The sequence below is a fragment of the Pantherophis guttatus genome, chromosome 1, assembly GCF_059756535.1.
Source record: "Pantherophis guttatus breed Tessera chromosome 1, ASM5975653v1, whole genome shotgun sequence".
In the NCBI taxonomy this organism is placed as follows: domain Eukaryota; kingdom Metazoa; phylum Chordata; class Lepidosauria; order Squamata; family Colubridae; genus Pantherophis; species Pantherophis guttatus.
Window position 1 is genome coordinate 104,828,116 of NC_142063.1, and position 72,089 is coordinate 104,900,204.

General features: G+C 39.8%; 1 long non-coding RNA gene across 1 annotated transcript; it reads left to right on the plus strand.

The window, feature by feature from the left end:
* Window positions 1–17,175: 17,175 nt before the first annotated feature.
* LOC117666067 (uncharacterized) lies at window positions 17,176–44,311 on the plus strand. Its single transcript, XR_004591588.3, has 3 exons — window positions 17,176–17,310; window positions 33,747–33,936; window positions 43,457–44,311. It is a non-coding gene; the product is annotated as an uncharacterized LOC117666067 (long non-coding RNA).
* Window positions 44,312–72,089: the final 27,778 nt, after the last annotated feature.

A 72,089-nucleotide genomic window follows, 5' to 3' on the forward strand; every position in this document is an offset into this window, starting at 1 on the left:
GTTCTTAAGGTCACCCAGGGCACAGGTGGCAGCTGCAGGCCATCACCAAGATAACAAAGAACTTGAGACAGTCAAATAAATAATTACATGGGGCACCATGATAAAACTTCCTTTATTATCTGCAGGAGATGTTGTGCATACATAGGCTCATTCATAAAGTTATGCCTGGAATGGCAATGCTGGATACAACTAGACACAACTCAGCAGACTCTCCCCTCTCCTTTCCATCTAGGCTGTACGTATCCTGCATTTGTGGCTGACAATGACTCCATGGTGGGTTAATTGATCCCATTATTGCTGATAATTTACTTCCTGTTTACCTACAGAGATTCCCACAAAGCCAACTCCAGACATGTACAGCTGTCATGATATCCTACAAAGTAGTCCATGGAAACTGCTTTTCATCACTCTTATCCCATCCGCTTGCCCCATATAAATTATATCTACTTTCTGCATTTGTTAGCACAACGAAAGGCCTTGGGAATTATGACACTATGGAACACAATAGGGGCATTTGTAAAGCAAGGAAGCTGTCACACATTACAGTTAGGTAACTGTCATAACAGTGACTGCAATCTTAATTCTGGCTGTAGTTCCAGGGAAAGGACACGGTTTGTGATAGATTTTCTTCCCCCAAATTCTCTTTTTTTGTGGGGGGGAAATGAAGAGAAGGAGAGGCAGAACTGCTCTAAAACAAAGACCCATTTCCCCTTATTACCAGCAGGGGTCATGCATGTGACAGGATCAATTCAGGTAATAAGGGACACATCCTATCATGCCTTCAAAGAGAACGGTTTGGTCAAGGGAAGGTCTCTTTCTCGCAGCAGCCCCTCTTTTCTGAATCGTCCGGGCTCCCCTCTGTCTCCAATTCCCTGGGGGTCCAGCTTCGCCAAAGCACAGAGAGTTCAAAGCATCATCACCCTGCATGGATGCCGACCGCAAGGGGTGGGGGAAGAAGAAAGGGAAGCAGAGGATTTGTCGCCCCCCTCCCCCCCCCTTGGCTGCTGTCAGTCTCCAAGTGTGTGGGCATTTGACAGTGCCAATTTACAAGGTGTGGGAGCTGGACTCCCCGAGCCCTACTTTCGCCCACCCCAGCACCGTGTCCTCTCAGTTCAAGCGTCTGCTTGTCACATTTCCTTTCCTTGGTGTGCCCTTCGTGACTTCAAAGGCTTGCTTTTAGTTCACAGAGGTCACAGGGCAAAGGTCAATGGGCAGAGTTTGACCTCTCCCTCACCCACCAAAGAGGAAAAGAGGGGAGAGAGAGAGAGACTTTTAAAGGTTAATCTTTCTTTCTCCACACACACCCGCCCCAATCATTGTTTCCAAAAGTTTTGTGGAAAGAAACAATGGGCTTCTTATAAGCTCACCCACTTCCACAAGGGGCTCCCCTACACGGAGAGCTTAAATGGAACACCCACATGCTCACCCAATACTTCACCTGAAGGAGAAACCAAACTAAAGAAAATCAGGCTGGAATGTAACAAATATGTTGTTGCCTTTTAAAGAGCCAGTTGTTTCGTTTCATATTTTAAACACAAACATACACACAGATATGCAACCGTTTGTGTGTGTGTGTGTGTGTGTGTGTGTGTGTGTATAAAAACACTCATTCGCCCTAGGGTATTGAGGAATAAGTTAACATTTCACAAAGCTCTCCACAGCTGGTGATTATATCCTTTGCAATGTGTACAAAGACATTCAGAAAAGCAGCAGAGAAAGTAAACAGTATCACTTCTGGGGGAAGATTTGGGGGTGGGGGGGAGGAGGAGGAGGAGAAGCAGATGAAATTTAATCTGGCACGCAGCCCAGCCACCAACTTAAAACAATACAGAGAAGGGAAGCCAAAGAGGAAAGAAAAACAGAGGGAAAGTGTGGAAAGACCGACATGCACTAAAGGGGTGGAGGGAGGGAGGGAGGGAGGGAGGGAGGGAAGGAAAGAGAGAGAGAGAGAGAGAGAGGGAGAGGGAGGGAGGGAGGGAGGGAGGGAGGGAGGGAGGGAGGGAGAGAGAGAGACCTCCACAAAAGTTTCAAGAATCTTTGGGGGCCACTAAAGAACAGATTAGATTGCAAGACTAGGCTTCAGGGGGCTACATTCCTGTCTCATTATATAATGTGTGCATGAGCATTCTTAATTGAATTGGCAGAACCCCCAGCTGTTTACCTCTCTGGAAAAAATGAGAGGAAGGCACCGGGGCCTTGGAAAAGGCAGACACAAAGTCGGGGCCTTGGCATCCAGGGAAACAAAAGTTGAACGTAGCCCTGGCTCTCTCTCTCTCTCTCTCTCTCTCTCTCTCTCTCTCTCTCTCTCTCTCTCTCTCTCTCTCTCTCTCTCTCTCTTTTAACCATTCATTTCAGAATTGCTTTGCCCTGAAGTGCCTTAATGCAATCTCTTTTGCCTTTTGAAGGCAAGCTTCACTCATCCATAAGGTCTTTGCAGGGCATCCCTGGGGAGAGATGTTGACTCCGGACATGCTGAACACGCTGTTGCCGATGGATTAAATCAAAGAATCCTGCCATAACACTTGCTAAGATGGGCATGATTCACATGCTTCATCAGCAACCTAGAAGCAGAACAACAACAGCAGCAGCAAAATGCTACTAACCGTATGCATGCAGAAATATGTGCTACTGCAGGTTACCATTTCTGAAATACATTCTTAAGTCAGACTTCACAAACCCAGTTATCAGCCATCAGCCACCAAGTCATGTATAAATTATGTCTTTTTATTAATTGTGTGTCCAATCACACTTGGCCAATAAAAATTCTATTCTATTCTATTCTATTCTATTCTATTCTATTCTATTCTGTTCTGTTCTGTTCTGTTCTGTTCTGTTCTGTTCTGTTCTGTTCTATTCTAATCTAATCTATTCTATTCTATTCTATTCTATTCTATTCTATTCTATTCTATTCTATTCTATTCTATTCTATTCTAATGAAGCAAGAAAAGCGTTATAGCCTGAAATCATATAACTTCACTTATTCCTAAATAGACACTTTCCTATATAACATACATTGACAAAGATTATGATTTTTCTGCATGTAAGAAATAATTATTTATCCTACTGTAAAAAAAAAAAAAAAGCCCAATAGAATAAGTGGACCAAGATATTACGAAAAACCTTGGTTCAATTGCTTCAGGCCCCACATAGGGAGACGATCAGAGACAAAATTAGATATTGGTCAGTGTGAGAAAGATCAAATAGGCCTGTTACGTACGGACATACGGAGCACCCATTTGCATGCCCACTGCTGATTGGCTAATCTAGCAGCGGGAAAAATAAACCGCTGTCAGTGGCCGGCAAGACTGCTGGGGCTCTTTAAAAAGAGAGCTCCGGCAGTCTGCCTTCTCTCTTGCTTCTGATAGCGGTTGGAAATAAAGTGCTGAATGGACTATGGCATCTTGCCTCTTCTATTCGCGCCCCCTATCTAACACTGGCGATGAAGATGGGATTTTGAAGAGGACAAGAAAGGGGACAGAGGGCATTGACTTTCACCTCATGGCATCCACAGGCATCTTCTAAGAAGGAATGATCTTGTCTGGCAAACAAAAAAAATGATGACCAGCCAAACCTCTGCTGCACCAGCTATCTACAACCCACAGACAAAGGAATGTCACACCTATATGAGACGATTCCGATGTTCCTGGAAGCCAACAACTACCAAGACCTCCCAGACAACAGAAAAAGAGCCCGCTCCCTCACCTATTGCGGCCAAAAATTTACAAGATGGCCCAGACCCTCGCATCACCAGCAGACATCGAATCGATGACCTGGTCCATGCTGCAGAATATCTTAAATTGCCATTATGCCCTAACAGCAACACCAATGGTGAGCCTAAATGAATTTTACCACTGGCGGCAAAGAGAGGGTGAGACCATCAGCAAGTTTGTGGCCAAATTGTGAGAAATTGCAACCAAGTGCGAATTCATCAGCCCAGAGGAGATGATGAAAGATAGACTCATCTTGGGGATGAGGAACCTGACCCTACAGAAGAAGCTGCTGATTCGGAGGGGAGCCGCCTTCAAAGATGTGGTTGGGGAAGCCAGAGCCGCAGAAGCATCTCATAATTCTACCGCCGACATCCAAAAGACCAGCGGAGTACATTGCACCCAACGGGAGCCCGATTGGGTGACCTGAGATTGACGAAGCCTGGGAGGAGGAAGAGGGAGTGAACCGAATATACCCGAAAAGAAGAGTAAGCCAAAGAGACAATGATTTTAAACAACCCTGTTGCCAGGGCTGCATGGATTTCCATGCTAGATCAGCTTGCCCGTTCAAAGATGCCATATGCCGCCGGTGCCAGCAAAAGGGCCACATAGCTGAGGCCTGCAGGGCCACCCAGCACCCCAGGCTGGAACATACCTTTAATTGAAAAAAGTGACATCAATCAAATACAATAAATTGAAGATGTATTTCTTGCCATAATTTCTTTTTCCCCACAGACTTCTATTTATTGGCTAGTAACTTCAATGAAAATTAAAATGGAGGGGGAGATGACACAGGAAATAGTGAGGAGAAAGAGGATGAATCTCAGATGAATTTAGTAAGGAAGACAAAGGATGAAATGAGCTAGCAGAATAGGGAAAATCCAGCAAGAAAGAGTTTTTCAAATATATCTCCAGCAAGAGGGTAATGGCTAATGGCTTACTTCAAATAAAGAGATCTTAACAAATGACCCAGACAAAGCAGAGTAATTCAACTCCTGTTTTGCCTTTTGCATCCAAAGGAAATGGTGATTTGAATAGCATAGACTGGACTTGAACACAACAGTGGGAGGGTGCAGATTAGTAAAGATGTGAAAAAGGATTTTCTAGGTAATTTGAATGCTTTCAAGTCCCCACACCATGATGAAAGGCATCCTAAAATACTAAAGGAACTGGCTAAAGAACTGTTGGGGTCTGTCAATTATCTGGAGAACTGCAAAGGTACCAGAGGATTGGAGAAGACTGATTAGTCCCATTCTTCATGAAAAGAAAAAAAGAGGATACTGGTAATTACTAACTAGTTAGCAACTGGAAACTTGTTAGAGCAAATAACAAAGCAAGCCAGTTTAAGTATCTTAAAGACAATGCTGTCATAGCTAACAGTCAATATGGCTTTGTCAAAATAAGTGAAAAGAGAGGAACCTCTTCTTCTTTATCAAGAGAAATACTTTATTAGACAAGAGGAATATTTGTTGTCCCCTATTTTGTTTTTTTCTGAATTTTTCCCCAACCTTAATTTCAGTTTCTAAAGTCCCAGCTAAATATAATATCTTTGTTGTTAGGAATGTTTCTCCCATATCATCCTCTTTACTATTTCTCTTAGTTCAGTTAAAATCCAACTTTCTAAAACCCATACTTTGAGTTAGTTTTAACTGAGCTTTTTATTATTAAAAAAAAATTTGAAGAACTCTAAAAATGAATGGTGACCTGTATTCACTTTAATATCTTTATTCCACTCTCAGCTGTTAGTAAGGAGAGAACCCAAGGTAGCAGATGTCCTAATGATCATCCTCAACCTTTTGTAAATTAAAATTATTCCCAAAACAAGTGATCTTATATGTTGTAAAATTAAGTCTTCTAATAGATGTCTGGGTATTTGAAAATCTTCCATCACAACCACTTCACGTTTTTTGAAGTTTCAGTTATCTGCCTTAATAAATCTTCATCTATCTTTTCTGATTTATATGGTGGTCTGTTACTTTACCCTTTTATCTTAATCTAGGTGCTTACAACACTCACGTTATCATCAGTCCAGTGGATCTCTGTATAGGTAAATTCATCCCTCATACACAAAACTATACCTCCTCCACACTAATGTTTCCTGTATCTTTTAACAAGGGTTGTCCATCAAGGTCTGTATGTTCCAGCAAGTATCTGTAATCCTTATTACATCATTTTTATCTTTGTACCTCATGATTCCCACCTCACCTTGCTTGTTACCAATACTTTGCAAATTAAAAAGAGATGGATCAGATTCCCTAAATTCAGCCTTCCTTTGCTTTTATGGCTGTGTTTTCTTTGTTATTTGTTAAAATAGTAATTTCCAAAACATTTCACTTTGCTGCTGTATTTAACCTGTTACCAATTACACCAATAGTCTTATGATTTCCACACAGACTCCCTTGTATTTTAGTTCAAAGTCCTCCTGATCAGGTTAGCCAGCCGGCATTGTCAAAATTGTATTTTGCTTCCTTAATGAGATGAATTCCATCACAGGAAAGCAGCTCATTCTCCCTTGGTTTAGAAATTTAAACTTTTGTTGTTTCTACCAACAGTGTAAGCTTTGGATCATTTTCTCAACAAATAAACAAACAAGTACATTTTTCACTCACTTGTTTAATTGGATTTTCTTTATTTAATTTTAGAACACATGTGCAAAATATGTCATGTTTTAGGTCATATCTACAGTATGCAAAAATTCGAAAGGGCACACAAACCTTTAAGCATCCCTGTATCTATATTAGAAAGAATCATGTAATATTTCTACATTATTCTCCTGATTTTTCTAGAAATTTGTTGGACGCCAACAGTTCTACATAAAATTGTGGCACAAGAAGAGGTTGTTATACTTGTAGATAAAATCTGAGTATTTACTCTCATCTCTACTAGCTCAGTTAATTTTAAATCACTGTTAAAAAAAAACACTATCCCAGTATTATAGACTGGACATCTAACTGGCTGGCTATTGCTTACCTTACAAATGAGTCTTGTTCTTCAGAATACTTTTAGGTCACAGTGACCATGATCTTAGTAACATAGCAAATGGAAAAGGAGGAGGGAGAGATGCCATATACATTGTTATCCACCCTTGTTAAAAAAAGAAGACAAGTTACTTTTTTAAAAGAAAATAGTGACAAGAGTAATACTAGCAGTAATAGATTTACGGATGGCTTACAATAATTTTCTAATAGGAAAATGGATAAGAATATTCTTTAAATAGACTTTTAAATGTACGTAAGTTAAGGGGGCCCAGCACATCTCTAAAAACAGTGCATTCACAGAAAAGTCCTGATCCATGTCTTCTTGCAGAGGGAGAACTCTAAGCAGATTATACTTAATCTTGCTTATGCAAACTGTGCCCATTTGCTTATGCAGATATATTGTATTCTGTCGTTTTCAGCACCAAGAGAGGTAGCACCAAACAACAACAAAAACAGAATTATAAACCGCAACGGTTTCCCATTGCAAAAGCAACCCATGACCACCACCCACATCAAAAGCCTATCAGAACAATATGATTTTTGCAGCCTCAGGAAAAGCAAGCAGAGTAAGCCCCCCGGGATCCCAGAGGCAAAGAGTTCCATAATATGGAAAAGACATTAAGAAGACATACCTCCAAGCCCCTAGTCTTTCGATTAGTAGTCCCTCCCAGGAAGAATGCACAGAACAGGCATGGTTTGAGCAGAAGAGATGATCTTATGAGTATATGGGTATTCAGCTCCAATTGTGGTACATCATGCTTCAAACTACAGCAAACTAGTTGCTCATGAAGCAGTCCAAAAGGAGCAAGCCTATTGAACTGATCCAATTTGGTGTAGTGGTTAAAGTGCTGGACTAGAAACTGACAAAGTATGAATTGTAGTTCTCTCCCTTAGGCAGAGAAGCTGGTTGGATGGATAATTTCTAACCAGACATTCTCTGGCTGCACAGGGTTGTTGTTGCTGTGGGGAAAATAGGAGGAGGAGGCATTATGGACACTGCCTTGAGTTGTACAAAATAAAGGTGAGAAATAAATATCATCAATATTTTTTTTATTGACACCTGTTATTAGATTCAGCTTAATTGGTTAAGGCGCATATAGCTTCAAGGAGCAGGAAGCTCTTCCATCAATTTAGCTTGAGGCATCAACTGCAATTCTGTTGTGGTCCATCAGCAGCCTGTGGAGCTGGCAGCGGAGCCGGACAGTGAGGAGGCTGAGGAAGAACATGGGCCAGTCCTGGAGGCTGGGGAAGGCCCGGATGAGGGCTCTGTGTTGGAGGCAGAGATGGGGCTAGGGCCATTTGGGAGTGATGTGCAGACTCCGGAGCCTCCAGAGGCTGACAGCAGAGAGGTAGAGGAACAGGATGAGCCTGTTCCTAGTGTACGCATGAGAAGAGCTGTCAGAAGGCAAGAGCAGCTAAAGCAAAAAGGACGAGTTGGCAGTAAGGCCAAGAAATGATTGGCCCCTCCCATAAGGCTTAAAAGACCAGCAATGGCTCTTGGGCTCTTTGTCGGAAAACAACATTGATAGATTTGTTTCTTGTCTTGCTGCATTTATTTCTTGTCGGCATCTTCTGTTTCTGAACTTTTGCCAAGAAAAGCCTTTGGCAGGTTGCCTAATTAGACCAAGGTTGGCAATAAGGCTGAAGAATTGTGTTATGAAGAATTTGTTTTGAATTAGTTTGGACTATGTTTGTTCTAATAAAGTCTGTTTGTTTCGAACTGATTATGTCTGATAATACCTACTTGGGCCCAGGTCGCAACAAATTCCTTCTTGGACCCAGTTTTCCTTGTCCTTGATATTTCTAGGCTTAATTACCATACTTTTTGGAGTATAAGACCCACTTCCCCACCCACCCCCAAAGAGGCTGAAAATTTGCATCTTATACTCCAAATGTAGCTTTTTCGAAGCTATTTTCAGCCCTAAGTTGCTAGCGAGTGAAGCGATCTTCCGCGCTTCACCTGCTTTTCTCATTGCTTCTCTCTCTGATGATCAGCTGTGCTTTAGAAGTTGTTTTTTATCCCCAACCTGGCACACACATGTTCAAAACCAGCGAACTAATGTGCTGAAGTTGACCAGACTAAGGACGCTAGCCAGATGAATACCTGGTAGGCAAAATTTTTTTTTCCTATTTTCCTCCCCCAAAACTAAAGTGTGTCTTATACTCCAAAAAATACAGTACTTTCCTACAAAGAATTTGTGGTGACAGTACAGGTTACACATTATATAAAATAATTGTACATATTGAGAAGCTAAGTGAGCATATGCAGGCTTGCAAAATAGTCAACCTTCTCCAAACAGTTAGAGAACAGCCTACTATGGTCCAGTACAGCCATACAAAACAGCCTTCCTCACCAAGACCCCAGGGACAGAACTTAATATTTGAGCCAATTTTGTCTTCCAGTAAGAATCCAACCCTGATTTGTCCAACAGTCTGAAGCCATCAGATGTCTTAGAGCAATGAGGAAAGGCATTGTGTTCCCTTCGGGAAAGCCAGATCTATTTTTAAATGCTTAATAAGAAATAGAAGAAACTTGGGTTAGCCAAAAGAATGAAAATAAATGGGCTTTCTTCTCCCCACAGTCTCCAGCTGCTTAGCTGAAAAATGCGTGGTTTGGGTTTGCCTGCAGGTGATTGTTTCGTATCAACTCAGACATTTTGTTGTTACAATCTAAACTAAAGGAAAGATCATTTAGACAGATGTCTCCATAGTTTCCCCATTGTGATGTTTGTTTTTTCTAAGTAAGGAGGAATCTGGTCAGTGGTGGCATAGTGCTTACTATCTCAGTAGCCACCATTCAGGACTTGATTGTAAAATACAAAGGCCACACAAGGGGAAAAAGCAGCTAATAATAGCATGAACCCAATGATTGCTCCAAGACAAGGCATTTTTATGGTTATTAGTCTGGCCAGGATTAAGCTAGAATGATATACAGCTGCATTCTGATAAAATAGGAGGGAGGAATCACTTAATTTAGCCATTGCCATCCATCTCTAGTCTATGGAGAAGATGCTCAGAGGCATCAGTGATTGCAGGGATTCCTTTGCATCTAACCAATCTTTCTGGATGATTGTCAAAAAGAAACTACTACTGCAATTAACTCAAAAGTAACTCCAGAAATGGAATAAAAGCAGCAGCTTATCAGGTTAGTCTGGTTGCTGTATCACACTGGTTCTAAAATGCCTATAATGAGATTTGCTTTGGACATTGGCCAGGTGGAAGGAAATTAGGAAAAGGTATCTAGAACTTTTCATGTTATTTCACAATACCACACAGTGTAGTGTAGATCTTAGCAGTATAACACAGATAAAATGAAGCCTTACACTACCACATAGTGTAAGGTTTCTTTTTACCTGCCTTTATACTGTAAAGATCTTTCTCATTTTATGAGCCCAAACCAGGAAGAAATCATTGTCCACAGATGGATGCCAGTGTGTGAAAAAAACAGAGATTTTATTGTACATTTCCATAATATATTTCCTCCTGAGCATCACATGTATTATCAAAGCTTTCATGGTTTTTTTAGGAAGTTTCTATACTACCTCCCTAACAATTGCATTTCAAAGCACTCAGAGAATCCTGAAAGCTTTGATGTACCTATAGAAATCTACAGTTTTATGTCTGACATCTATTGCCTTATTTTGTTGCAGGGTGATTCTGCCCACTACCAGGAGTTCAATCCCTGCCAGTAAATTGCTTAGAGAGTGTTGTAAAGCACTATGGAGTGGTATATAAGCAGGGGTGAAATGCTACCAGTTCGCACCGGTTCGAGCAAACCAGTAGTAATAAAAGCTGCCTGTTTGTCCGAACTGGTATTTCCAGCGATCAGCTGTGCCGCACGATTTATATTCGCTAGAAAGCAGGAAATCCTACTTTCTCGCGAATCTAAATCGTATGGCACAGCTGTTCCCCCCCTCGCTATTCTACTTACCTTTTTAAGCCTCCTTTTTCCACACTGCACAGTAGCGCCTGTGGTGTGCATGGATGCAAAGCATGTGTTTGGTGTGTATTGCAGGGAACCGGTGGCAGACCTCAGAGGATTTCACCACTGTATATAAGTCTAAGTAATATTGCTATTGCTATCATTAAATCAGTCCATCTGATCCTTAGGGTAAATGGCATTCTTTCAAGATTAAACCATGTGTTCAATGGTTTAGGTTTGTTACTTTCATTTTTCTCATTCTGAACTACTATGGAAACCCAGCTTAGTCTGAATAGATGAATTGTCATAATCCCAATATATGAATAGCCACGTTTCAAAATGGCAGCATCTACACCATTCTGCTGTAATCTGGCTCAGAATGACTACCACTAAAGATCAGCCACACCTTGTTTTGGGGAGAAGTAAAATAGGAAAACAATGTGCAAATTAATTTTAATGACTGGGTAGCTACCTCATGCTCAATAACAGAGAAACATCTGCATAAAAAGTTCCTGCTTCTAGATTCTTGCTAAGAACATGGCGTCTTGTCTTTCTTCTTCAATTAAAACTTCTTCGAATAATATTGCTGTACAATGTCAAGTTGAAAGAAACCAGTTCCTGAGAAATAAAAAATAAAAAGAGGCCCCACACTTTTTAAGATCACTAAAACCATTTACTTACAAAATGATAATATTGTTGTGTCCAGTTCTTAAACATTTCCTGAAAGATTGTGAGAAAGGTGCCTATTTTGAGGACAAGCCAGCATCTTGTTTACATTTCTGTCTGTCTGTCTGTCTGTCTATGTGTGTGAGGGAGGGAGGGAGGGAGGGAGGGAGAGAGAGAGAGAGAGAGAGAGAGAGAGAGAGAGAGAGAGACAGAAAGATGTTTAATACTGAATCTTAAAAGTTCTGAATTTTCAGAACTTCAGTGGTTAATTCCTCCAAGAATAATAAAAACAGAACATGAGCAGCAAAGAAAGGAAAGTTTACTTCTGGAAAACAGTGCTAGTGTTATATGTTCTGCAAAGATGTTTACCACACACTCTGATCACATAACTGATCGATCTGTTGTAGCACGTACCATATGCTGGAGAGATACAGCAGATGCATAATTGGCCTGATATCATGTCATAAAAATGTGTAAATGCAAACAGATGTTTGTGAAACAAATTAGCCAAAATGAGGTTTCATTCATATCAAGTGAAATGCATAATTTAGTTACAGTAGGAACTGGCAAAGGCTCGCCTTGCTTCTTTCTGAACTATCTGTAACTTTCTGGGTCTGCTCCATAGGCCACAGAAATCAATAACATGAACCACATTTGCTTTAGTGGGCCTTGGAGTCGATAGGAGGAGACCAAATTTCCATTGTGAAGAAGTGCTTCAGCATGGCTGGTTTAACTTGCCAGTTGGAATTCATTGTATAGGTCCATTGTCATTGATTTTGTAGATGATGAGCCAAACCGTAATTGTGACCTCAGAATAAATTCAGCAATTTGGAAGAAATGGGGAATCATTTGTAAGCACGTGAAATGAAACATTTCAGGATATCCACCTTTGCCTGTGCACCTATAAATCAGTTGATAAAAACTTATAAACTGTGATAGTTGCTTCCTACATGAAAGAGATTTTCACATGTAAAATCTAAATTGTCCTTTGATGGTGGTATAAATCCTCCATTGGCGCATGCCATATGGCGCACGGACTAATCTTTATTCCACATCACATCAATTCAAGTTGGCCCAAAAAGCATTCTGTACCAATGCCAGAATTTCCTAATAGTGCTAAAAAAAATTCCAATAAAGATCATGGACAATTTTCTGATGTTATGTGAACATCTGTAGGATGCATATCTATTAATATAAGAGGTATTACAAAGAGCTAACAGCATGTCAAAAATTCAAAAATACTTTTTACTGCTTCACAGAGAAGCAGTCTACGCTTGATTCTTGCCCACTAGAAAAGTAAAATTTTCCACTATTTCAAGACTTGCATCTGTGCAATTGAAGCTGCCTTCAGCAGTGGAACAAAGGGCTGTTTCCTTTAGCCCTGCTTCGTTTCAGTCTAGCTCAGTGGCAGAAGTGGGCAACTGTACACTAGGCCTGAACTATTCACCTGTTCAGTGATGAAATCCAATTGTTTTTACTACCAATTCTGAGAGTGTGGCTTGGTGGGTGTGGCTTGGTGGGCATGGCAGGGGAAGGGTACTGCAAAATCCCCATTCCCACCCCACTCCAGGGGAAGGATATTGCAAAATCTCCATTCCCTCCCCACTCCAGGAGAAGGATTTTGCAAAATCCCCATTCCCACCCACTCTGGGTGGTATTTGCCGGTTCTATGCACTACTCAAAATTTCCGCTTCCGGTTCTCCAAACTGTTCAAAATTTCCACAACTGGTTCTCCAGAACCTGTCAGAACCTGCTGGATTTCACCCCTGCACCTGTTCTTTATATCAAAGACCAGTCATGACTCCAGGAATAAAATGGTTTTCTTTCTGCTGCTACATACTGTTATATGGGGGAAAGTAGCCTTGTTTTATTGTAGACATGTAAAGTTAAAATGATGGGGACATGGTGGCTCAGTGGCTAAGACGCTGAGCTTGTCGATTGAATGGTCGGCAGTTCAGCTGTTCGAATCCCTAGTGCTGCGTAATGGGGTGAGCTCCCATTACTTGTCCCAGCTTCTGTCAACCTAGCAGTTCGAAAGCATGTAAAAAATGCAAGTAGAAAAATAGTGACCACCTTTGGTGGGAAGATAACAGTGTTCCGTGTGCCTTTGGTGGTTAATCATGCTGGTCACATGACCACGGAGATGTCTTCCGACAGCGTTGGCTCTTTGGCTTTGAAACGGAGATGAGCACTGGCCCCTAAAGTTGGGAAGGACTAGCACATATATGTGAGGGGAATCTTTACCTTTACTTTTTAAAGTTAAAATAATTTCTTGTAATTTGAGAAGCAGGAGGAGGAAGAGGAGGAGAAAATTCTTATGATGATCATCATCACCCAGGCAGCACTGTTGACAAACTCTACTTACCAAGGAAAATAGGTGGGTATGGAATGTTGCAAGTACATCAAACAGTTGAAGAAGAAAAAGAGCATTGGAAGAATATCCAAGTGGCAAAGAAGATACACTGAAGTTAGTGAATCATGAAAGTTTACCAAACATGGGAGAGACCAAATTGGCCAACCAGAAAGACCAAAAGAAGAACAGAAAAGAGATAGAGCAAGGCAAAGTATTGCATGGCCAACACTTAAACAAATTAGCAGACAAAGCAGGAAACAACAAGGTCTGGCAATGGCTAAGCGTAGGAAAGATGAAGAAAGAGACAGAAGGACTAATTCTGTGGGCCCACAGAGGAGCACATAGCCATGGTGTTGTTTAGTGTCTTGAAAGCCCTCCCTCATCTTTTAAACATATTTAATTTTGAATTTTAATTATTCTACTCTTGTTTTAACTGCCTCCTATTATAATATTTATATAGAACTTTTATGCTTTTATGTCTTGTACACTGCCCAGTGCCACTCTAAAAGTAATAAACAAATACCGTATTTTTCAGAGTATAAGATGCACCTTTTTCTCCCTAAAAGGGGGTGAAAATTTAGGTGTGTCTTATACACCGAATGTAGCCCTGCCCACCCACTGGCCCCCATCCTTTGGCCTCTGCTTCGCAACAGTTACCTCCTTGCAAACAAACAGCAAAAAAAACAGCTCCTTTCAGCTTCAGCACAGGCTAATTAGCACAAGTTGATTGGATCAGCTCCTGACTGTCAGCTGATTTGCTCTCAGCTGTTTTATGCAGGGCTCTGCTGCTTGCTGCAAAGAGGTAAAATGCTGGAGCAGATTTTTTTTTTTCCCCCTTGGGCTAATCAAGCTATGCTGAACACGAAAATGAAAGTAAAGCAGGCTGTTTGTTCTTTGCTGCAACAAGGCAAAATTGCTCAGAGGCAGAGGGAGATTTCTTTTTCTTCTTTTCCTCACCAAAAAAGGTAGGTGCGTCTTATACTCCAAAAAATACGGTAAATATTCTCAATGCACAAGACCAAGCCATAAGAACAAAATTCATACAAAGCCAGGCAGAAGACACCAACAAACAGCAAATACCACCTCTGCAAAGAAGCAGTGGACCACTTACTTAGCTGTTGCATGAAGATCACACTGACTACAAACAATGGCATGACAAAGTAGCAACCATGGGGCATTTTAGCAACAATAATGCACTGGAATATCTGCAAAAAAAATTGTCTGCAAACAAGAACTGGTGGGACCCCAAAAAAGAAAATATAATACAAAACAAAGAAGCTAGAATGCTCTAAGGCCCTGATGACGAACCTATGGCACGCGTGCCACAGGTGGCACGCGGAGCCATATTAGTGGGCATGCCAGCTCAGCTCTGGGGCGCATGCGCACGCCGGCCAGCTGATTTTTGGGCCAGAAGTAGGGAAACAGGCTGTTTCCTGCCTCTGGAGGGCCTGGGGGCGGGGTGGGGAAGGCCCGTTTTTCTTTCTTACCTGGCTCCAGATCCTTTCTATGGATCTGGGAAGGGCGAAAACAGCCTTTCCCACTCCCTCGGAGGCCCTACGGAGGGGCCCATTTCCCAACTCCCGGTGGGACAGGAAGTGATGTTTTTTCCTGTCCCCAGCCTCCAGAGACTCCTAGAGAGGCGCCTAGAGACTCCTAGAGAGGCTCCTAGAGAAGTTCTGGAGGCTGGGGACAGCAAAAAATGTCACTTCCTGTCCCACCGAGAGTTGGGAAATGGGCTCTTTCAGCCTCCGTAGGGCCTCCAAGGGAGTGGGAAAGCCTGTTTTCGCCCTTCCCAGATACACAGAGAGGATCTGGAACCAGGTAAGAAAGAAAAACGGGCCTACCAGGCCATCATGTGCCAGGAGCGGGGGGGGAAGGAGGGGGAGGGGGTTGCACACACATGCGCGTGGGCATGTGCGTGCGCGACCCTCCCCCGCCCCCCTCTCCTGGCACGCGATGGCAAAAAGGTTAGCCATCACTGCTCTAAGGCTTTAGAATTGAGAAGACAAGCTCTCACCACATAATACCCCAGACTTAATAAGAAAGACAAAAAAAGTCTAGAGAGTGGATGTTGTAGTAGCTAGTGAATACAAAACAGTAGGGAAAGAACTGGAGAAATCACAAAGTACAAAGACCTGCAAATAGAAGTAGAATGATTGCAGCAAAAGAAAACAAAGGTAGAACCAATAGTAATAGACATTTTGGGTACAATCCCAAAACATCTGGAGTACTATTTAAACACCATCAGCACCAACAAAATTGCCATTAGTCAATTGAAAGCTTTACTTGGAACAATTTACATCCTGCTATGATACCTTCAATACCATCAAACAACATCTGGCTATCCCAGGACTTTGGGAAGGACTCAATTGGTGGATAAAAATGCCAAATCAAGTCTAAGCATCTGGTAGACTGTGACAACCGTAACAATCCTGGCATGAATCTGATGGTCAATATGAGAATGGAAAATCTATTTGCTATAGTCTTTATTATCTGTTGTTACTGGACACCAAGCTTCCCCTACCTGGGCCTAGTACTAGCAGTACTTCTGAATTCATGGTATCATTAATTTTCACAGTAACCTGTTTTGTGAAACTGGACATCCAGCTCCTTTTCTCCTCAATGTTCTTTGCTGACTCAGAATGCCAGATGAGATTCAAAAGACCAAGTGTTCAAAGTTTGCTGCCAAATTTGTCAAATTCCTTACTCTGACTGGAAATCCTATTAACTGGTTTTAAAGGACCAGAACTCCAAATATAGCTTCTATATGAACTACAACATTCTTTACTGTTTTCCCCAAACATGGGCTAATTCTGTGAATTATGTGATCAGATCACCATTTAACTAAAAGGGTGTGCATGGAGATCTTCTGTATTTAGAAGAACTGGGTTATATTTCTTTAAAATGTTGCTGCCTGCCATGTTTAAGAACCTACTGTAGTTCTTCAGTAATTGTGAGGGGGGGCAGGAATTGAGTTTCTCAATAAATGCAATACGGCTGATTCTGGGAGTTATATTCTCAGAGACCAATGCAGTAAGGCACTTATGGTCCTACCATTCTGTATGTATGCAGAAATCCCATGAGCAAAAAGATAATTTTAGGGAGCAAACAAATGTGTGTTTCCAAATACCTCCTACTTACTAAGTGAATTGCAAGCTGATCTGACAAGACTTTGACCATCATCAGTCAGAATGAAAACGAGAATATGGGGGTTTTTTTTCTTAACTGGACCCAAAGAAAGTTATTTCATGCACACTTTTACATAATTTATCTGGTAAATAATTCAGCATATCTTCCATAAAACATTTAATGTATCTTCCGTTAGTTATTCTCTCTTACCTATACCATATGTTCCTATAATTTCTCCTTTTATCTAGAGCTATACGAATTATAGCCTACTATATCCTCTCCTGAGATTTGGAGCATTTTTTTTCAATACACACTGTCTTTGTTGGTCTTTCAGCAAAACATGTGTGGTAGTGTTGGAGTCATTCCTTTGTCACTTTGTGATGTTGGGCACACATGGATCCCATCTCTGTCCAGACGTGGCTTTACTCCATGAACTTAGAGACTTATCACATTCGCTATGTCCTAAACATTCCACAAGTGCCAAAAATAGTAAAGGGGAGAAGAAGAACAATGGGAAAGAAAGAATGCTGCAGCTGCTCCGTAGTGTATTTCAAGGTATTGTAACTACTGTATATAATAGCCTGCTCTTCAATCCTGAGGGACATCATGCACATACGAACACTTTCCAACAGTGTAGATGACTGCTGAGCCAGCCATTTTCAATCTTTTCTAATCCGCTTCATACTGAAGCTTCTTTCTCTCTCCTTTTCACATTGTGATTCTCCTTGAATGTGCGGTTCCATTTCTTTATGCCCCTGTTTTCAACAAGTTGCTTCCATAGAAAACAACGTAGTGTCTGTTTGAAGGAAATAACATCTCTAACGGACTCAGTGTTATCCCAACAGACATTAACCACAGTGTCATAGTGGGCACAGTGTGAAAAATATCTAAATGGATATGAAGAAAATTATATGAAAAGGGGTTGCTGGGAGGGTGGATACCTTAAGTCATTGTTGACTCCTGGCAATTGTTGAACTACTCCTTGCAGTCTCTTAGCAGCTTTTTGGAAGTGCTTTGTCACTGCTGTCTTGCTAGGACTGAAAGACAGTGACCATCTCAAAACTACCCAGTTGGCTTTGTGACTAATGTGGGAGTAGAATTCGCCATCTCTTGGTTTCTAGGCCAGTGCCTTAATCATTACTCCAAACAGGCTCTCTTATTAAAATGTCATATATGCATATTTTTTTTACAGAATTTAATTAATTCTGCAGCAACTAAAATTACATGCTGCAATTCAACCTCGTGAAAATCTGTATAATAATAAAAGTATAGTTATAGATTAAGTTTAGAATATATTCATTCTGTATATTTTGGGGGCACACATTTTTTCCTATGTGTGCCCCCAATATTTTATGCTTTCATGGTACTGTATCAATAACCTGCTAAGATTTCTAGCTTCCCATATAGGGAAGTTTCTATAACTTGTATAAATTTGGAAGCTCTTTTCAGTTTGGTTTTGTTTCCTAGCAGTGGATACTTGCTGTAAATATAAGAGTGTAAAAACAGTTGAGTCCAGTACACTTTTATTGGAGGTGACTAACCATTACAAAAAGTTAGCTTATTGTAACATAATACAAACAAAGGACATGGAGCTTCACTTTTTGCCTGGTGTTAATAAACTGCTACTAGGAGGTAAACCTTACTTAAGCAGATGCTTATGTTTAGTTATGCCTGCAGTAAATTATAAGGGCCCATAGCAAATATTGAAGTCAACAGAGGGAAAAGAATTTGCTAGCTAGAATTTGTAATGTACTTTCCATGAGTTGCATTATGGCACTATTTTGCTTATTGGATTTAAATCCTGTTCAACAATCTAAGCTCACCATACTTTACTTTGCCAAATCAGAATTCACAGACTTTTATCTAGATCCAGGTTTCCTGGATCTCATAAGAGGTTTAAGATCTGTCATTCTGGTTCAAATCCCTTTTTATACACAAGGAACAAAATCATAAAATTGGATTCAAAACTGAACTTCTCTTAAATATTGGAAGAAAACTAGACATTGTCCAATCTCTTAATCCAATCAAGAAACCTACTGCCACCAAATATTTTAGCCTTTTCACAGAAATGAAACCATTATATTAGACAAAATAGCATAACATTTACTCTTCTTACTCGGAAGATGAATAGCCATATACATCATTCCCTCATTAATTGATAATATTGAAATGGTGCATTATTTAATTTTTTTTTAAAAAGCCATTATAACAGTGCTTAGTATAGGTGCTTGAGAGATACTAATACATATTTTAAGTTATACATTATTAAACATTAAACAAGTTATACATTATTTTAAATAATTTATATAAATGCTTAATAAACAATAATATCAATACTGCTAATTAACTAAATTGGCAATTCTATAGCTATTCTAATATTTACTTAATGGAATTTGGCCCTTTTACTTCATTTCCAACAACACACTGTACCATATCTTACATTGGAATAGCCAAGTAAAATGCGTGCCTGGAATAAGAATAGGAGAAGGTTGAATCTGGCACAGGAGAGATGGATACAAAATCAACTAATTGCTCATCATAAATGTACAGGGCCAAATTATTGCATGCCTCACACAATCCAGCATAATCAAACTGGACAGCCATCTCTATAGAACTGTGCTCTTGTTGAGTATCTCCTTCTCTACAGCCGAAAGAAATTAAGTACAAAAGATGAAGAATTTCTCCCATGGTATCTCTTGGAGCTCGCTTTTAACATTTCTCCAGCATTACATTCAGTTGAAAACAGTGAGGAAAACAGGACTAAAATGTGTTAGGATTACATATACACAACTGTTTGCCTGGCCTCTTTCTTAATGACTATCATCTGGGTGCAAGGATTGTAAGATGAGAAACAAATTCTTAATGTGCACTGGGCAAAAAAGAGAAAAAGCCCTCAAGCAAGCATACCAGAAGAACAATTAGATGGTTAATCATAATTCTTTCTAGGGGACTCTTTCTCCATTTTTTTTCCACTTCAAAGAAACAATGATTTATAAACAATGTTGACTTCTCTCAAAAAATGACTCACTTTTTAGCCCGCACTATGTACACTACTTCACATTTCAGTGGCATGTATCAGTGATGGCTAACCTCTTTGCCATCATGTGCCAAAAGCAGGGGAGCGCGGTGAGGTTGCCTACGTGGGTGCCCACACCCATAATTCAATGTGCCCCGCCCCTGCGCATGTGCGCACAACGCCCCCCCCGCTTCTAGCACATGATGGCACGGTGGGCTCGGTAGGCCCGTTTTTCACCCTCCCCAGACTCCAGAGGCTTTCTAGGAGCCTGGGGAGGGCAAAAACGGCCTTCCCCACTCCCCTGGAGGCCCTCCGGAGGCCGGAAACAGCCCATTTCCTAACTTCTGGTGGGACCGAAAGGCCCAAAAATCAGGTGGCCAGCGCACACATGCATGCTGGAGCTGAGCTATGGCAATGCTCACGTGCCCACTGATATGGCTCTGTGTGCCAACTGTAGCACCTGTGCCATAGGTTCGCCATCACGGCTCTATATCATAATATAGAATGATACATTCCTTAGATTTCTTGAGAACTTTTCATTAGTACTTTTGGATTCTGAATTGTTTCCATAATCATAACAGATATTTACCTGTAGAAGCACTTAAATGCAGAAAGTAGGCCTTGCCATTAACTGTGTTGTTCACTGTGCTGACTCCATCATTCATAGGTAACCGGCTACTGTATCTACTTACTGTATGTACTTATGATGGCTACTGTATTCTTTACCTTTGCTGTGGTTTGTATTACCTCCTTTTTTGGGATTAAAAGAATGAATTCTTCTTCTGTCTCACAGAAAAAGCAAAATGGACAAAAGCTGGTTGCCAGTGGAATTTTTCTTCTGTCCTGATAATGAGGCATATTAAAATTCAATAGGCTAGCTAAGGCAGTACAATGCATAGCCCTTGCTACCCGTCAGCCTAATACTAGGACTTCTGCTGGAATAAGAAAGCAAATAAGATGCTGTCTTTTATTCAGGACTCTTTTCCTATCTTTGTGCTAACTCAGCCCTTCATTAGATAAACTATTAATCAGAATAGATCTAGAAGACATCTTGCAGATCTTCTAGTCCAGCTCCCTGCTCAAGCAGGAGAGCCTATATTATTTTAGACAAGTGGCTATCCAGTCTCTTCTTAAAAACCACCAATGATGGAGCACCCACAACTTCTGAAGGCAAACTGTTCCACTGGTTAATTGTCCTCGAACTAACTAACTTGAAGCTTAAACTGACTTGAAGCTCAACTTAGTTAGGAGAATCATGCATTAATCTGTAAGACCCCCAAATACAAAAAGTGGTACCAAGTGGCTTGGTTCTATTAACCTTAACAGGGTGAGTCTCCAGTAAAAGAATTCTACCTCAGTAGCAAAAACTCAACAAAAACCCAATGCTCATTTGGTCACGCCACCCTCTTATTACTTTACACATGATACATGTGTAGTGCAGCCCCTTAGGTACAAAATTTTAACTTCTTCTTTATCCCTGAAAATGTATGTTTAAAAAAATGGGAAAGACCTGGAATTCTTTCTTTGAGTACCTTGTCTTCCAATTCAAACTCAGGGAGGTCCATGTTGATTATTTAGAGTCAAATGTGGCTGTTCCTTCTCTCATCACTGATCCACTATCCCTCCCCTTTTAAAAGCCAAGATAACATCACAGAATTTAGTTTCCTGTAAATGAAGGAATATTGGAGAAGTTTATTGTTATAGTTTGCAGTGCTTTGTTTAATTAGATGAAAATATAGCTGATAAAATAGACAAACAAGTATTCCTGTGTAGATTCCTACAGAGCAATTTACAATGTAGAATCTATTACAAGTAGTCTTTGGCTTACAACTAGTCACTTAGTGACTGTTTTAAATTACAATGAAGCAGGAAAAATGGACTTACCACCCGGTTTAGAAGTTCCAATGTCCTCAAGAAATCACTTTTTGGGCACTCTACAATCAGGTGCATTTATGGCTGTTTGCAGTAACAACATACACACACACACAGTCATTTGACTCAATTTACAACATTTTTGCTGGAAACTGGCATCTACTTCTGGTTTCTGGCAAAAATCGCCCCGTAGTGAACAATAGGTTTGCTTAACGACCACCACATTTGCTTACTGACTGTGGTATTTGCTTTACAATTGTCACATTCATTTACTGACTATCACAAAAAAGGTGTAAAATCAGGTCCATATAATGACCTGCTTTATGGATGTCGCAACTTATGACCATAATTGTGGGGCTCAATTATGCTCATAAATCGGGGATTATCCCTATAATAAAAACTAAAACTACACTTGAGAAAGAGGTTAATTTTACTCCCTTGTGAGAAAATTTCGCATCTCTAGGCCACCTGTATACCATGCCTATCTTAAGAGATGGGATGCATAACAGACCTTATTTAGGGGACATTTGTCAAAACCAAAGCAGGACTATTCACATTAAACCAAGAACAAAATCCTAATTTTATCCTAGCAGCCTTGTCTTGCCAATTTGTATCCTGCTTCTTGTAAACCTCTTGCCCGTAGGGGTATCCCCATAGTACGTATGTATTTCCCTTCATCCTCTTCTCGGCAGTGTTTACCTCCCTTTTCATGAAACCTCTAAGCTGGAAAAGGACTTGTTCACTCTACAGGGCCTCCTTTCATTTCCCAAACTCTTTTGAGGCATTCCCTTCATGACCAAATCTGGGCTGAATTCCCAGATTAAATTTTAACTTCTGCTTCAATATATTTCATACATCAGTTGCTGTAAATTAGTCTCTGACAAGGCTACCCTCTTGTATTTTGGCACATTCATTCATAAACTGTATAATGTATCCATTCCTTATGCAGCTGTCAAATATACAATTAAACTCTAGAATTCTGGCATGACAGATGGACTAATTAGTTCAAATCAATACATGATATTAATCCACCCCTGCATGGAAACTACTCTTTGACATTATTGCAATCGGATAGACTAATGGGACAACATACTAATATATGTTAGGTACATAGTTAGCAGAATGTCAAGGTATGGTGTCCAAGGAAAGGGAATCTGGTACTTTCAGCTGCAATTCCCATCATCTTTTTCGGTTGCTCATCTTGGCCAGACTTGATGAAAGTTTACCTCCAAACTTCTGAACAACACTAGGTCTTTACACCTTTGCCCAATGAAATATCTTGGCAGCCTGCTTTCAGATAAAGCCAATAACAAATAAATCAGAAACTTTGCAGATACACTGGTAACATTTACATTCATCTAATGGTCAACATATGCTATCATAAAGGAAAAGGAGTCCCTGCAGATTTTATTCTGCTAGTTGTTGCCGACTATAGGGAGTGTTGCTCATCTCCATTTCAGCCTCTGCTAGGTTGGCAGGAGTTAGACCGAGCTCAACCCGTCATGTGATGCTCAGATCTCGAACTTGGGCTGTCAACTTTTCAGTTGACAAGCTTAGTGTCTTATCCACTGAGCCATCACTCACTACTATAAATGGGAGCTATACATATACTAGTCAATCAGTGGTGGGATTCAAAATTTTTTACTACCGGTTCTGTGGCCGTGGCTTGGTGGGTGTGGCATGGCATGGCATGGCTTGGTGGGCATGGTTTGGTGGTGTGGCAGGGGAAGGATACTGTAAAATCTCCATTCTCACCCCACTCCAGGGGAAGTTTACTACAAAATCACCATTTTCTCCCGATCAGTTGAGATTCAGGAGGCAGAGAATAGATGGGGCCAGGCCAGTCAGAGGTGGTATTTACCGGTTCACCAAACTATTCAAAATTTCTACTACTGGTTCTCCAGAACTGGTCAGAACCTACTGAATACCACCTCTGTAGTCAATATATAAAATCATACATGGAGAAAATTCATATTAAAGCAGGCTTGTTGTCATCCATACATGATTGTCTCTATTTCAACATTCTGACCTTTCTCCTTTTAATATATCTTTTTAAAATGTTGCTATAAATGTCTATACTCTTTCCCCTACATAAACCTGAAGCAGAAAACAAGAGAATTAAATTAAAAGTACACTTAAAATCTCTTTAACATTATTGTTGAAATCTATTCTTGTAATAAATAGCACATTAAAACCCTAGCCATCTATTGAAGATCTTATGGCATCCTTACAGCAGAAAGTCCATAAAAGTAAACTTGTGATGTGTAGTTTCATTTTCATTCACTTCAATACATGTAACAAAAACTCAACAGATCCTTACGTTACATAAACAATTTGTAATTTGAAGCAGGCTAGGATAATTGTAAGTGTACATTGTCAACTACTTATCCGTTATAGTTCCCTAAATATATATTCAGTAGAACAATAGATATATGCTTGCCTTCTTAGAAACTATTCTTACCTAGAGGATATGGTACAGGGACTAAAACTTGCTACACTATCCACTATTGCTCTGAAAAAAGTGAGAATGGTCAACCTTCTATATTTTTTTTTTATTTATATACCTCAGTGGTTCTCAGATGTGACAACTTTAAGGTGGTTGGATTTCAATTCTGGGATTTGAAGTCAACCCATCTTAAAGTTGGTACATCTGAGAAACATTGATTTAGATGCTACCATTAGTGCCTGGATATTTCATGGGAGCATCAAGGGGACCTTATGTTTATTCTTGCCTTCTCCAGAAAGCCATTCTCATCCACCCTTGCTTTTAGAATTCAGTAAGAATTCAGGTCCCATACTCTCCCCCCTGGAGGAAGTATATCAATTGTGGGGGGTTTTGATTGGCTGGGAAAAGAACTAACCTCTTCTTGCTTTTGCCCAAAGCAGCTTAGTGTACCATTTAATTTTTTTTTTCATTTTTAGATGTAAACGTTATACATCTAAACCTTTAACACACTCTTTTTGCTGTTCCTTGCTTTTGCAGACTTGCCTTTGAGGAATGAATAGTATAATCTGCTAGTAGTGATGTTCCATTGTTTAGATCTGTGCATTCAATTAATATCTGAGGTGAAGATTCATGGGCAAATCATCTGAATTATTTACAAGACCTCTTATAGTTCTTTTAATCAAGGAAGTAGTGGCTCTGATGTCTTTTCCCATCTGACATGTTTCACTCCTCAGACTCTCTGAACTAAGAGTTTTTGACTTTATTAGCAAGACTGTCTTAATGTCTGAACTGGCTCTTAAAGATGCCGAAAAGATTAGCTTTGCACAGGCCAAATATGATTCTTCCTCATGAGCACCTATTTATGTGAAATTTTTTTTTAAGAAACAGATACAGCCCTCTCTAAATGATTTACAGAGTCAGCATGTTGCCCCCAACAATCTAGGTCCTTATTTTACCGACCTTGGAAGGTTGGAAGACTGAGTCAACCTTGAACCAGTGAGAATCGAACTGCGGGCAGTCAGCAGAATTACCTTGCAATACTGCATTCTAACAACTGCGCCACCACGGCTCTTATAAATACTTGATCGGGTCTTGCTAGGGAAATGAGATACCAACCACTTTAACCATGCTCCATATTTGTTCTACAATAGTTAGTATTCTTTGTTTTAGATGCTGTTGACTCCCATCTTGTCCTTTCCTATTTTGGCTCCCATTGGCCTGCACACCCACTAACCACTTTGCTGATATAAGGAGTGATACTGAAAATTCCAGCCTGTTTGTGGGCTCCCCTGGCTCGGAATACATGCCCAAAGGCTTAGAAGGGGAAACCGAGAGGGAGGAGGAGATCATACCATAAACAAAAACAACTCAAGTATTCCAAAATGTAACAAACACTTTGTTTGGAAATTCTTCTATCCTTATTCTTTACTCAATGGGATTTTTTTTTCTTCTTCAACAAGAAGCAAAACAAAACAAAATAAAAGAGAGAGAGCAATTCATAAAAAAATATGTTTCCTATTTTGGTGTCCCACTCAGCTGTTTAGTTGCATACAAAATCAATTTATGCCAGGAAAGAACGGGTGTTCTGCTTTTTGTTAATGATGCCTGTTTGATTCCAGTACCAATAGCTAACCCTCTCTAGCATGACTGCACTACTTATGTGATGGGGAAGGGGGTGAATACCAAAAATATTTATACAACCAACAACGCAGACAAAGACAAACTTGTTTAACAAAAAAAAAGAGTTAACATTGTTAAGTGATTTGGCAATTACAGGTCAAAAGAGCAGGGTCATTGTCCTAAACTTCAGACTAAGGCCTATGGCTGTTGGATGATCATGTATCCCACCTTATAAGAATGATTCATTGTCCAAAGGTGTCATCTCTTTGAAGGGGACATCAATGGAAGCCTGATTCTACTGATAAGAAAGGAGATTTTTGGAGCTTACAGCTGTCCATTTATACTTCGGATTTGGACAACAGCAGAACAGATACAAGGTCACCTGGATGCAATCTTCCCTATAAGATTGGATACATTTTATTTATATTTACATTGTCCTAATTACTTCCAAATGTGCACCTGGACATATAAGTCTGATTTCCTCTACATCTGCATCTGCTGTGTCTTTTTCCTCATCACTTATTTGACCATCCTGTTTGTTTGTGTGCATGTTTGTCTCTTACATAAGTTTGTAAAGCAGAAGCTTCTGTGTCCATGTGGATTTTGTGCCTCTCTTAATTAACAATCCTGGAAATCTGCTGTTAACAACACAACAAGACTTGGGGAGGTCTATTGCACAAGTGGTGCTAGGCCAATAGTACTGTCTTTTAGAAATCTCACTTTACTCAACTACGTTTATGCAATTTATTGTACAGGAGCCCAAGTGTTACTAATGTGCTGTATGCAAGCAAAAATAAAAACAGAGAAAATAATAACATATTCCCCATGTGCGGCTCCCCAACACCCATTAATTGCCACACTTTCCTACTTTCAACATCACACTGATATTTCTTGTTTACTGAAAGGTAAATAGCATGGCACTTATGGTGTAGTGATTAAGTCATCAACCTAGAAACTGGGAGACAGTGAGTTCTAGTCCTACCTTAGGCACAATGCCACCCAATGTTATTTTTTTCTCAGCCCTAGGACGGAGGCAATGGCAAACCACTCCTGAGAAACCTTGTCAGCAAACTTTTCTGAGCAATCTCCCAGGGATTTGTCTGGGCAGTTCCCAAGGATTGGACACAATTTGGACAAGAATTGGACATGCTGGGGGGGAGGGGAGAGAGCAAATAGGCTGTAGAATTACAATTGGCCAATGAAATGAGGATGGAGAGAAGCAACATGATCTTTCAGAATAATAACTCTAAGAGCAATTACTTGATGACTTCACTAAATGGACCTGGAAGAATCCATGAAAGAACTTCAACGTTGTCCTGTTGTTTCCACGGGATAGAAGATGTGGTTTTGAATGGTCACAAGGCAGAATTTGGGTCATCTTGACATTCTAATATGAAGTCATGATGACATTATTTAAAGTGCAACTTTGTAAAATGGCCAGTATCATTTTCTCCAAAAACTATCAGGACAATATGCCTTTAAATTATGTTATTACAGATTTTAATCTGTTGACTACAGTTGCAAAGACAAATTATGGATATGGATATGTGTAATTTATACCATAGCTGATGAATGATAATGACTGGGATAGAAAAGTCCAACAGAACTGGCCCAATATTCAGTAACTTTGTTAAATACAATTTGCTGGCAATACTAGCAAATCACATGAATATAGTGGTCATCTTAAAACGTTGCATACTGCTGTGTGGTGTGCTATCAAATTTGGTAACCAAATAAAAGAACTTCCTTGCCTAACTTGACACCCTCCAGATATATTGGGACTACAAAAGTCCCTTTGTTATGGCATAACACAAGACTCAACACTCTCCACTCATTTATGTAAAGTTACGGGCTAGGTTATCCAGTACAGAGTTAGGTAACATCAATATGCAGATCACAAATCTGGGCAGAACAGGAGATCTTCTTGAAGAGGTTTTGTAATATCTGGAGGCTGTTGGGTCTGTATGGGGAGGAACAGATATGAGTCATGATGGTAAAATGTTGAGATGATAGATAGATAGATAGATAGATAGATAGATAGATAGATAGATAGATAGATAGATAGATAGATAGATAGACAGACGATAGATGATAGATAGATAGATAGATAGATAGATAGATAGATAGATAGATAGATAGATAGATGATAGATAGATAGATAGATAGATAGATAGATAGATAGATAGATAGATAGATATTGAGCAAGGGTGCAATTAAAGAACTGTTGAACCTAGGTATAGCAAGAACTGGAGCTGGCTGGTGATTCTGCAAGAAAACCAGCCAGAATCATGCAGCCATCTTAGGATGTCCAAGGCCCTATCAAACAGCCATCCTGAAGCCCAACAGGGGGCAGCACCTTCTGATTGAATTGTTGCAATATTGCCCTTGAAGACTAGCCAGAAGGTTCAATTGGTCCTGAATGCAGCAGCACAGGTACCTAAAAATAACACCAAAAAAATTATTGAATAACCAGAAGCTACAGTGACTCTCAATAGGCTTCTGGGTGCAATTCAGCATTTTGGTTATCACCTAAAAAAGACCTACATGGCATAGGGCCAGGTTATTTGCAGGATTGCCTGTTCTCAAAACTATCTGGCTATCCTATTAACTCCAATAAAAAGGCTACACACCCAAGTCTTTTCATGGAATAACTTCATTTTATAGGACCCAGATATTTTTCCTTATCTATGGTGGCCTCTGTCCTTTAGAACAATCTGCCCCCAGCATAGGATAAATGTTAGGCTTCACATAAGAACAGTATCATTCTCTGGGCCTTGGAATCAGGATGAGCTTGGGTTCCAGTTATCAAGCTCCAGAACATTTTAGATGTTCTCATTGTTGTTTTATTATTTCATATGGGTCTTTTTTTATTTTGTGGTTTTATTTTCTTCCTTTTTTTTTTTTTTTTTGGTACATCATCCAGAGCCACATGGTCTGAGTTGGGTGGCCATATAAATATTTATGTAAGTTAGCAGGAAAAAATGTAGAATTTTACAAGCAGTAAACTTTTCAGAACACTATGAAGAAACCTAGTTTGGGGTAGGTGGGTGGAGGTGAGTTTCCTTGCCAGTTGATACTAGGTGAATGCCAGTTCAAAGTCAAATCCTGATCTGAAATGCCTCACATTTCCTTTCTTGCAGACCCCTATTTGTTTCACTTTGCCCTTCTTCCTTTCCTCTTTCCATTCTTCCTTTCTTCTTATTTATTATTGCAGTCATGCCTAAAAGCCCCAATGGAGCTTAGGTCACCACAATACTAGAAGCTACACAAACACATAGGAACACGTCTATCGTGCCTACAGGGAACTCACAGCATAACAACAGGGGAAAGAGCAGGCAGGAGAAAGAAGAAAAGCAAAGCCTGAAACAACCACAGAGCAGCCCAGGTTTTAGTTTCCCGGCCTCTTGCCAAACAGACCTCCTGTCTGGCATTTCTCCCCTCCGCTGTCCATCCTGCAGCAGGCAAGTGTGTCTACCTGAGCTGCCCAAAACAAGGCTGACTCTCCTTGCGATGCCTCTTAGACAGTTGTCAGGTTTGGATAACCATCTCTAGATTTCCTCATGGAACGTGCTGTTCCTCTTTGTACTATTCCTCTTTGTACTATTAACCCTGATTTTCCACTGAAGTAAACAATAAAAAGGCAAGATAGATAGCCCTTCAGACTATTCCAGCTGGGCAGCCGCACTTGAGCCATTATCCATTATTCCTCTCCCCCCCCTCCCTGTTCGCAGTCTCATTTTCAAGTTCTTTTCTCTTCTTAACTTCATCGGCTTTCTCCAGCCCACGAGAGTTGATTTCCTTTGTTCTTTCACAACAAGATTCTCAGCAGGAGGGGAAAATCCCATCCAGCCTCTCAGCCTGAACCACATAATCCCACAGGTCTATACCAGCCTCTCAAGGAGACCAGAAGTACTCCAGATCATGGCTTAAATAGGAGAAAAGAGATGCATTGCACCTTATTTTCCTTTCTATTCATTTCTCCATGAATTCTGTCTTCTACTGCCAAGTGAAGAATTAAAGAGGAACAGTTGCCTCACTTCCTTAAAGAGCATGCCGTGATTTCACAATTCTAAGACTAAAAAGATAGAAAAGAGGCCCAAATGAGAAACCACTTTTTTACTTCTATGCTTCTAATGGGCTTCATGCTGGACTGAATATATACAGATGGGTATATTTCAGGCAGTTATGTATTGTACCAGGAATGCTCAAAGGTTTTATATCATCTAAGTTTGAAAGGAAACTAACCTGATCCTCATTCTGCAAATTAGCAATCAGAATGCAATTTACCCTTCATACTTAACACAACATCCACTTAAGCAGGTTAATTTGGGGCTCATAAGTAATCCCAAACTGCATATAAAATGCATTTGCAAGTGTGTAACTTTTCAATTAACATCTTCCCAATATCCAGTGGTGAAATTCAATGTTTTTTTACTACTGGTTCTGTGGGCGTGACTTGGTGAACTTGGTGTGACTTGGTGAGCGTGGCAGGGAAAGGATACTGCAAAATCCCCATTCCCTCCCCACTCCTGGGGGAAGGATATTGTCCATTCCCACCCCACTCTGGGGCCAGCCAGAGGTGGTATTTGCTGGTTCTCCAAACTACTCAAAATTTCCGCTTCCAGTTCTCCAGAACCTGTCAGAACCTGCTGAATAGCACCCCTGCCAATACCTCTGAATCAGAATATCGTGCCTATTGTTTTCTCATAAAAAAGTAGCAGATTAGTTTAGCAACAGTAAAATATAATTATGAATGAACAGATGCAAAATTATCACAGATTAGAAATAGAGTGATCTGATATTCCTCTATATCATTCTTCATAAATTGTGTAATTTACAGTGCAAATAAGCTTCTAATGTCGATGGTATCATTTGAAGAAGGAAGAAATTAATTGGATTGGGAGGGGAGTTTTTGAGGAGGGGGTAAACCTAGGTACATTTCTTTAAAAAAAACAGTGGATGCATGATAATGAAAACAGATGCTACCTATTCATAACATACTGTAGAAAGTTGGGAAGAGGATTTTATAGCTTTTGTATCACTGTTAACCACACACATTCCATTTAGAGTATGTAAAACACTTAGTGCTTATACTCCACTCTAACTTATTGGCAAGACCTAATATTTCACTACTAGTACCAGCAATTTCATTATGACAAACATGGACACCACATGGAATGTACATTCTAGCTCTTTTAAAGCTTCTCTGCCTAACTCAAGTTCACATTATTAATCTGAAAAAGGAACTTCTTCATGAAAGCAAATAATCAAAATATTCTAGTAGTCTGTTTTGCAAAACATAGGTGGGAACAGGAAAAAAAATCTTGTTCAAATAAAGCTAAATTGCTGTGGAGCAGACAAAATAATTTGTATGTGAATAAGTATAGGCTCATTTAGGTGACACTGGCCTCTGTTAGTTGTTTATGATGGTATATCATACAGGGCCCTAGTTTACAAATATGTGAAAAAAATTTATGGCCATGTTTTATTTTCATTTTATCCTTTCCTATGACCAGATGTGGATACAATTTAACAATATTATAGGGGAGACAGGGAATGGGATGGAGGTAATATGCAATTTGGAAATGGTATCAGATTTTGGGGGGGCTCAATTCCAACCAATGTTTTTCCCACATGCATGGCATTAACATTGCACAGCATAATTTGACCAGGCTTGCACCTAATCTACACTTGCTACTCTATTTGTCCAGCCAATGATTTCAGTGCAACCAAGTTAAAAATAGATCTGCAACTACAACGGTAACAAGAAGCAGAGTTTGTAGTTCATTAGCCCAACATATCCTCATACATATGGGCAAATACCCTGGGACATTCCCTCCACTGTTTATTTAAGATTGTATTTGATGTATGGCTGTCACATTTCTTCTTTTGTAGATAATTACACAAGTTTTACCCATATATGCTAGAACTTTTTAAATGTCATTGAGGAGAAGAAAGCAATAATATCTACGATGGCTCCAATTCTTTTTCTGCTAATGCAGCGGTGTCCAGCTTGCATTGTTACAGTGGTGTCACGTGATGTATCGGGAGCTTTTTCTCCTTTGCTAAACTGGGCATGGCCAGTGCATGACGCATCTGGCCTACGGGCCGTGAGTTTGATAGCCCTGTACTAATGGCCTTTTAGTGTATCACAAGTTGTTCCCACTCCAAACTTCTGCAACAGTTGGTAATGGCATGGGGAGGGGGATGTTCCACCTAGAATCCAAGCAGCATGTAAGTACATATGGCTTATATTAGATCAACTAGTAAAGCCCAATTCTCCTGTTTCTCTGAAAGTTCTTCTCCATAGTGAAGAATTAAATAGTTTACCTGGGGTAGAAAGTCTCAAAACAAGATTCCAACTAAAACTGGGGAGAAAAGTTGAATAAACCCCCTAGCAGGAAGCTATAAGGTTTATCAAGGTCTTTTCTGCTTCTACAAAAGCTGGTTTTCATTAAGCCAGCTTTAGTACCAGCTCTCCCCTCCTTCATCCCAGGAACACACACAACACATTATCTACATCTCCTTCATTGCCAGTTTGCTCTAATGAAAAGCAGAATCACACCTAGGAAAAGAAGGGTGAGATATTGTGGGAAAAAATAGCCTTGTTAGAGTCAGAGTTTGCAAACAATTACATGCATCCAGTTTCAATTGCTTGCCCATAAACAAATCATTTATTGTTGTGATAATTGGCACGCTCTTATTGAAACATGTTTTCTCAGAATTTTAGTGGAATCAGCTAGCCAAGACTGGGACACTTTAAAATATTGCACATGATGGTCCTGATTACGTAGAAAGAAGATTTTGGTATTTTTCTGGCCCTGCTATTGAAAGCAAGTGCTGTCATGGGGATAACCAGGAGTGCAATAATCCTCAATTTCACCAGTGGCTAGATGATTACCATGCAATCAAAGGAAGTTTTCAAATGACTAATGACTATCCATAAAATGTATCATATATATCAAGGCAGAAGAGGGAAAACTATTTCATATATTCCTCCCAAATCATAACGTAATTTGTCTAAGTGGCTTGGCAAGTTTATGTTTTTACATCTGAACAAACTAGTTGCTACTGAAAAGTATAGCAAATAGAAAGCAAGTCAAAAAGATGAATGATGCAGACATATATACTCATCCCCTACAGACTGCTTATAAATAACTTGCATTAGTTTTCAGGGATTAAAACTTTTGAAAGCTATTATGCCACTTGACATCTTCAGTGTGGTCTTTTTCAATGTTGAGTTCTTTAATCAGCAATACTGAGCCTTGTAACATGTACTTAAAAATCAAGATACTAATACACTGCTCTTATTCCTATTTCCCATTTCCCCATTTTCAGCAATTAAACCTTTCCCTGTGGCATATAAAGTCAATGTATCAACCCAGCATCAAAATGTCTGGTTAGTTCTGTCCGACAAAAAATTAAATTGTCAGCTCAGAGATATGTTTTCTTTGGCCACAATTTAACCCACAACATGATAACTTGGAATTGCATCTCTCCAGAACTTGGAGCTGAAATCCATGTACATATGCAAATGAGCATCATTTGTGCATGAAGCAGGGGTGAAATCCAGCAGGTTCTGACAGGTTCTGGAGAACCAGTAGCGGAAATTTTGAGTAGTTCAGAGAACTGGTAGTGGAAATTTTGAGTAGTTCAGAGAACTGGTAGTGGAAATTTTGAGTAGTTCGGAGAACTGGCAAATACCACCTCTGGCTGGCCCCAGAGTGGGGTGGGAATGGAGATTTTGCAATATCCTTCCCCCAGGTGTGGGGATGGAATGGGGATTTTGCAGTATCCTTCCCCTGAAGTGGAGTGAGAATGGAGATTTTGCAGTATCCTTCCTTCCCATGCCCACCAAGCCACGCCCACCAAGCCACACCCACAGAACCGGTAGTAAAATAATTTGGATTTCACCACTGGCATGAAGGCTATTTATTCTCTCCATTTAGCTGAGAAGATCCTCTATAATCTGGAAGAAGTCACACAATGCCTCCATGTTTGAAAAGATAAATAGGTGACATTTTTCCTGTCTTGCAGGGTGATTTGGGGTAAACATAACAAGGATTGCAAAACTCTCTTGCAATTTCCCTTAATATCAACAAAGAGCAGAGTTCCCAGAGTGAGAAACCGAAATCAGCTTTAACAGACTGCACCTGGAACATCTCTCTCAACTTAATCCACTCGCTTTGCACCATTGAGATGTAAGCACAGCCTTCAGGAGCCAGTTGTAAGTTCTGCCAACCTGTTTATTATTCTTCTTTCTTTGGGGGACTGCTCCATTTATACAGTAGGCTACTCTCTGTAAGCATTGCTATCGTTTGGAATTCAGCAGCAAGACTGAGTAACGTGGCCACTGCTTATTGACTGCATGCTTTAAAATAGGCGACTAACCCATGCCAAATAGCCAGGAGAAGTCATTTACAGTTCAGTCTCTCTGAATAAAGTCATCATTTGTTCTAATGTTTGTGAGCCATTTTAGATTCATAAACATTTTCTTCTGCTACCAAGAGGTTATCCAAGTGCAAATAGCCGCAGTTAGATCATTCTCCAGAGACCACAGCAAGGCCTGGTCAGATAGACTGATCACTAACATATTTATGATTCTGTTTTTCATTATCTTAAAAATGTATTTGATGCTGTCCCTTTTCTAGTAGAAATTATGGAGCAAAGTGCAAAACAGACTTTAAAAGTGCCATTGTCCAACAGAGTGACCTCTGAGCAGGACATGACGACTTTCTCTTTGCAGCTTATTTTACTGTGCAGTATTGTCGTCATCCCTATCTGAGATCTCAAATGATGAGGTCCATAAACCAGCTTTATTATAAACACCAGTGTCCTATCTGAATCCATTTGAAAGTTTGTAAGGGTGGGGTGGGGGACAATGAAGCTTAAACCTAGGTCAAACTAATCCATTAATATTATAATTTTCTAGCCTTCCTTGGGCTTAATTCCAAACATGCCAGAAGGAAATGAAGGAGAAGAAAGAAAAGGAAGACTTTTTTTGGGGGGGGGCATCTCTTTTTAGCATCAGTGGAAAATCCTGCTTAAAATACTAAACTGAGTATTTTGACTTCCATGTTTTTAATAAAATACAGAGTTTTGTTGACCTGGGCTTGGGAATGCTTAGATCTCTAAAGTGTAAGATACAGATACAGAGTCACTAGCACTAGCTTCTTCATTAACTAGGCTAACCTGCTTTACCATTTTATGATGGCAAAATTAGAAAGCAGTTCACTCTAGAACTGTGATCGCGAATTTATGGCATGTGTGCCAGAGGTGGCACGCAGTGCCCTCTCTGTGGGCACGTGAGCTGTCACCCCAGTTCAACTCTGCCGCACATGCGTGTGCGCCTCCTACCGGCCACCTGGTCTTCAGGTCTCTGCCGCACATATGCAGGGGTGGGACATGTGTGGGGGGGCACATGTGCATGCGTGGGGGAAGGGCGCATGTGGGGGGCACATGTATATACATGGAGCGGAGTACATGCATGGGGGCTGTGTAGGCATTGCATTTGAGGGGTTCAGGCGGGCATGCACACATGTGCACGCTTTGGGTACTCGGTCTGGAAAAGGTTAGCCATCACTGGTCTAGAATGTCAGCTAAATGCTTTGATAGGAGGGACAGGAAAATATGTGAAATTAAATAAATGCATGCTTTTGAATATACACATATGTGCATACAGATTCCCCCTTTTCCCCTTGTGAGTTTGAAAAGGAAACTAAAAACTCCTATTTCCCAAAAGTTGCCTCAGTTACTTTACAGAATGTGTCAACATGAATAATGATATCAAGAGATCTGCCAAAAACACCATAGGAAAGACTAAAAGTGCACAGTCTGCAGCAGGCAGACAGTTATGCATAAGGTATTCCTGAACTGGAAATGGTCCTTAGAGGAAAGAGATCGCATAGATCAGGCCTCTACTGAAGTTAATATCCAAAACAAAAGTACTTCAGATTTGTACAAGAACAAGAGGAATGTAAAAATCTTTGGAAGAAGTGTTGTGGAGGCATGTACAAATTTATTTATTTTTTTTAATTGTTAAAATAGTGGCCTCTTTTCAGAAAGTTGTTTTTCAGAAGCTATTTCTGGCTATCTCCACAGACTTGTACTTGCAATGACTTCCCAAACTCAACTCCAATCATGTCATTTTTTAAACGCAAAATTCCAATTTAAATTGAATCAGGGTTCATTTGCACAGGCTGTCAAATATTACAGTTCTCTTCCCTATTTCCAGATTGGTTTGTAAAGTATATGTATTAAGACATATAATTTGGGACCAAGTTACCTGAGGCACTGTCTTCTCCCAGTTGTCTCTATCAGTCCAATTTGGTCCAGCAGGTTGGGCATGTTACAGGTCCTGTCAGCCAAGGAATGGCAGGGACTAGGAGATGTTCTTCTACCGCATAACTCCCAACGACCGGTAAGATCCCACAGAGTTGGTCTCCGCCGGGTCCCATCAGCTAAACAATGCCAGCTGGCGGGCCCGTGGGGGAGGGCCTTCTCTGTGGCTGCCCCAGCTCTCTGGAACCACTTACCTCCTGAGGTCTGGACCATCCCCGCCCTATTGGCCTTCCGAAAAGCGGTGAAGACCTGGCTTTTCCAGCAGGCCTGGTGCCGTTGACCTTGCTCTTGCGATCCGGCGAGATCTGGCCATGAATGGTGTGAATGAGTTTTAATGTTTTTAATGTTTTTAATTTTTAAATGTTTTTTATAATGATTTTAAATGCATTGTGAGCAGCCCTGAGTCTTCGGAGAGGGGCGGCACACAAATTGAATAAATAAAGAAATAAATAAATGTTCCTTCTCTGCCCTCTGGAACATCTTTCTTTTTTTTTAAAAGAAATTTTTCTTTTAAATTTATTTACAATAAAATTAACACACAATAATGGTTGAAAAGCAATATAGGAAGCGAAATATAGAAACACATAAACACAGGACTAAAACCAAACAACAAACATGACTAACCGAGAGTTAAGCTCACTCTCCAATTAATATTAACTAATATCATCCTAGCCAAACATTTCAATGCAATCAAGTCCTTTTTACTAACTACAAAACAATTGGTCTGTTTTTATCAAAATTATAAAGAGTTATAAAGCCTGGAACATCTTTTTTTCAGACATCAGGGTGACCCTGACCTGCTTTAACTTTTCAGAAGGACTTGAAGACATGGTTATGTGCTTGGGCCTCGAATGGCCCTGTTTTCTGGCCATATTGATATCTATGTTGATAATTTTTCTCAGTTGCCATATATATTTTGTTTTGTCTTATACCGTAATCGTTTTTAGCTATTTTATGATTGTTTGCAGCCCAGAATCTAAAATAGGCACCTATAGAAATTAATTAATTAATTTGATTTTATTCTAATTAGTTATTTAATTTGCACATTTTCATGTGTATGTGATTTTGTATGTATTTCCGTAAAATGCACGGGCAGTTTTTTTTGGGGGGGGAGTGGTAAAAGGATTTGCCAGCAGTTTTGACTTTTCTTTTCTAGGTAATTTGAGTAACTGAAATCTGAATTTTGTCTTCACAGTCCTATATTTTAATCTAATTGCAGCTATGTAGCAAAAATCTTTTGTTGGTTTTTTTCTTTTTTTTTTTAGTTTCTACCTCTTCATTTCACCTTGTTGAAGTTCTATTGTAGTTTAGATATAGTTCAAATCATTGTTTCATTAATAAGTGGTGCAGAGTGCGGCCGTAGGGTGGTTATGGGAGCGACATGGCATTCCCATGTAACACCTCTCCTGCACGAGCTGCACTGGCTCCCGGTGGTCTTCCGGGTGCGCTTCAAGGTTTTGGTTATCACCTTTAGAGCGCTCCATGGCTTAGGACCTGGTTATCTACAGGACCGCCTGCTACCACCAATAGCCTCCCACCGGCCAGTACGCTCCCATAGAGAGGGGCTCCTCCGGATGCCATCGGCCAAACAATGTCGACTGGTAGCCCCTAGGGGGAGAGCCCCTAGGGGGAGAGCCTTCTCTGTGGGGGCACCTACGATCTGGAACGAGCTCCCCCCGGAGATACGGAGGATCCTGGATCTGCGCACCTTCTGTCGCGCGCTCAAGACTTTCTTATTTCATCAAGTTGGCCTGGCCAAAATCTTTTCCGCTTTTAAATGTAAATTTTAATTTGTTTTTAAATTATTGGGTATTTTAAATTTGTCTCAGCCAAATTATTTAATTCATTTTTATTCTATTTAAAATTTTGGTATTTATGTGTTTTATTCTGTGGCTGTTCACCGCCCTGAGTCCTTCGGGAGTAGGGCGATATATAAATCCAATAAAAACAAAAACAAAACAAACAAAACAATATATTGAATAATTATTTATTTGTTTGTTTGTTTGTTTGTTTAGATTTATATGCCGCTCTTTCTCCGAGTGGACTCAGGGCGATTCACAACAATAGAACAGAAAAATAAAACAAAAACTCCGGGTTAAAATTACACATAAAATCCCTAAATTATATAAAGCGTCCTTATTTCTTTTCAGGAAAGATTCCTTTCCAAATATGGCCACTTCCTATTCTTTAAAATATATTTTTAAAAGGAAACGATCCTGTTCTTTAAGTTAATATATTTGCAAATTAACATATGCTCTTCTGGCCTACCAGGCACACAGCCTGGTGTCATAGACCATCAGGTCAATAACAAGCATATTTTTCAGACTATTAAAGAGAGAACACTCTAATCTGCTGTGATCCAGAAAGCCCATATGTCTTCAGGCAAAGTAAAAAAACAAGGAGGGGGGTGGGGGCATCAAGATTTTACTACTGCATAAAAATGCACTGGCAATAATAAAGAGGAAATTAAATTTCTTCAAATTACATTACAGTGACATTATGAGCCTATCTTGAAATCACAACAAGCCCCCCAAAGGAGCTCCTTGCCTTTGCATTTCTGTCCTTAACTTGTCTCCCATTGCTTGAGGTCAGTTAAGGACACGGAGTTAAGCTAGTTCTTGATTCTTTCCCACCCTTGGTTTCACTTAACCTCTCTTCTGAAACAGTCATGGAGGCTCATTTTTCATAGAAGAGTTCTATGCTAATTGCACAAGGAAAGAACTAGTCCCGTGGAGCCTCGGCCATCTGTAAGAAGATTCTGCCTTCTGTCGACTGGCATCCTGCCAAAGTCTCCCTTCCCTCGTGGCTGTGTGCAGACACAAACCGACACACGCATGAACACAAATGCCCCATTTGTAAGATGGAAACGATGATTATGATTTTGCCTTGAGGCAGGAAATAAATCTGTATCTGCAGCATTATCCTAAATGAGTCCGTTCAGAAATACTGTACACCTCAGAGAATGCCACAGAAATTATTTCCATTTCTAAGAAATAGATACAGAACAATGATACAGGTAGGCCTAGTTTGTTTAGTGACTGTTCAAAGTTACAATGGCACTGAAGAATGCGACTTATGGCCATTTTTCACAGTTACGACCTTTGCCGCATCCCCATGGTCATGCGATCAAAATTCAGATGCTTGGCAACTGACTCATACTTATGATGGATGCAGTGTCCCAAGGTCATGTGATCATCTTTTGCTACCTTCTGACAAGCAAAGTCAATGGGGAAGCCAGATTCATTTAACAACTGGGTTACTAACTTATCAACTGCAGTGATTCACTTAACAACCATGGCATGAAAAGTCTTAAATTGGGGCAAAACTCACTTAACAAATGTCTCAATTTCTGGCTCAATTGTGGTCATAAATCAAGGACTACCGTACTGAATATGTAAGTATTTTACACATCCATGATTTTGTTCCAATAGGTGATATGGAGTTTGGACTTTAAGCTGAACTCTTTGGATGCAGCACAAATACATAAACTACTTAAACCTAATGTTTTTAGATCTCATAGCTATAGAGGAAATCCTGAGAGAATGTTAGATGATGAGAGTGGGATACCAAGGGAGAAGAGGGACTTTTAAGAAGTTAGACTGGTGGTTGTGACCATGCAACTATGGTCTCAAATGAAGCCCTATTTGTTTTGTTTTGTTTTTTGTGTGTGTTGTGACATATAGCCTTGGTAGTACAGTGGTTTAATGCACCCTGTTATTAACACAGCTGCCTGCAATTTCTGCAGGTTCGAATCTTACCAGGCTCAAGGTTGACTCAGCCTTCCATCCTTTCTAAGGTAGGTTAAATGAGGACCCAGTTTGTGGGGGCAATAAGCTGACTTTACATAGCAGTTGATATGTACAATAGTTTATGAATTTCTGATGGGAATACAACTTTATTTGGTCAAGGTCCTTGGCTTTAATATCAGCTCTTCTACCACATGCTAGTCCTTTGATAGCCCATCTAGACTTTTAAATAACATTTCTATAGCTACTTCCAATAGGTTTTGCATCTAATATATCTTGGGGTGTCAGCAACAGAATTTTATCCTAAGTGTAATTTATGAAATTGGTTAAGATGACTGATAGTCACCAGTCTGGGAGATTTTGTCAAGTAAGAGCTGGACTCAAAGTGCAATATTAAGGTTTTATTGTGTGGTTACCTTGCTTAATTTATGAAACGTTATGATTTTTCTTACCATTGATTAGCATCACTTAATTTTCCATTGCTTCTTACATTTTATTTATTTATTTATTTGTTTGTTTGTTTGTTTGTTTGTTTGTTTGTTTATTAAATTTATATACCGCCTTTCTCCCGAAGGACTCAGGGCGATGGACAGCTGGAATTAAGATACATATAATATAAAAGTTAAAAATAACTAAAATAAATTAAATCGATCAGCCTCCCAATTTAAAACCCCACATCTATACAATTTAAAAAACTAACCCATAAGACCTTTTAGGCTAGGCCAGCTTGGTGGAATAAAAAAGTCTTCAGGGCCTTAACGGAAAGTACAGAGGTCCAGGATCAGTCGTATTCCCAGAATCCTGTCCACGTCCTCAGGAGTCACAGGGTCGAACTCATCCCAGATAACATTCACAAGACCAGTCTCAGACACCTCGCCGGAATCTACCCAGTCAGAGTCCAAGCCTTCCCGAATCTGAGCGATTTTATCGTGCAGATACTGTGCAAAATCCTCAGCCTGTCCTTGCAAGGGGTCCTCCCACGCTCCCTGGTGTAGGAGAGAGCGGGTCACTCTAAACAAGGCAGCTGGGCGGTTATCTGCCAATGCAATAAGAGTAGAAAAGTAATTACACTTTGCCGCTTTTATCGCCACTAAATAGGTCTTCATATGAGACCTAATTAGTGTTCAGTCGGATTCGGAACGACTAGCCCTCCAACCACTCTCTAGGCATCTTTTCCGGTGCTTCATTTGCCTCAGCTCCTTGGTTCTCCAAGGAGCCGGGCAGGTTCGGCACCGGGTCAGAGGCTGCAAAGGCATGACTCGGTCCAAAGCACTGGCAGCCGTCCTATCCCAGGCGGCCACCAGGTCTTCAGTCGAGTCGTGAGCCAGAGTCTCAGGAACTGGCCCAAGCTCACTCTGGAACCTATCAGGATCCATCAGGCGCCTGGGGTGGAACCACCTGGTCAGTTCCGCCTCCTTGAGGTGGGGTGCAGCGGTCAGAAAGTCCAGCCTCAGGAGGAAATGGTCCGACCATGACAGGGGTTCAATAACTGTATCCCCTACATCCAGGCCATTCAACCACTGATCAGAGACAAAAACCAAGTCCAGAGTGTGTCCTCCTGTGTGAGTAGGGCCATGAATTAGTTGTGTCAGGTCCATGACTGTCATGGAAGCCATGAACTCCCAAGCCACTTCAGACGCCTCACCGACAGACGGCAGGTTGAAGTCCCCCATGACCAACAGTCTGGGGGTATCAACTGCCACTCCGGCAATAACGTTGAGAAGCTCAGGCAGGGCCGGTGTCATGTGGCAGGGAGCCAGGTACGTGATCAGCAGGCCCACCTGCATCCCATGGCCCCACTTCACCAGGAGAGACTCATATCCGGCTATCTGAGGTACAGTGGCCTCCCTCGGATCAAGACCTTCCTTTATAACAACCGCCACCCCCCCACCCCTGCCCTGGACCCTCGGCTGATGAAATGCTCGGAAACCTGGTGGGCACATCTCTACTAGGGGGACCCCCCCTCTTGGCCCAACCAGGTCTCTGTAATACCCACCAGGTCCGCTCCCCCCTCCTGAATTAACTCACAGATGAGGGCCTTATTAACCATGGACCTGGCATTGCATAGCATCAGCCTAAGGCCTGGGCTCTGAAGCTCTGGACAACCCGGGGAATGAGAAGAGCCTTGGGGGCCAAGACATGCCACCGCTTGAAGACAGCGGGTGCGTGCCCCCATAACACGATATGGCCTCCTGCTCCCGCCATGTCTGCCCCTCCCAACCACGGTCCTGATAGAATCGCCCTCTTCCCTACCCGCACTAAACCCCTCCACACCCCACTCCGTACCTCCCATTTCATGCCCCTGTGCCGAGCCTAACCTCCCTCCCTATAACCCTCCCTCCCCTCCCCCCTCCCCAAGCCCCTTAAAAAATTACAGAAAGACAATTTTAAAAAACCCCTCAGCCCCCTCTTTGCACTTTGATTTATTTGCACCATTAGAAGTTGGACAAAATACAAATGTAACAATTAAATATTGATCTGTATGTTTATTTGAAGCAGAGAATAGGAATAGCATGGATAATTGTTACAGTTGAGAGGGAAAAGTACAGATTCTTTTAAAAAATCAGTAACGAGACTAGTGCTTTTTCACTTGTACATAACATTTAGTGTTAGGGATCAGCAGTGAGGTAACAAAATCTGTAGATGACAATGTGATGGGGAAAAAGATTAAATGGGACCACAAGCCAGGAGTGAAATGCTCCCGGTTCGGACCGGATCGCCTGATCTGGTAGCGATGGTGGCGAATGGTTCGGAGAATCGGTAGCAAAAATCCCTGCGCCCCCCCCCCATGCCCAGCTGAGCCACGCGATCATCAGAGGCTTTTTTTTTTTACTTTTAAAAGCATTTTTTCTACAACCTCTTTTTTTGTAGAAAAAAAATGCTTTTAAAAGCCTCTGACGATCCCAGCTGAGTTGCCTGATCGTCAGAGGCTTTTAAAAGCCTTTTTTTCCAACCTCTTAAGCCAAAGAGGCTGTAGAAAAAAATGCTTTTAAAAGTTAAAAAAAAAAGTTGGCCATGCCCACCCAATCACATTACCCCCACCAACAAGCCACGCCCACAGAACTGGTAGTAACAAATTTTACATTTCACCACTGCCACATGGTCTCCAGCTATTAAATCCCCCAATTTCAAGAACGACTGGTAAGTGAGATAGGCCTCATATCCCAGATCTGTATAAGGAAACTATGACAGGTAAAATTAAAGGTATGAGTATCTTGTGTTTTTTAACAATTCAAAAGGGCAGCAAGGCGTGATTTTTTTTTAGGCTAAAAAATTTTTTTCCCCCAAGAACTAAAAATGTCTTTTTGCAGAACTACAATGAAAGAATATAAACTAAATCAGAAATAAAATAATTGCTGAAAAGTTTTCTATAGTGTTTGAACAAATGCATCTTTAATATGTATTAACAATCTTTGAAATTAAGAGTAAATGGTCCAAGGTCTGTAAACTGGTGGATACTGTGTACAGTAAAAACTGAAGTTTAGCTCTCTTTACTCTTGGCTTTTGTTAAAATATAATCTTTGTTATTTAATGGCTTAATTGATTTCATGTACTCTCTTTTTTTGTGTCTTAATATATTGTTAAAATATATTCTAAATAAGATAAAATAATGAAATTCTCTGTCTTTTCCTTTCATTTATTGATCCTTCAAAATGCAAGATATGACAGACTTTTCCTGATGGGAAGACTTTGGGCTGTTCATTACACTTACTCAATAAATCTAGTGATGACGATCTCAAATATATTTGGACGATACAAATTTCCAAGAAAAAAAAAACATAGCTGGAATGACATCAAATTATCCGGGAGGAGAAGACATAAATGGAATATGTTATAAAGGGCTCAAAAAGAATCTCTCCAAATTGGTGAATGAGGAGCTAGATTGTAGATGGACATCCATAGGAGTAAGAAAATAGAGTTGATCTGAATCTGAGCTGATGGAACTGAAATGTAACAAAGCCTTTACATCCAAGTTACTCACAGAAAATATTAGTTCTACGTTCATCAGTTATTAAAAAGATATATTCTATGCTAATGGTCATTACAAGCAACCTACTAATGAAACTGCCAGTTTTGTAATGCCTTTGTAAAAATCTGAGCTATGTCCAGATCTGGTATAATGTACAGTAATAAAGTTCTGTTTACCACATCAGAGAACCTGTAAGGTTAGAGAAGGGAGGGGGAAGGGAAAGAGGAAGGGAAGGGAAGGGAAGGGAAGGGAAGGGAAGGGAAGAAGGAAGGATTAGAAATGCCACATTCCTGCTTATTGTTGTCTCTTTTCTAATAGATGGGTATGCTTCAAAACTAAACTATGGACTGTTCCCACACACTTTTTTTATTATCCAAGAAAGCATATGTAGTCCATTCATGAAAATAAAAATGATGCTAATTTCACGTATTCCTCCCTATTTTAAACTTAAAATCAATGTCTTTTTTCTCTTCTTCATAACATTAAAATTCAGGAGCATTAAAAACGATTTGTTGGGAAATCCAGACAAAACTGGAGACTGGAGTATTTCTTCATAATACCTTCAGTTTAATTAATTAATGGCACCACCCAACTCTAGACTGACTTTGGGCATCTTCACAATATATGGCATTCAATATTCTAAGGTAAAATAATATCCACTAGAGCTTGTTGATACAGCTTCCTAAAGTTCATTGAGTTCTTTTAGCTAGCCCTTGATATATAAGGCAGCATCCCCCCCACCCCCCTAAGATAACACGTTTTCATTCTTGATTAACACATCTTGATTCTTGAAGTTCAAACATATCAACCACAAGGCAATAGTTCGCACACAGTGACAAAATCCCATACGTAATGCAATCCTGCAAATTGCAAAACTTTTCCAACTAACCCATACATTTTAGATGTGAATAAAATGAACTTGCCAAGTTTGGGATTTGCTGTGTCTGGGAATATTTTTAGATTAGACCTTGTGAGAATGTCAATGTCTGTTCTGCAGAACATTAAAACTAGGTAGTAGATCCCAGGCATCATTTGCATGAGTGAGATTCATGATTCTGCATCTACCTCACCACTTTCTTGTTTAAGGTTTCTTTTCTGGCATCCAAGGAAACAAATATCCTCCAAATGAATCCTTATCTCGAGTTCTAGTTATTTTTTTAAATTTTCAGCCTTGATGTCACCTTTACAGCATTTAAAATATATAGCTCTAGGTCCACAGCCCATAAAACTGTTGTATTGAATGTCTTGTGTGCTACATAGTTACTTGTACTTTGCTATAGTCCTGAACTAGCTCCAGCCAATGTCTGTGGGAAGCCAAGTAGACCATCTGTGGAACTGAAGCTATTCAGCTGACTAGTTTGTAAGACATTACCCAGCTGCTTTCCAAGAGAGTTGAACGTATCATGAAGTCTTGCTTCTGTGCTCTTTAAACAGTACAATTAGTCTTCATAATGAATGTTTCTCATTTGTGGAATTTAGATCTAAGAAATCTAGACACTAAATCCCTTATTTTATAAATAAACAAAGGCCATAGCATCCTTTGTGCAACTGATGAACTGGTGCAACTCAAGCTGCAAGAATGCTTCCTCGTGGCTGATGTGTCAGAGGTCTTTTGAGATGATGGCCTCAGATTAGGCCCAGATGTAGCTGATTGAGGAAAAAGGAAACAGGCTTCTATCCAAAAAGTGCAGGACTTGCTTCCGATTTAGAGGAGTGGTCTTTAGTAGCAAAGGTTAAGCAAGGGTTCAGTTAGTAATAGTGGCCTTGAATTTGAGATGATGGAAAACATTTGTCACTTGGGTGGCACTTGGTGGTGTTGGTTTATTCTCCAAGCTTGCTGTTTGGCTTCTGAACATTTCATCACCAGGCTAGGTAGCATCCTCAGCGGAACTTTAGTTGAAGTGTCATGTTTCCAGCCACCACCAATAGTCACCTTACATATAGTTTGTATCAACAGCCCCCAGCTATGAATACATCTACAATTCTGAATTGCAATTACAATATGTATGGCTTAGTGCTAGAAAAGTGGACCATTGGATATTTTTTGCAGCATGTGAGCTTCAGCGGTGTTGCTAGGGGCAATTCACACAGGGAACCAGAAATTATCCCTTGGCAAAGTGTATAAATCTGAAAATCAATTTGGTGATACACTTGGGTATGGGGGATTCTTTTGACAAAAGGGATTTTAGCTGTTGTGTCATTGTTGTTTAAGAAGCCTTGGTGGCGCAGCAGACTAAAGTGCTATTAAGTAGCACCAGCTGCTACTGCCTGCAATTACTGCAAGTTCAAATTTCACCAAGCTCAAGGTTGACAGCCTTCCATCCTTTCAAGGTAGGTAAAATGAGGACCCAGATTGGGGGGGCAATAAGCTGACTTTGTATAAAGAAGAACACAGCTTGGGGGGGGGGGGCGAAAGTCCTACTAAGCAGGTATATACAAAAGTATGAAGGCTATTGCTTAATGCATTGTAAGCCGCCCTGAGTCTCCGGAGAAGGGCGGCATATAAATCGAACCAATAAATAAATAAATAAATAAATAAATAAATAAATAAATAAATAAATAAATAAATAAATAAATAAAGTTAGTTTGGCTAAGCAAACCTAAAGCTTAAATACCAACACTTCCTTTTATACATGTTCTATTTCTTATTTCTATACAAATATTTTCTAAATATAATTACAGTGTTCTAGGGATCTTTAATTTATAAGATTTGTATGGCTTGGAATGCAACTAACAGTGGCTTGCAAAAACAATAAAACCATAAAGCATTTCTTTTTTAAAAAAAAAAAAATCTCCTCTTCATTTGCAATATAAATTTATAGAAGTATTAGCAATGTATATAGACTGTACATAGCAGGTATGGGAAAACCAAACCAGGTCAAAACTTTAAGGGGAAAAATGCTTTAATTTTTGACCACCACCATAATTCTGGCATGGTGCTGATCTGAATTGGAATCCCAGCATTTGCAATTGGCCTGAAAAACTTCCCCTCTGCAGCAATAGAAATTATTCTTCTGATATAAATAATAGAATGTAGCGCAGTGATCTGGATTAGTACAGGGTGAGAGATGGGAAATTTATTCCCTATCTCCAGTTTCTAACTGAAACATATTTGTAGTTTATTTTAATTAAGCAATTCACATAATTTGGCCTCGGATTGGGGTTGAAGTAGCATATTGTACATGATTTTGGAACAAATCACAGTTGACTGAATTTGCCCAACATGCTAAACTGTAACTTCCACAATTATAGTCGAGTTAACACAAAATTGCAAGCCAAAACCAATCAAACTGCATAGTTTAAAAGGACACCATTTGAATATATTGTATGAAAAATTAGATATGTCACTGCAGAGGCAATTTTTTTCCAAGCTGGACTTTATTTTAAAAAAGAGCTAGAAAGATAGATAACTAAAATGAATTTGGACAAATATACTGCTCAAAAAAATAAAAGGAACACAAGCAGAAGACATCTGAGATCTGAATGAATGAAATAGCCTTATTAAATACTTTGTTCTTTACATACAGTAGTTTATACCCTGCTCAAACAACTAAAGGGAACACAAAACTACTGTATGTAACGAACAAAGTATTTAATGAGGCTATTTCATTCATTCAGATCTCGGATGTCTTCTGCTTGTGTTCCCTTTATTTTTTTGAGCAGTGTATATTACTGTTATTCACTCTTCTATTTACCAACTATTCTGCTAATTAGAATAATTCACTACATACATTAATTCATCTAAAACCAGTTTTCAAAATTCCAATATTGTGGTGGTGGCATGATTTTTAGTTATTGTCAGGGAAAACCTGTAGTGTTGATCCAGTGGTATCTCCAAAGGTATATTTGTTCTTTCTTTGTATGTAAAGGAAGGGTGGTCATTCATGCTAATAGACAAAAACAGGGCTGCATGAAGGCTACCTGTACTTAGCTAGAATAAAATAAGCCCTACTGGATCATCTCATTCAATATCTTTTATTCACAATAGCCAATCAGATATTTTTTGAAAGACTTTCTTTCTGACCATGAAAGCAAAAACCTTCTATTATTGCTTCCCCCAAATAGCAATCAGAGTCATGCTGTCTTGGAATTAGGAGATTCCATTCATACAAATATGCCCATTCTTGTAAACTATTTCCTTATAATCTACAGTGGCCTCTTTTTTTTTTCTTTCATATGAAGTATTTGATCTTCTCTTTGTATGTTGCAAGCCTTTGGTCCTGGAAAGCCCTCATGAACATTCCACTGAACCATTAGGCCATTTAATTCCAAAGACTCATGCCTGTGGCTTGGTAGAACATAGAATGGTCTATTGTGTATATAGTCCTCTTCTCCACCTCCTCTCAAATCCCACAGCTCCTGAAAGGCTAAAGTGAGTCATGAGGATATTACCTACTGGAAAACAAACCAAGCATATCCCAAGAGAACTATGTTGAAAGGACATGAACAACATGCTATTTGTGTGATGGAAGAGATCAGTTTGGATGGATTGAAAAGACTCAGACTTTTGGAGTCTATAGTATCATTTTTAGGCACAAGAGTGTTGTTTCTCAAACACTTTATTGCAACATCCTGGCATCTAATTTGGCATGTATTCTGATCAATGTGTCACAGTGAAGAATATCCTTTCCTCTCCACTCTGGCTTACCTCATGAGGCAAGGTCAGTTTTTGGGATCTGCTCTCCTCCCAGGAGGCCAGAAATGAACATGTGGGAGTTCATGAGAGGAGACTTCCAAGGTCGTGCTTCGTTCAGAGCCAAAGTTGATCTTTTTAGGTGGTGTCTGGTCTTGGAATTATTCCAGTAACTCTCCACTATGTAACAAGACTGTTCACATTACTATCTTGTTATGAAGGAAGTAATGCTAGCAGTGTAGTGAAACTGTAGTTACAATGCCATATGGACTGAAGGTGATGGAATGCTGCTCCTCAGTTTGTTCTTCATAAATTAATCATTGCTTGCAACTATCTAAAAGGCACATGCTCAGACTTGACACAACTGGGAACCCTGTAAGACGTTTTACTTACAAAAAAAATCATGCTTAATTATCATCTTTCTTTCTATGCCTCCACCAAGAAATGAAGCTTATAGAGCAGGGATGTCAAACTCGATTTCATTGAGGGCCACATCAGGGTTGTGTTTGACCTTGGAGGGCTGGGTGGCCCTGGCGGGCATGACATGAGACTTGTGTCGGGGCACCTGTGGTGGCCATGTGCTAAGGCAGGACTTGCCTGAGACCCTCCCACACTCTCATTATAACCTTCCTTCCTTCCTTCCTTCCTTCCTTCCTTCCTTCCTTCCTTCCTTCCTTCCTTCTCTTCTTTTTCCTTCCCTCTTCCTTCTCTTTCCTTCTTCTTTCCCCCTTACATTTTCTTCCTTGCTCTCTTCCCATCTTTCCTTCTTTTTCTTTTTCTTTCTTCTTTCCCTTTCTCCTTTTGTGTCCCTTCTTGTATGCTCAAATGCAAAAGGGAAAACATTTCTCCTTTTGTTTTGATTTTAGTTTGTTTTGATAGCCCTCTGTCAGCAAAAATGGGGCACATGTGGCCCCTGAGCTCCATTTTTTTCTGCAGAGGGCTGCAGGAGGCCATCGTGGCTGAACATGGGATGCAGGGGGGCCCCACGCAGCCCCCAAGCTCCATTTTTGCTGGCAGAGGCACCGTGGCCCAGTCCTTTGCTGTTTCCAGGCCAGATCTAAGCACCCCACAGGCTGGATCCTGCCTGCGGGCCTTGAATTTAACACCCCTGTTATAGAGCAGAGAGGGATGAGGTAAAACAGGCCTGGTTTCCTTCAATTACTTGCCTCAAAACCTCAATCCTTTCATCTGATGTTCATTTACATGCAGGTAGTCCTTGTCTTACCATGTGAAGTTACAACAAATCTTCAAAAGTACTTATGACCCTCTTTCAAAGGTCTGGTGGCCATACCCTCCCGCCCTGCTGTCACATGACTGCATTTTGGACACTCAGCAACTGGCCTGCATTTACGACTGTTTGGCCCATCCTCCTGTCCCCGACCATGATTTACATTTTTGCTGACTTAAAGGCCCCATAGCAAACAATGGGTTTGCTTAACAACAGCTGATTCACAGCAACTATGGTGATTTCCTTAAAAATGGCCCACAAAGCAAATCTCTCAAATGCTCCAAAATCTCATCTTTAGGAAACTTTGCAGGTGGTTTTCTCAGGAACTTGGCGGAGGATAAGTGGGGAATCAGACAATTAAGAAAAGCCCAGGGAGCCAAGAACAGGCAAGTGTGTCTTATTTTCCTTGTTACTCTTTGTACTGCCTCAAGTTCTGAAATATAACTCTCGGCTTTTGTAGAGTTGGCTGCCATAGTTAATTTCATAGATGAGACCACCATGCAAAGATTAAAACTGCAGATTTGAACAGTTGTTAGAGAAACTATGCTTGTGAAAAGTCTGACAAACAAGCATTTGATGCTGCGCTGCAACTGACAATATCTGTTCATACAAAATTATTGCCATTTATATCACAGCTTCCTTACATATTGTATTCCCATTGTGCTGGTCATTGATGGAAGAAACCAAAATTCAGACACTCATTGGGAGGAAGGAACAATTTCTCTTCTATCTCAAAAATGTTTGTTCGTAAGATTCCCACTTTTTTCCTTCTTTCTGTCCTGTACAGCTCCAAATCCATTTTTAAACAACAGCAAAAAAAAAAAAAAAAAAAAACCTCCATTGCCTCTTCATCTACCATCAACTTGAAGCTGGGGCCCCAAATTCCTTTTAAGAGGCAATATCCCATGTCTATTCAAGAATTAGCTACATTGGAGAAGATTTTTTTAAATGATAATCTGAATAATGGTTTCACTCGCCCTTCTAAATCTCCGAAATCTTCATGTACACTAGAGAAAATAGATGAATATCTTTAAAAAAAAACAAAATTTACCGAGGATTACAGAGGGGAACAGAGTCAGATTATGAATGGATCTATAACAATAAAAGAAATTTCTGAAGCTACAAAAAAAAGATTAAACTAGGAAAGGTGCCTCGACTAGATGGATTATCAGGTTTTTTATTATAAATGCTTTGAAATGAACTTTTACAACCTTTACAAAACATGATGAACTCTATCCTTCAGGGAGGAAAAACACCTGAGAGTTGGAAAGAGACACTATAGCATTAATACCAGAAGAAGGACAAGATTTGACTTTGTCGAGAACCAACAGGCCAATAGCATTACTGAATCATGATTAGGCATTGCTCACAACAATTTTAGCTAATAGAGTGAAAATACTTTTATAAGAATTTATTCATAAAGATCAATGTGGTGGGTTTTTTTTTAACGTGAACGGCGTTCAAATGACAATGTTAGAAATATGTTAGATATTCTGGAATATTTGGAACAATGCAGTGGTGAAATCCAATTTTTTTTACTACCAGTTCTGTGGTATGGCTTGGTGCCCGTGGCAGGGGAAGGATACTACAAAATCTCCATTCCCACCTCACTCTGGGGCAAGCCAGAAGTGATATTTGCTGGTTCTCCAAACTACTCAAAATTTCTGCTACTGGTTCTCAAGAACCTGTTAGAACCTGCTGGATTTCACCCCTGGAACAATGTAATGAAAAACAAGTCTCATTTAATCTTCTTAGATTTAGAGAAGGTCACTGACAATTTGAACTGTGCTTTCTTGTTTAAGGTTTTGGAACATAAGAATTTTGGAGAGAACTTTATAAAATGGATAAGATCAATTTGTATTTCACAAAAAGTATAAGTTTTGTTAATGATGATGATCATTAATAATAATGATACTCTAACATAAGATACAAAAAGGAATAAGACAGGGATGTCCACCATCTCCTCTCTTGCTTATTTTGGTCTTTGAAATATTGAAGAGAGAAGACAAAATTAGAGGATACGGGAATGAAAATTAAAAAAGAAATGTGTAAGTTCAGAGTTTTCACAGATGACTAGGTGATGGTTCTGGAAGATCTTTTAAAATGAATTGAAATATTAATGAATAAATTAAAAGAATTTGGTCCATTAGTATGTCTCATGATTAATAAAGAAAAGACAAAATGTGAAAACAGAAGAGCAAACTGAAATGATAAATAAAACAGGTTTTCAGATTGAGAAGAAGAGAAATATCTGGATGTCATTATGATAAATATGAATTATATATTATTTAAAAACCACTATGTTAAGATGTGGAATGAAATTTTAAAAGATATGTTAAGATGGAAGAAAATTTCTGTGATAAAAATGAATGTCTTGCCTATAATTAAGTTTTTCTTTTAAACAATATCTGTTTTGACAACCGATGCACTGTTTAAGCAGTGGTAGAAGGATATCTCTAAATTTGTGTGCTGGGGAAAAAGCCACAAGTTAAATATAAGGTGTTACAAGATGCAAAGGAAAAAAGAGGATTGGGTTCATCTCATGTGAAATTGTATTTTGCAGCTTGCTGTATGGTTTGGATGAAAGAATGGGTATTGCTGACAACACAGAATAAAGAATAACAGAGTTGGAAAGGAACTTGGAGATCTTCTAGTCCAACCCACTGTTCAAGCCAGAGACCCTATAGCATAGTAATATAGTAATATAGTAATGGAGCATCCAACAACTTTTGAAGGCAAGAAGGAGGAACAGGATGCTTTTGCAGTTAGACAAACCACCTAAGATTTGGGTGGCATGGATATTTGCGGTACAATAAATTTAAGGGTAATGTGGATTTCAAAAATCATTAGACAACCCATGTCCTGTTGTGTCACCATTTCAGAGATATTTCCTTATCTAAACAGAAAATTGGTGGGCAAAAAAAAAAAAACACAGTCAAAGTGGGAGATATTTTTTTAACTTCATCCTGGCTTCCCCACTGTATTTCCTTTAGGGAAGCTGGCAGGAAGCATCAGAAATCTTCCTTCCTTTCCTTCCTTCCTTCCTTCCTTCCTTCCTTCCTTCCTTCCTTCCTTCCTTCCTTCCTTCCTTCCTTCCCAGGTTCTCCAATTACTAAACTTGTGGGTAGAAAGTCAGTAGGGAAGTCAGTGGGAAGTTCAAAGCTAGCAGCAGGTAAGTGGCAACTGCTGGACAGGGGAGGATATGTAAAGGTACAGTGCGGGTTGCAAAGTGTGAGTAGGGGGTGCATGAATGGCCAAAGCAGGATAAGCACAGAGGACTGGTTTGCTACATTGGTTATTTTTTTTAATTTTTATTTAAAAAAAACACCACCACCCAGAATTACTTTTCTTGAGATGGACAGCTATATAAATTTCATGAATAAATGAACAAACAAAAGCTGAAGGAGCTTCTTGGAAGAGAAGCGAAACGTCTTCAAAGAAAAATCAGGAAGTCCAGTTGCCTCTTTAAAAAAAAGCACCTTTGGGATAAACAAACAAAAGTTTTAAGTTATTTTGGACTAAAATGTCTCCAACTCTTTGTTATTGGTCATGGTGTTTGGGCTGATGTGAGTTGCTCCAAATGGATACCAGAATGCTTGTCCCTGACATAAAAGCATTGCTCACAGCCTCACACCCAACTTGTTTTCCTTCAGTAGCTCTTAATTCATACTCCATTTCCTGTAGTGTACAAAACACTAGCTTTTGTCTGTTGCAAGTAGACTAGGAAGCTGGATGAAGCTGCCAGCGAAGAGGCAGAATTCACAGCGGTTGCATCACCTCTTACTAGGGTTGCATATTTAAAGAGATTGACTTGCTCGTTGATTTAATAAGGTGGCCACGCTAGCAGCAAGAGATGATGTCAGAATCAATTAGTGTACTGAATACATCTAATCAAAGGTACACATATGCAAATGTTTGTCTGTGTATGGAAAACAATTACCCCTCCCATGGCAACAAATATAATTAAAGGATGGTAACAAATAATCAGTCAAGGATTTTGGACTCTGAACCTTCATAACCAAGGTGCATAACAATTGAAGCTTGTTAGACAGAAAACAGATTACTGAAGTAATTGCATTGACAAATATTAAAAGAGTTCAAATAGATTCAAGCAGATTCATCCTGCACAAAAAGTTAAGAGAAGTGAGGAGAGAAATAAATCAGCTTCATTCTCTATTCTCTTACATCTCTAATCTGGTATGTGAGTTTTCACCTAGTAAACATATTCCTGCTGGAACTGTTGTAAACTAATAATTGCTGGAAGAACTTCCTGTGCCAGTGCCATATAAACTTTAGCTGTTGTTATTAGATTATAAAGGAGTTATTTATCTTTGTAAGTAGGGTTATTTGAAAAAATATAGATACAGAGAATGGCTGGGAAGATCCTTTACAGTTTATAATTGGCAATTTTTCTTGGTTTAAAAGCTTTTCCCAAAATGGTAGGTTCAGGAGGCAGTCCCACCATATGTGTTAGCATGTACCTCCTTACTGTAGTTCCTATTTTCCAACAAAGTTGGGCGATGTTTCCTAATTGGAATCACATAGCAATCACTGATTATTTTACTGTACCATTCCATACTTCTAGACAACAAGGCAGCATTGACTTTATCGTTCAAATCAAGCTACATAAATTGTTAAGATGAGGAAAACAGCTGGCATTTTGAGATCATGTTCTGGTTGATAGTGGCTTCCTTGCTCACAAATGACTGAGCAAATGAATGAGCAACTTTGCAAAAGATAGATTGATGTGGTTGTTCCCCGGCACCCTCTCAAACTAAAGATGCTTTCTACCCCCTAATTATCTTGTGTTGTTTCTGAACAAGAGGGTATACTTCAAAACCAAATACTGGATTGCAATCAGAGATAAGTTTCAGGAGGTTCTGACCAATTCTGGAGAACTGGTAGCAGAAATTTTGAGTAGTTCGGAGAACCAGTAGTAAAAATTCTGACTGACCCCACCCCATCTATTCTCTGCCTCCCAAGTCCCAGCTGATCAGGAGGAAATTGGGATTTTGCAGTAACCTTCCCCTGGATTGGAGAGGGAATGGAGATTTTACAGTATCTTTCCCCTGCCATGCCAACCAAGCCAAGCCCACCAAGCTGTGCCACACCCACCAACCCACACCCACAGAGTCGGTAGTAAAAAAATTTGAAAACCACCACTGGTTGCAATGTCTTTTATAAGTGTTTTTGTCAGGTCAACCTGGTCTACCCAATTATGGGATGGAGCATATTGCTTCTGTTTTTGCCTTTCAGCCCCAATCCTGGAGCCTTCACAGGCAGTCGCTTTCGCCTTTTTATATTTATATTAATGTCTTTTATATTTTCTAAAAATAAATGTGTTCATATGATTCCTGAACCCTCTTAAAATTAAAGATGGCATGTCCCTTTAAATAAATAAATAAGATAAATACTTTTTAATATAAGTAAGACTTTTCGCATACATCTCTGAGCACAATTCATGCCAGCATGCACTAGGCTGCCTACCTATTCCTTATCTCCCTCTGCCTCCCCCTCATCACACTTAATATTTTCTTTTAAGTCCATGTTTATTTCCTTAAACTGAGCTCCATTTCTGGCTTCAGAGAAAGCATACTGTCCTGGACAATGTGGTACTTAGGGCCAAGTAAGGGGAAACAAGCAAAAGCTTCAAATCCTATGATAAAAGATGTACATTTTGCTGTAATGTATAATCTTAAGATAAGAAGTGACGCAGTTAGTAATATAGTAACCCAAAAGATTGATTTTCATTCAAAACATTTGCACATGAAACAAGAAAAAATGGTTGCCTTCCAGATGATCAATCACACTATTGGTTTTAATCCCTACAGTTCCCACAGTTCAAAAACAAGAGATTATAATCCAATGATGTCAGTAGAGATGTTCTCCATATCCCACTGTATTAGGCGTCCCTTGTTTTATATACTGTCCATGATGGATAGTCATTTGATAATAAAGATTATCATTATTCTTAATTCCTTTTCTTCTTTCATATCCTATTCAAGAGTCATTAATTTGTCTAGAGTGGGAGGCAGATTTATGCTCCCCAGCATGGCAAATAGAATTGTGGAAGTTTATTCATGTTATTTAAATATTTCAAGTTTGCCTTTTAGGGTCAAAACATAAGGCAGCTTACAAAATTAAAATCACACCCAAAAAACAAGCAATGGCAATTAGAATAACTCTAATGTAAAGAGTTGTTGTATGAACGTATATAACATTTATCAAGGCATCAGTCAAAATGCATATCACACCAGTCCAATATTAAAATCAGATGCAATTGCAGAGCAATAAAATCAGATTATCAGGTCAGCTAATAAAGCATTTCAAAAGAAGCTTGATAAGTAAACAGGTTTGTAGGTCTTTCTTGAAACAGTATTAATGGGGCATAATTCTAGATACCAATCTACTGGTATTAGGGCTAATGCAGAAAAAGTGATGTCTCTGAAGTTGGGTAATTGATAAATAGAAACGTTTATATTTCAATTATTTAATCTCTAATTGTTTAGGTCTTTAAAAGTGAAAATCAAAGTTTTGAACAAGATTTGAAAATGCACTTTCCTTTACTATAGTTGATGCTATAGACATGTTGTGACCTAGATTAATTATCAGCTGAGCTTTGTAAACCCCCCAAAGCCTACCAAAGCCTTGGATAACATTAATTAGTATGGCCATGCAGATTCCAGAAATGATTTTTAAGGAAAAAAAGGGCTTTAAATTTTCCAAGGGTGGGCATAGCACCTCTGAAATTTGTAAAAACTGGCCACACTTTTTCTCCTTCCATAGAAGCCTGAAAATGTGGTGTAACCACTTCAAGAGTTGCATTAAAATTAATGAAATGTCTTTCTAATGAAGCCCTACCTTCAGATACATAAACCTTCCAAAAGAGGAGCTGCTTTAATGAATAGCAGAAAGATGTATTCTAATGCGAGATCTGAAGCCCTCTTTCAATATTTTTTAAGTATGCATAGCCGTGTTACTTTACAGGTAGTCCTCAATTTATGACCACAATTGAGCCGAACATTTATCTTGCTAAACAGTTGATGTAACTCTAATTTTCACCTGTCCTAACAAGGAAAGGAGCCAAATGGTTAGCTAATATACTAAATAAGTATGTATGCTAATATAGTGAATGAATTTCTGAGTACATATATGTGTATAGAATCAGTGTCTAACCCAGCAAGAATGAAAAGATAGCAAAGGAATTCACGACTACAATGATTAATGCAGTTGTAAGAGTCTTCCCAAATAAGGTACTCGCAAAATGTATCCGGACTACAGTATAGTTTCCAGAGTTCTTACGATGGGAGTTATTGCAATCCCTGAAAGTCTACTTTGTATGATTTCATGGGCATTTTTGAGATACTGTAATGTTGTTCATTTCAGTGTCAATCAAAGGCCACACCTTTGACAGAAAGAGAGATGGGAAAGACCAACTTATCATCTAAGCTTTTTAATACGGACACTTTTTTTCATTTGTGCAGCCTATGTGGACAAATTGCTCAGAATACTTAGCAGTGGTTTTCTGAACCTTTGCCTATAGTGTTCAGGATTCCAGAAGACGTCAAAAAATGTAGATTTTCACTTTCACTTTCAAGTGAGTTGAAGAAACTATGATCCAATGATTTCGATTGTTACAAGCCTGTGCCAAAATAACCTCTCTGGAATAAGCTGTTATGATGGGGATGTATTTGTTATGGATAAACAGACTGTATATAAATCATATAAATTTTAAAAATCTAATTTTAAGGCATCATCTTGCATGAAGGCTAGACCACCTGACTGATGAAGCCTGAGATAAGTCCTTGTCCCAGGACTGATGCAAACTGCAGCAATGAAGATCTTAGCTAAGGAAACTACTACACTAAAATTATTTTGAGCTTATTTTACCGGCTGTCAGAGTGCTTCTCAATTCAGTTCAAAATTTGGGTTCAGGCCTATGAAAATCTTTACTGCATAGCACTGGGCTTCAATTGCCTGGCTGGTACCTGCCGTTTTGATGCTGTTGATCATCCCACACTTCCACTCCTGTGGATTCCCCTGACTACAAATACCACATTGTTTTGGAACCTCAAGTTGCAAATATATCACATGGAATGATAATGTTTAGATATGACTGGGAACCTGTCATATCTTTATGAAAATGTGCATATCTGAAGAAATAGTGTTTTATTTCTTCCGATTGGTGGGATTCATTGATTATTTTGCAGGCAGGATGTCTTCATCCTACTCTTCACTCTTCCAAAGTTGGGACCACATATCATGGTTTCTAAAATCTTTGAGATTTTAAATTATATTTACCCTTGCTGAAATAAAATAAAACCAGATCAGATCAGTCTGTCTTTCAGAAATACCTCTATTTGAGTTTGCAATGGAGATATAAGCTAAATTGTTGGGAACCAAATAATATGCCAATTCAACAACACCTATTCCTCAAATCTCTCCACTGTCATTTATCAGATCTACACAAGCAAGTGGTCAGCCTTCCCCTGCCCCCATCTTTATCTTGGGCATCCCATAAAGAGTGCTACTGCCCTCCAGTGGTCAAGTGAACTGACTGCTGCAGAGGAGCACACACAAAACATCAAATGTTTCTTTATGGTCATAATTAATTTGTTGATGTCCTACATTTTCCAGAAGTTTATCCTGCTCCAAGTATCTCACAGAAAACAGCGCATCAGTTCAACTCTTGGAATGGAACAATAACCATAAATGTATCATAAAAGGTATAATAGCCTACAGTAGCAAGTAATACTGTACTGTATTCATATTAACCAGTCCATTGGGCATTTCAAATGAAGCAGACCAACTGGATCAGGTTTAGCCCAAATCAAACCTGATGGCAAAAGACAGTATATACAGCAAAAAGAAATGAACTGCCCTTAAAAACAGCTTTCAACCAAACATGCAACAGCCTTACTCAGGTGTATGTCCAATTCAACTTGATTTCAGAGGAGAATGACAAGAAATGAGCTTACTACATCTACACTCCCCTATACATGAGCAACAGCAAGAGCTTTTCTCCCACTCCTCACCCTCTACCCAGTAGAGTACTGGGTCTTGGAACCAAAAACATCTTCCTGTTTTCTCTAGGCAGCCAAATCCCCAAAGAAACAAGAAGGCAGATGCTTTACCTTCTTTTGCTCCTGCTCTCTGATGTCCTCCATAAAGACAAAATAATAATTTTCAATCCAAATAGAAGCCCAAAGATGGGAGTCTTCCCCCCCACAGCAGGAGTGGGCAACTATGGTCCCTTTACAATCTGTGGGCTTCAATTCCTGAGCCAACATTGGAGCTGAATTCTGAGTTGAAGTCCTCAGGTCATAAAGGCATAGGTGCCCACCCCTGCCTCACAGTCTCCTCGTGCCTTCTTCTGACAACAACTCCTCTCTCTCTCTCTCTCTCTCTCTCTCTCTCTCTCTCTCTCTCTCTCTCTCTCTCTCTCTCTCTCTCTCTCTCTCATGGCCATGGGGAAGAGCAATCCATGGGGCCATGGGGAAGGTGAAAAAATGGCCCACTTCAGAGGTGAAGTGAGGTAATTTTATTTTCCTGCCTGGATAAACAGAGTATCTCGGAGAGCAAGTGAAAAACAAATGAACAACGGTAATGTGAAAACTAGTAGTTGGCACATAGAAATTATTGTACAGTTACTTCCTGTTTAGGATATTTGACAGCTCATCATAGTGTTCACTCTAAGGAAGAACATTATGTTCATGAATGTACTTGGCTTATAACCTGGGAGTTTCAAGCAGATTATTCCATCCTAAAGGATACTTTAGCTCAGCATCTCCACCCACCCACCCACCCACCCACCCCTGGTGCCTTCTACCATGCTTGGACTTTATGGGATTTGTAGTCTCAATATTTTGTGATATTCAGTCTGGACAGATAAGAAGTGATTGAGTTAAGGCCAAATCAAATGGAGTTTGATACACGAATTAACACTAAGTAGAACATACTATTTTTTTAAAAAAAATATCTTACTAAGAGGAAGGGTAAACTAGATTGGCCTATGGCAATGGGGGACGAAAGGAATGTTAGACCTTGACAGACTTGCTATTTCTCAGAATCTGCCATTCACAGAGGAAGAACTCTCCAATATGGAAAATTCTGGGAAGCTGTTTCAATTTCTACTAAGACATTGGAAGATTCCGATCCCTCCTTTCTGCCATATCAGTTCAGGGGTGGGATTCAGCCAGTTCTGACCAGTTCGGGTGTACTGGTAGCTCCAACAATCAGCTGAGAATGAACCGATTCACTCCAAAGATCAGATGGGCCAGCCCGCCAGCCCGCCCCTGTGCTATAACCTACCTATATTTCTTTTGTTTTAAGCCCAGCTGATGGGTGCAGCAGAGCAGATTGCTGCTCTGGATTCAGTAGAAGGTAATTTTTGATCTTATTGAGCATGTGAATTTGGCGTGCATTCACAGCAAACTGGTTGTTACAACCGGTGAAGCCCACCATTGGTCTTATTCCACTCATTGTGTGTTTCTTAATCAAAAAATCATCTGCACAGCATCAGTCTATAGGACAGACATTATATTCATTTGGGCCTATTGGATATCTTTTTTTGTTCTCTGTTACAATAATTAATTAAGCCAACACAATAATGCTTAATGGTATAGTAGCATAGACTGCCTTGTCAAACTTGATTCCTAGTGACCACTTCATCCAAAGGGACAAAATGGAAATTATTTGTAATGGCTTCTTCTAGAATATCAAGGTTTCCAGACTAACCTACAACCCTTACTATTTTTTTTACTACTTGTCTGAAGGCCAGTGGGATTAGGGTCAACCATATCTCAATGGTGGTGGGAATTATTCCAGAGGACAGGTGCTACAATAGAAAGGGGGTCCCATCAGATCCCCTTTCAGAAGAATTGTTTGAGAGAAAGTGCTCAGAAGAACACCAACCCTATTGGAGACGTTGGAGATATCTTTGGGAAGAGGTTGTCCTGCAATTAACATATTTCTGTGCCATGTGGGGCTTTACATGTAACTGCAACAACTTGAATTGCCCATGGAAGCCTACAGGTAGCTTGTACAGCTCACAAGCTGTGTTGTACAGCTCCCAAGCTCACAAGTGATGTTACATGAGCATACTCATGCATTCTAGACAATTGTAACTTATGCATGATCATGTGGGGACCACAGCCCCACATAGAGAACCTTACAGTAGTTCAATTGGGAGGTAACTAGGATGTGACAGTCAGTGAGCAGGGCTTCCAGATCCAGGAATAGGTGCAACTAACATGTATGATTCAGTTTTGCATGCCAGATGTATTATAATTGTTTGGTTACAGCTATTATTTGCCCTTTAAACATGAGCTACAAGTTCAGGAGGACTCCAAAATTCTGTAGTAGCTCTGAGGGAGAAGCACCAAAATGGAAAATCTCATATTCAAGGATCCATGAGGCCCAAATCCAAATCCACTCAGTCAAAACCTGTTCTTCCTTGTCCAGTTCCCCATAGCTTCCAGACGCTGGAATAGAGCCTCAACAGCCTCATTTGTTCAACTGGGAGCAGAAATACACAGTAAAGTATCTTGGGGTACTAATAATGCTGCCAATGGATAATCTTCCCCAATGGCTTCATGTGGATGTTAAGATGAGGATGAAAGCAAAGCCTAAAGCATCCTGTATAACAAGCATTTATGACTGAACCACTCCTTCTGCAGACTCCAGACCAAAACCAACTAGAATTATCCCCAAAGGAATAGAAGGGTAGAGGCTGGCCCAGAAGAATGCCATCACATAGACACACATAGAACCTCATTTTGAAAATGAAATATTCATACAACATATGATGCAACTATATGTACCATTAATATTTAGTAGTAATATTTTTATTTAGTATACACCAGAGGTGGTATTCAGCAGGCTCTGACCAGTTCTGGAGAACCGGTAGCGGAATTTTGAGTAGTTTGAAGAACCGGTAAATACCACCTCTGACTGGCCCCACCCCCATCTAGTCTCTGCCTCCCAAGTCCCAGCTGATCAGGAGGAAATGAGGATTCAAATACAAATATGATAAAAATACAAATATGATTAAATAAATAAATAAATAAATAAATAAATAAATAAATAAATAAATAAATAAATAAATAAATAAATAAATAAATAAATAAATAAATAAATAAATAAATAAATAAATTTTGCAGTATCCTTCCCCTGGAGTGGGGAGGGAATGGAGATTTTACAGTATCCTTCCCCTGGAGTAGGGTGGGAATGGAGATTTTACAGTGTCCTTCCCCTGCCACGCCCACCAAGCCACGCCCACCAAGCCATGCCATGCCATGCCCACCAGGCCACGACCACGGAACCGGTAGTAAAAAAAAAATTGAATCCCACCACTAGTTATACGCTGATGCATAAGTGCTCTACAAGCAGACAATAAAATCACAGCATTCTCCTCTCCCTCTCTCCCCCAAGACTGCAAAAGGAATGGATGGATAGAGATGGGGGGGGTGGAGAGATCTTTTCCCAACAAATTCTTAATCATCAGAAGAATCCTGGATGGACTACATCTCTGAAATAACTAGAAATCAAAGGAAGGATAACTCCCTTTTAAAAGGCATTGTATTAATCTTTAAAATGTTAGTGGCAGTAAAACATGCACATGTCAATTTCAAACAGAAAAGGCAGAAACAGATCAATCCATTTCATGCATGTAAAAAGTCCACATTGCAAAATAATGGTAAAAAAATGAGGACGCTAAGCATGTTATTATCCCTCCTCAGCAACTTATTGTTCTCTAGTCTCTTCCCTCTAAAGCAAGGAAGAGGCTAGAGAACAGTGGGCCAAGCCCCTTACTTTCCCAAAATGGCCTGTTACCAAGTTAACTTGACAGAAACACAATTCTCTTTCCATCGCTTTCTTGCCCCTGGAGAGCCCATCTGGTGGATTTCACAGATACATGCTTAGTATTTGACTGCTATCCCTCCACAGATCATCCTGGGGCACAGTTCCACCTAGACCCCTGGGAATCAAGGCCTCATTGAAAATATCCTGCTCAAGTTCCATCAGTTGGGGACTGACAGAATTGATGAGCACAATAATAGCTCTAGAAAGTTGTGAAAGTGCTCCTGAGTTCAATGAAAATAAAAAGAACAATAACCAATGTAGGAATTGTAGGAAGAGGGCCATGACGTGAGGAAAACATGAGGTTTGTTTACAAGGCCAGAAGAAACGGAGAGTAGCAAATACCAAAGCCTATGATTTTTTCCCCCCTTTCTTCCTTCAAAAGCCAGTAAGACTTGGATATTTGACTGTGCTAAATGTAAACAAATGAAGAGGGACACAAAGAAGCAGGGCAACTTCAGGGGTTAGAAAAATATCATTTTGTATAATTAGATTGAATCAAAACACATGACTCTCCATTTGGAAGCAACACTTGTTTTTCTCTCATTTTTAGGCTTTTTTTCATTTCCAAAAAAACCCCCAGATAAACAAAAGCCCTAGGATATTGGATGGCTGTTCCCACATTGTTCCAAGAGTAACCAAATAGAGAAAATACACAGCTTTGGGGTTTGCACAGACTGCTTTGCATCGTCTTGTTTTCGTCATCTTTTGCTGCCACACGCAGTATGGTTTCATCAGCTTTTGTCCTTTTCCTCCTCCTCTTCTTCCTCCTCCTCGAAGAGCACCAGGCTCTCCCTGGCTGCTTTCCAGGATCCCTTACATTCTCCAGCTGGGGATCATTTTGGGGTGGTAATTTAAGAGCCTCCCCTTGTCACCTCTTACCGCTCTGTCTGATGCATATTTACTCAAAGCAAGCCCCACTTTCCCTCCAAAGATGGCCAAATAGGATCTCAGCCTTAATTCCTTTAGCATTAAATTATCTTTGAGTTCAGGCCGGTTTTGGTCCATTTAAATATAGGTCCAGGATGGTGCCAGAATGAGAGAAAGTAAACAACTTACCTAGACCTTTGGATTTCCAGCATTAGACACACTGACCACAATTTAGAGATGCTTTCAGACGGCTGTTGAGCTGCCAATTGGCCCAGAGAAGCAGCAGCCTCGGCAACAGCCAAGCTTCCTTTGTGCCTTTGGCAGGAGCTTGATGTAAAAACCAACAACCTTTAGAAATGTCCCCTTTAAAAACAGCCACTTAATAGATGATGATGATGATGATGATGATGATAATGTTTAGTTACAGGTCATGGTAATCTTCTGGATCTATACGGCCTATACATATCTGCAGAATCCACAATCTGTTTTGTTTTCATTTAGGAGTTCGTGTTTTGTGAACGTATCATGTTCATTTGGGATATTTCTTTAAACATTTTTTAAATAATCCAGTTGAATTTTAGAAACTTTGCAGTTACATTTTCTTGAAAGACTTGACATTTAAACAATTTATATATCCAACCATCTCATGACAGTGACTCTGGATTGCAAACAGAGGATTAAAAGCAATGAAACATGATACCAAAAATAGCATAAGTAATAGTAATAGTAGTAATAATAATAATAATAATAATAATAATAATAACAACAACAACAACAACAATAATACATACTCATTTACCCACAGCATTCAATTTTTTTCATATTCAATACATGTACATTGAATGTACAATACATGTACATTCAATACATTGAAACAAATTAATTCAACAAAAGTGTTGCCTCAAATTTCTAGCTAAAGAGCTTGAGGGAACATCCAAGTCTTTGATGCCATACAAAAAACCCAGAAGGATTGGGACCATCCTGATTTTTGGGGAGAGGGGGCAATTTCTCACAGGGTAGGCACTGTAAAAGGGAAGGCATGATAGGTTCCACAAGATGACATTGCCTAATATAGACACCTGAGCATGCCAACCCTGACTGTAGAAATGGCTGGAGACAGAAGGTCCTCCATGTAACCTGGTTCCATGTCTTGCAGGATTATATAAGTAAAGCCAACATGTTGAATTGCACCCAGAAGACAAGTGCTCTTAAGACCCTCCTATTCCAGCAAGCCGGCCTGGCCTAATTTTCTCCCCTTTCTTTTAAATTTTTAAATTGAAATTTTTATTTGTTTTAAATTATTGGGATTTTTAATTGTCTTGGGCTAAATTATTTAATTTGGTTTTAATTATGTTTCTAACTATTGTATTTATGTATTTTATTTTGTGCCTGTTCACTGCCCTGAGTCCTTCGGGAGTAGGGCGGTATATAAATTTAATAAAACAATAAAACAAAACATAAAACAGTGGAAGCCAGTGCAGCTCATAGAACAGAATTGTCACATAGGTAGCAGTATTCCAGTATTTGAGGAGCTGCCAGAAAGAGGAGGGGGTCCAAATATTCTCTAAAGCATCAGAGGGCAGGACAAGAAACAGTGGTTGGAAACTAATCAGAGAGAAAAGCAATATGGAATTAAGGAGAAACTTCCTAACAGCGAGGACAATGAACCAGTGGAACAGTTTCCCTCCAGAAATCGTGGGCACTCCATCACGGGATGTTTTCTGAATGTTTTTAAGAAGAGTCTAGACAGTCACTTATCTGAAATGGTATAGTTTCTCCTGCTTGAGCAGGGGGCTGGACTAGAAGACCTCCAAGGTCCCTTCCAGTTTATTCTATTCTATTCTATTCTATTCTATTCTATTCTATTCTATTCTATTCTATTCTATTCTATTCTATTCTATTCTATTCTATTCTATTCTAAGGGTGCATCATGAAATGCTCAAGGCTGCCTGCACTGCTGCATTCTGGATCAACTACAGCTTCTTCAGTGACATGTAGAATATGCTACAGTAATCCAGTTGGGAGGTGACTAAGGCATGGATTACTGTGAATAGCAACAACTTCATAGTGCTTTACAGCCCTCTCTAAGAGATTTACAGAGTCAGCAGATTGCTTCCAACAATCTAGGTCCTCATTTTACCGACCTCGAAAGGATGGATGGCTGAGTCAACCTTGAGCTGGTCAGGATCGAACTTCTGGCAGTGGGCAGAATTAGCCTGCAATACTGCATTCTAACCACTGCACCACCACTGTTGCTAGTGCTTCCTAGTTCAGAAACAGGCATTAATAGTGCACAAGATGGGCCTTGTAAAGACTTCCCTAGTCATGGCCCCCATCTGCTTTTAGAGCAGGAGTGGTGAACCCAGAAGGATTCCCAGGTTCCATACCAACACTTTCTAGGGGATTGCTACCCCATTCAGCATTACTAGGTGAGCTTGGGACATAGATGTATAATTAATATTACCAGCATACTGATGATATATTGCCCCAGGATAATGGATGACTTCACTCATATAGAAGTTAAAAAGACATGTACGCTTAAAAAGAAGAATTCTTCTTCTTTTGAAGAATGAAAACCTAAAAACAATCATAACGCATTGCAAAGAAACAAATGAAACAAAGAAAAAGACCGAAAATGAGGAAGATAAAGAAAAATGGGAGGGGGATGAAAACTATTCAAACTATTCAAATTTCAAAGTTCCACTGCCATTCTGCAATTTCAAACTGTTAATTTTATCTTCATAGACATCGTTACCATTCCATTTTTATCAGTCAATTGACTCCAAGTCCAATGGAATTATATTGTCTTGATCTTGCCTTTCCTTGGAGTCAAGAAACACCATTAAGCCACTGTGGCGCCATGATTAGAGTGCAGTACTGCAGGCTACTTCTGCTGCCTGCCTGCTGCCTGCAGTTTGGCAGATCAAATTTCACCAGGCTCAAGGTTGACTCAGCCTTCCAGCCTTCCGAAGTGGGTAAAATCGGGATTTAAATTGTTGGGGGCTATATGCTGACTGCTTAGAGAGAGCTGTAAAGTACTGTAAAGTGGTATATACCGGCAAGTCTAAGTGCTATTGCTATTGCTATCAAGCCAATTTAAGTTTTCACATTACTAAATTACTGTCACCTTCATCCAGAGCTAACATTACCTGTTACCCAATGTTTAGAGTAAACTTTTTCTTCTTTTCTTTCTTCTCTCATACACATGCAGTCATCACCGTTATGACAATTAATCTTTCTACCAATATAGTATAGAAAAATTGAACCACTGATTTCTTCACAGTCTATTGAGGAAACATTGATACTTTTCCCTCCCAAAACATTCTGAACACCAGCAAATTGTTAACTTCATATAATCTTATTTGACTTTCTAAATTTACTTGGCTATGATGTGTATATGTTGAACTTATGATAAACAATTGGCTGCAATCACACCAGTAAGAGACCCTGTGTCACAATGGCAGCAATTGCATAAAAGTATGAAGGAGTGATTTTACCCAGCTATGGACTCACATGTCCCTCTTTCTTTCCCAAAATTGCACTATAGAGCAGTGGTGGGATTCAACTAATTTAGCAACCGGTTCTCTGCCCTAATGATTTTTTCCAACAACTAGTTCACCAAACTGCTCAGAAAGTTAACAATCGGTTCTCCCGGAGTGGTGCGAACTGGCTGAATCCCACCACTGGTATAGAGCAATAATATGCATTCTTTGGTCTAGTTTTTTCAGGCTCTGGAGGACATGCAGAACACAATAATTTATCAGAAGACAGGAGATAGTTGGGTAGAAAACTGTAGATGAGTGGTGTGAAACAAAGTTTGGGTATCAGAATTAATATCTTGAACATGTGTGATATTAAATGATTTGCTGAAACTCTCCCCGATCAAATGGCTTTGCTAGCTAGGAATTATAACATATGTGAAGAATTTTGGACTAAGAAAGCCTGTCATATGAAATTAAGTAATTACTGTTTAAGTATGATATTTTGTGTATGTGCGTGTGAGTGTAGAGAGGGAAGAATGACCTCATGGACTTTACCTGATATTACCCTGTTCTTTGTCACTAAAGGATCTCTATACACATTTATTTTCCTCTTTCCATAAGCAATTTCAGTCTGTTCTTGGCCATAATACTATGCCAAATATATATTACACACAGCCAGCACAAATTCCCAACATTACAGCAGCCCTACTGTTCCAGGAATTGCTGCAGCTTTCCAAGGAAAATTCAGGAGATTTTCTTGCTTGTGGAGATCTGAATCAACCCTTAGTGGGTGTGTTATGGACAAGGCTCTTGGCCATAGGACAGTATAGCTTTCCAGTGAGGCCCATTATTAATATAGATGTTTTACATTTCAGCTGCCCTCTACAGACAACAGGGAAGATCAACTGTTGGAGATACACATTCATGGAATATATGTATCAATTACATGCAGGGCTGTCCAAAGAAAACAAAATAAAAAAGCAAGAATCAGAGTGGAAAATGTTACAGTTGTTAAAATACTTTTCAGTGGTGGGAGTAGAAGAAAGAAAGAAAGAAAGAAAGAAAGAAAGAAAGAAAGAAAGAAAGAAAGAAAGAAAGAAAGAAAGAAAGAAAGAAAGAAAGAAAGAAAGAAAGAGGAGGGAGGGAGGGAGGGAGGGAGGGAGGGAGGAAGGAAGGAAGGAAGGAAGGAAGGAAGGAAGGAAGGAAGGAAGGAAGGAAGGAAGGAAGGAAGGAAGGAAGGAAGGAAGGAAGGATTTTGTTACTCTTTACTCCCCCTATCTACATACAAGCATAAGTAAAAATATATTCTACTGTATGTATGGAAACTGCCTAAAGTTCCAGAAACTTACAGACATACATAGAAATTGGGTAAAATGGTTCATTAAATATTCCTAGTGAATTTCCAAGTAAAGCAAAGAATTTGGATGGAATCTGTAAGCAGCAGAGAAACAGTTACGCCTATGCATACTGTGGTCATTTGCTCAATTACAATCACATACTTAGGTGGAAAAGCACAGGATGGATTAAAAATTACCATAATATGCTGCTTGTTACTGAAACTTAGTCCTGCACAATCACTGCCATTTTTAAGTGCAGTAACATCTGGATCAAGTTCCCTTATGGATAAAAAGGATCACATTTTAATGCTGAATCTCCCAAATATTTGGGAAATATTTGCAAATATTGATGATACATAAGTGGCTATCTGCCAGTTTGTCTGCTACAGACTTTAGGTGTAGATTAAATATGAAAAAGACTGTGCGGTGTTCGTGATGACTTTTTTTAGTAGTATCATCATTTGTGTTTTCAGCAGTATTCATTTCATGAGTAAATAGCTTAAATAGTTCACAGCCATTGCAAAAAGCCACTGGGAAGCTACCATTCATGTGCTTTTTGAAAATCATTTTTAATATTTGAGAGGGAGGACAAAAACTTTTCATTGGTTCTATCAGGGTTGACACTCTTATGAACTAAGTCAGGGGGATTAGTTACCACTCTCTCCCCTACACTTTCTTCCTATGTTCTCTCCCCAAATGTCTGTATGGGTAGATATATGAAACAGAGTCCACAGAAAAATTTGATTTTTGAGGAACCTCTCTAGGACTTTGTGTCTGGAAGACTGAGATGATTGTCCTCTTTTGGTCACTGAATGTTTCTGCTCTGTTTTACAACCTCACCACCAACCCAGTTAAGTTTGCCATTTCTTCTTCTTGTTGTGCCATATCCATCATTGGACGTTGGCGATTATGAGAGAGAGAGAGAGGGAGGGAGGGAGGGAGGGAGGGAGAGAGAGAGAGAGAGAGAGAGAGAGAGAGAGAGAGAGAGAGAGAGAGGGAGAGGGAGAGGGAGAGAGAGAGGATGATTTAAAATATAGCCGTGATGGCGAACCTATAGCACACATGCCAGAGGTGGCACACAGAGCCCTCTCTGTGGGTATGCATGCCGTCGCCAGCTGCTCTTCCAGGTTCTGTTGTGTGCATGCATGCCGGCCAGCTGGTTCGTCACGCATACACACAAGCTAGCTGCTCTCTTCCAGGTTCCAGTGCATGCATGTGCTCCTGCCAGCTGGTCGACCAGCTGGCCAGCACGCATGCACGAATGGAACCCGGAAGAGAGCAGCTGGCCAGAGTGCATGTGCAATGGACTAGCTGTCTGGCGTGCATGCGCACAACGGAACCCGGAAGATCAGCTGGCCGCTACACGCATGTGCGGCAGCCAGCTGCTCTCTTCCAGGTTCCGGCACTCTGGCACGTGTGCATGAGCTCCAGTTTCGGCACTCAGTTCTGAAAAGGTTAACCATCACTGAAATATAGCAGCCATTTTGACACCAGTCTGTTTAGGCTGCGCACTAGGGTTTCCTTTAATAATAAAAAAGATTAGTGACGTGTATCTTCAACGCTTCACTGCTTGTATGCCTTCTCTGGAAGTTATTGGCAAATCAGTCATACTTTTTAAAGAGCATGGTTGTCATAGTTTTCTTCTGTCACTCATATTTTACGCATATACTACAAGTAATATGTCTCTAACAAGTAACATATAGCAATAGCCACCAGAAAGGACAAAGTGGTGCTGAACAGATTCTCAGTTATGTGAGGTCAAGTTTGTGCTTCATCCTCAGAGGAAAATGTTTGCAAAAGGACAATAATATTGAACCCTTACATTATGACTGAAAACACTTTAAAAGTGGTTTCAATGAAGACAGGTGGTACCAATGTGTAGCAGCCTTTTCAAGAACTCATTCAACTTCCAAATACTCCCCCCAGCAACACACACACACAATAGTTTGTGGGGACCTATCCCTTAACCATCTATTTAACACATGGTCCTGTAAACCTTTAAGAATGAGTACTAAACCATGCATTCCTATGAATAATTCTTTACTCATCATTGCATCATTATCATTATTTACAAAGCATCTTAGAGTATGAAAAACGTATTTGTAAATTAAGTGTAGGTAGTACGTTTCAGATTAAGATGAAATTAATAGATATCAGTTATTTTCAGTTAATATTTGATAAATCAGTACCTGACAGCTACTCTATTTTATTTTGTGTAGTAGAACTTGCTCACTTTAAAAAATACAGGTTACACAATGGACTGGAATGGCTGAGAAAAGATTTCAATCTAATCTATCAAACTCAACCACGTAACTAACTTTTTAGATTAACTTGTGTTATACTTGTGGAATATTGAATGGAAGGAAGGAGGAGGGGAGGGGAAGGATAGAATAGAATAGAATAGAATAGAATAGAATAGAATAGAATAGAATAGAATAGAATAGAATAGAATAGAATAGAATAGAATAGAATAGAATAGAATAGAATAGAATAACAGAGTTGGAAGGGACCTTATAGGTCTTCTAGTCCAACTTCCTGTTTAGGCAGGATACCCTACACCACTTCAGACAAATGGTTATCCACAATCTCTTCTTGAAAACTTCCAGTGTTTTTAAGGAAGGAAGAAAAAGACTTGATTTACTTTCCAAGGGCCCAACCTCTGTTTGTGTACACATGATGAAGTAAATGTAAGGCTGTTCTCCACCCCAACAACCTGCAGATGAACAGCAATATTCAGAGAAGGGTAAGAAACCCTCCAGGAAGTTCTGATCTTCAATTCCTTGCACTTTCAGCTGCCATAGACCATGGTGCTAGATGCTGACCGTTTTAATTTGGCAACAATTAGAGCACCCAAGGTGTTCCCCTTATAGTTATAACATTTTATTAGTGCTCATCAGTGGTGGGTTGCCCCCGGTTCAGTCCGGTTCGCAAGAACCAGTAGTAAAACCAGCGGGAGGCCCTGCCCACTGCCCCAGATGTCGTCATTGGTGATCTGCACATGTAGATCGTGCAATGTGATCCCGTTGTGAACCGGTAGTAAAGGTAAGTAGAATCCACCCCTGGTGCTCATTGAATTGAATTTATATTTTGCCATTCATTTGGAAGCTCAAGGTAGCATGGATACATAGTACTATATGAGGGAAGTTGGACTGAGAGCAACTAGCCTTATGGAAACCATGTCACAGAGTGGACTTGAATCCCATCATTGCTTTCTGTAACCCTCATAACCCTGTAACCCTGTAAAACTCATTATCTATCACATTGCTCTCGCTGTCTTTGCTATACTAACAACTGCTCCATGATTCTACCTTCTCCATTCCAATGTTTCCTTCAGCAAAGGAAGCCATTCAACACATAAAGGCATCCATCCCCACCTGACACAGCACTAAGAATACTGAGCAGGATGGTCATTGTCACAGTAGCTGAAGAAGCCCTCCTAATAATGGAAGTGGTCGCCCAGAATTCAGTGTGCCTATATGATATCTCTGTTGTTGATTCAACAGAATCAAGTATTGCCTGGTATACTTTCAAAGACATTTCTATTTCTTTGGGTTGTTTATATGAAACAGTACTTTCTAGTGATTCCCATGGCTTGTGTATCTGAAGCACTTTCACAATATGCCATATGGTTTAGTTCCTAGTCTGTCTGATCTTGTTATTCTCATGAGAGGTTGCATCTAACTTTCGACAGTGTTGTGGGATTCAAAGGAGATGTTTCATTGCAACATGGCTCGATACGCTCTGCCAAAAAATTTTGCTAAAGCTATAGCTACTGTAATTGTTTTTGAAAGGGAATGGTGTCAATTGCCTAATTTTATTGGTACATGTACAGAATATAATGTGCTGATATTTTAAATGCAGTGTTCCATAAACGTGCATTTATTCTACTTTTATACCACCCTCTCACAAACA